The sequence below is a fragment of the Salarias fasciatus genome, chromosome 5, assembly GCF_902148845.1.
Source record: "Salarias fasciatus chromosome 5, fSalaFa1.1, whole genome shotgun sequence".
NCBI lineage: Eukaryota > Metazoa > Chordata > Actinopteri > Blenniiformes > Blenniidae > Salarias > Salarias fasciatus.
In genome coordinates this window covers 16,176,871-16,238,748 of record NC_043749.1, presented here as the reverse complement: position 1 = coordinate 16,238,748, position 61,878 = coordinate 16,176,871, and the positions used below count along the sequence as shown (strand labels likewise).

General features: G+C 41.5%; 2 protein-coding genes across 2 annotated transcripts; one reads left to right on the top strand and one right to left on the bottom strand.

Annotated features, from left to right (window-relative positions):
- The first annotated feature begins 3,198 nt into the window (after positions 1-3,198).
- Positions 3,199-6,065, top strand: LOC115388128 (leucine-rich repeat-containing protein 3-like). The gene is made up of 2 exons (XM_030091070.1): positions 3,199-3,309; positions 5,118-6,065. Exon 2 carries the CDS (start codon positions 5,179-5,181, stop codon positions 6,019-6,021), a length of 843 nt encoding a protein of 280 aa, XP_029946930.1. The 5' UTR covers positions 3,199-3,309; positions 5,118-5,178; the 3' UTR covers positions 6,022-6,065.
- A 4,458-nt stretch (positions 6,066-10,523) lies between these two features.
- Positions 10,524-60,225, bottom strand: col2a1b (collagen, type II, alpha 1b). The gene is made up of 54 exons (XM_030091068.1): positions 59,890-60,225; positions 56,267-56,476; positions 54,801-54,817; positions 54,163-54,195; positions 52,838-52,870; positions 52,274-52,327; positions 50,534-50,635; positions 49,841-49,918; positions 47,963-48,007; positions 46,251-46,304; positions 44,526-44,579; positions 43,507-43,560; positions 42,741-42,794; positions 42,587-42,640; positions 42,415-42,459; positions 42,256-42,309; positions 41,844-41,888; positions 41,595-41,648; positions 38,502-38,600; positions 38,364-38,408; positions 37,480-37,578; positions 37,319-37,372; positions 37,058-37,165; positions 36,863-36,916; positions 35,601-35,699; positions 33,510-33,563; positions 30,998-31,096; positions 30,433-30,486; positions 29,623-29,676; positions 29,155-29,208; positions 28,142-28,195; positions 27,398-27,442; positions 27,225-27,323; positions 24,872-24,979; positions 24,716-24,769; positions 24,460-24,513; positions 24,234-24,287; positions 24,057-24,110; positions 22,064-22,171; positions 21,900-21,953; positions 21,744-21,797; positions 20,489-20,650; positions 18,906-19,013; positions 16,313-16,420; positions 16,011-16,064; positions 15,700-15,807; positions 14,839-14,892; positions 14,608-14,715; positions 14,251-14,304; positions 14,015-14,122; positions 12,487-12,775; positions 12,102-12,289; positions 11,768-12,010; positions 10,524-11,292 (listed from the first exon to the last, which is right to left on the bottom strand). The coding sequence occupies exons 1-54, from the start codon at positions 59,978-59,980 to the stop codon at positions 11,146-11,148; spliced, it is 4,473 nt and encodes a 1,490-aa protein (XP_029946928.1). The 5' UTR covers positions 59,981-60,225; the 3' UTR covers positions 10,524-11,145.
- Positions 60,226-61,878: the final 1,653 nt, after the last annotated feature.

Here is a 61,878-nt window from a genome sequence, read left to right as displayed (position 1 = left end):
CGACATCAAAGCATCAATAATGAGGCCCGATTAATTCAGAGGAATTAAATTTCCCAACGCCACAAAGAGGTGCTCCTGTGGGGCAAGCCAGTGCTACGGCAAGGTCACCGGCACTGTGGCGAGTCGTACAGTCAATTTCCATGTAATGAAATCAGAGGATGTGTTTGGAATTTTCCCATTAATGCTGCAGGTTTTCTCTTTTCCCCCGCAGCTCTACCTGTTACTCCTCTTCTTATTGCTTCTCCATTAGACTGACCCGCTGCTCTCGCTACACATCATGTATCACTAAGATTTCATTACTGTGCATTTTATTTTTAACTGTCTCGATGTTATTTTGCATTTAAAAAAAAAATATTGTGGCTTGGTTCCCATATTGTTCCTCCTTTTTGTTGTGGTCCTCATTTATTTGCCTGCCTTCACTGGTGCAGACCGCTAAATCTTAAATGGCAAGATTTTTCCACCCATCTTCTCTTTCTCAGTGAAATTGCTTTTTCTGCTTTGGTTGGCTCCTGTTGCAGATGCAGGTTGGAGCAGTACGATGCTAGAAGAAGTTGTGGATTTCGCAGATGTAATACACGGCCATCACGGAGGAGCTCGCACCGGATCATCTAATCTATATTTAGTCTCAGGTTTCAGCTGCTGAGTTATTGTTTCCCTTTTAGCTGAGAGTGCGCTGGCTATTTTTAATAGGTTTGGAAAGACACTTTACCTCATGCTTTTTCTTTTCTACTCTTTTGGTGAAGTGCGTGTGCGCACACACACATCTACACCCAGTGTGCTATTACCCTCTGTATTCTGCTGGACTTGAGCCAGGGTCTCAATCCAATCTGTACACATTTGTGACGGCCTTTCACAGTCGCATGTCTCATGTCGCACTCTCTGCCAACTTTTGCTGTATTGTTTTTCGGAGCCGCCGCCGGTCTGACTAATAGCATCAGGGCCACAGCAGTGTAACTGAAGACACCGTGAAACATTAAAACCGAGAGGAGAAGAGAAGTGACTTGTAGCCTAATATGTATCGATTTGAGGTTGTTGTTTTTTTTTGCCACTGCTTTTACCCTCGATCATGACTAAGCCTGAATTTGTGCGACCAAGTGCACTTGCCTGATTGCGGTGCGCAGGAAAACTCACCGACTGTATTTTGAGAAGCTTTCAAAAGGCCCTATTGTGCATTTTTGTTTATGCTTGTTTATTTCCAGACACAAGCAGCCAGCACGGAGTCCTTTTCAGCCACCCAAGTTACCTACAAAGCAACATTCCCTACAATACTTTGTTTTGTCAGCAGAGATGATTTTCCATCTGCGTTGGGGTTTCTATCGACGCAGCAGCAACCCCAAACCTTTGTGCGAGTCCTCCATTGTAAGCATTTTTAGACGGCTCCAGCACCGGCAGGTCCCAGTTTGCCTCGCTGTGGAAAAATGGCTACCGAGCGCCTCAGCAGAACACCTGCCCCCAACCTGACCTGTTGTTAGTGGATTCAATCCCAAGGGAACGACAAGCTAGTTACAAGAAAATGCTTCACTGCCTTTTTATCTCTGTGTCTCCTGCACTGGCACAAATGGTTGCTATAGGACATGCATTCAGTGCTTTTTTTTTTATATGCCCTCTTTTGTGACACAAATAAAAGACAAAATCGTAACTCTTTATGTTTAGGAGCAAATTTTTGCTACTGGCAGTCAGATCTTTCCCACTGAGCACTTCTGTTTACAAGTGTGTGTTGGGTTCATTCAGTTTTCCCCTCAGAGGACCGCAGCCGAGCCAAACAGATGATGCTAAACTGCTTCGCTGCAGTCAGGTTTTCCAGTGGAGTTGACATTGTCAACGCTGTCGTCAGCATGCAGCTCATAGGCATAAACTCATGTTCAAAACAAAAGATAACATCTGCCCTATAGCTCTGCTTCTTTTTCTTATTTCACCCCTCACTTTAAGAAAATTGAAGCTCTCACCCGTCGTCGTCATCCTCACATATTGTATCTCGGAGAAGCAGACAGTATTTTTCCTCTCCGTCTTCATGTCCTTTCTCATTACACAGCTTTTTGTCACTTGTTTTTCTGAAGGAAAAAACGGCAGCAGCAGCAGCACTGGCTTGTCCACAGCACTGACTTCTCTTAAACATGGAGGCATCACCCGTCAAGGGCAGGCCAAGTCACAGAAAATGCAGGGAGGGGAAAAAAAAAAAAAAACACATTACACTTCGAGCATTATATTTTGAGAAGAGTGGAAATGTCATAGGTTTCAGTGAGCTGATGGGAACAGGGCAGGAGCAGAGAGGAGGCGCCATCATGCTGTCACAGCCTTCCTCTGCCCCCCCCCCCCCCCCCCTCTCTCGGAGGCTCTGCTGTAGGTACTCTTGGTGCTTATGCTTGGAAATCAAAGACGGGGTACGGCTCCAAGAGTAAAAACCCTCATGAATAACATTTTCCACAGCGCGCCGTTTTGTGCCACTCCTGTCATTCATATGGAAATGTGGGTCTCGGTGCGTCCTCTTGTACTGTCCACCCCGTCTGTGGCATGTGTGTGTAAATTCATGCATTTGTTTATATGCCTGTCCAAGTCAATTTCATCTCCCCGCTTGATACACGGTCCACTTTACGCTGTGACAAATGAAGTCTCTTCTTACCTGACCTCCAGGAGTGATTAGAGGAGGTGCATCTTACCTTTAACTTTGTTTTTTGTTTTTTTCCACAGCACTCTCATTTATCAAACTGCAAATGCATTTTTTTTTTGCCCAGACAGTGTGGCATGCATTGGATTTTCTTCTTAATGCACATCATATAATCTATGGGCTGTTTGTATTGTGTGTCTGGTCTCCTCTGTCTGAGCCTGCAAACACCTGCCTGCATGGGACTCAATCAGATTTTGCCGGGAGAGAGAATCTAATTACACCAACAGGTAATTAGGTTAATAGCTCGTGGTGGTAACCAGTCTCTTCTCAGAAACCCCGTGATTGATGCCATGTGAGGGCAAAAAGAAGTGATGATGGCACACCTCCCGTGTTTGCTTCAGAGAGGGAGAGAGAGAGAGAGGGAGGGAGAGATGGAGGAGGGAGGAGAGAGAGAGTTTGCCCCACATTCTCGCTGCTATAACTGCCCTCCGCCGGTGAGGCTCTCAGTGATGGAGCCGTCTGCAGGCGACAAACCGCGTCTGATCCTTCACTCATAGGTTCGTCTTTTTATTTTTCTTCCTCTATCCATCCTGTGGGAGTGGATCCTGTCCTCTGTGCTTTCAGGAAATTGCACATCGGAGTCTGAAAAGATCAATAAAGCTGCAAAACGGACCCAAACTTCACAGGAAACAACCGACTGACAGGTAAGTTATTGGACTAAATTGTGTGTTTAAGGTGTTTCCGGTCGCATCCTGTCTCGTTTTTCAGTTTGAATAAACTTTAAAGGTTGAATATGGGCGTTTTCACGGATTTTTTTTTTCTTGTGCGAAAGTTGCAAAATTAGGGTGATTTTTTTTTTTTCGCGCTTGCAGACAGAAAACAGCAGATGTCTACTAATCCCGTCTCCCACAGTTTTAATGTAATTTATTTCCTGAAATGAAATCATGCCGGAAATGTTTGGACCTCGATGCAGATGAATCTAATGGGGAAGAAAAGGCTTTGCACAGAGGATGGACTCAGCCAGACTGGGACTTTTTGCCCTTTTCAAAGAAAAAAAAAAGAAACATTTAGAAAAATCCTGAAAACACCAGCTGTAACCACAGTGACAGCTGGATTTGCTTTCTCTATTCCTGTCTTTAAGCCTTTCTCATTACCATACTCATTCATGCAGCTCATAATGATTTTGTTAATTGAGGATTTGCATGTATCTGCATTCAGTCCGCTGCATGGTTAGTGAGTGTTGAACTAAACCATCACTTCATTGTATAGAACACTCAGACAGATGTCACCGTCACCTTTAGGTAGCCTAATGTAGGACACTCCTATTTCTGGGGCTGAAGCATTAACTGTGTGCAGGAGAATTAAGACACACGATAGTTGTTATTGGATTATAAGAACAAGGAGAAAGCAGAAAGTGCTTGACATTTAGGAGGATAGTCCTTTAATCAAATTCACAGAGTGCTCTGCGATTCCTGTCCTGGAACAACACTGTCATCCAAACATGCTTGTCTCAGTGTAGAAAACCACCCAACAGGAGCCGCATAGGTTCAAATAAACAGCTGTAGATTGAGACGAATGAGACTCTGGCTCTAAAATGACTCAACATACACAATACATGCATTGAATTCTCTGGTGACTATGCTCAGAGACGCACAAACACACACACTGTCCATGCACATTTCTTTCTTTTTGTTTTTTTGGAAACTTTTCCAACTGAGCAGTTACCAACACCGAGCCTATGGCTGTTTTCTCCACATCTGTCACTTATTGACACTGTGATTCCCCGGCACGATTGATGTTCTTGCCGTTAATAGTGTAGCAGGCAGTGCTCAGACTATTGATCCCGCTTCCAACCTCCATCCCTACAATGCACAGCCACCCTCGATATATGATTAAGGGGCTGTGGCATCAGAGAAAATGGATAGAGGGATAAATGAGAGATGAACAAGTATTGATGAGTGTAATATGATGATTTTCTTCTGCTGCTGAATTCGGGTCCCAGGAAGGATGCGGCGGAAAGACACAGGGAGGAGTTCAGATAATCATGCCTAATGATTTATGTCCTTTTAATCCAGAAGCAAAGAGGGCTTTTCAACCTTATTAGATCATTTAAACTGTCGCTACTATCACTTCGATCATGATTCATGAAGTAATCACTGCAATAAAACACACTGATGCATCTTAAGCCCAATTTCCTTTCAAACTTACTAACAAACAGCAGCAGAGTGTCACCATTAGTCACTCTGCATGACATTTTTGAACAGATCCATTTAAAACAGCTGGATAAATGTGTGTTGCACTGGCTCTCCATACATAAATGCTTTGGTTGGTTACTAACTGTAGTTCATTTAATTGTGTTTTTTTTTTGTTTTGGTTTTTTTTTTTTTACTTCACATTCCCCTCCTATCATCTTCCATCATAATCTACAATGTGATTCATTGTATGGCACAGGGAGCCGTACGAAGACAGGGTCGTTTCTTGCTCACTGACCCCATTTCTCTCACCCTGTCAGATTGCGCTGGTGTGACGGTGTGATCTGGGCCTGGTGTGTGTCAGGGGGCTATGGTGAGGCGATGTGCACCGGCGGGCGTGAGGAGAGATGTACCAGCAGAGGAGGACGGCGGAGAGGTAAAGGACTGGATCTGTACGTGTCGCTCTTGTTCTCGGCCCTGTGGGCTCAGGTGTCCCCGCAGTGCCCGGACAGCTGCCACTGCGCGTGGGACACGGCCACCGTGCTGTGCTCGGACGCCGGCCTGCGGGAGATCCCGGAGGGCATCCCGCCGGAAACCGTGTCCCTCCACCTGGAGCGCAACTACATCCGGAGCATCCCAGAGAGTGCCTTCAGTGACCTGGTCCACCTGCGGGACTTGTACCTGTCGCACAATCGCATCGACTCGCTCGCCACGGGGGCACTGCGGCACCTGGGCCCCGAGCTGCGCCTGCTGGACCTCTCCCACAACCAGCTGAGGCAGGCCAGCCGGGAGGAGTTTGGCCCCACTCGTGCGAAAACGCGCCTGTACCACAACCCCTGGCACTGCGACTGCGCCCTGCAGGAGCTGATGGAGGCTCTGAACCTGGAGCCCGAGACCGTCAACGGGATTATCTGCGAGAGCTCGGTGCGAGGCGTCGGCGAGGGCAGCCGGTGGGAGGACCCCGGCTCGCTGGGCGAGCACGCCGGTCAGCCGCTGGTCAAACTGCTGGATTCTGGGGTGAACTTCTGCAGCCTGCAGAGGAAGACCACGGACATCGCCATGCTGGTGACCATGTTCGTGTGGTTCTTCATGGTCATCGTGTATGTGGTGTACTACGTGAGGCAGAACCAGGCCGAGGCCCGCAGGCATTTGGAGTACCTGAAGAGTTTACCCAGCCCACGCAAGACCCCCACTGAGACAGACACTCTCAGCACCGGTTTCTGAACATGGGCTCGGCTGCCATTCAGTGGACCAATCAAACGCCATTTTTATAGTGTGACTTTGAACTGCTGCACAGAGTTACTATAAAGCCAACGGTGCAAGCCAAGAAAGACATGAACCTAACAACGGTGTTTGATTACAATATTTCTTTATATTTGTTACTGAGCCCACTCTTATTTTCCTAATCTTTCTCTTCCTATCAATTTTTCTCAGTTTAATAAAAAAAAAGCTTTTATTTACTTGTCCTACCAACTGCACTGAGAAAAAGAGTGGAAACTTAAAGCAAAAGAACAGAAAATGAAGGAGAAACTTCGTACTTTGACCTTATAACCTTCTTTCTATTTTTGAAGTTGGTTTTCTTTCTTTTTTTTTTCCACTTTTTGCTTTGCCCTGCCTCATTCTGTGCTCTTTTATCTTTCATTAAGCTCTAATTAGGAGTATTTGACCAAATGACCCTTAATGAAGGCACTAATCAACTAGAGTGTGTTTATCGGGTCAAAGAGGAGAGTGTGCAAACTCTAATGTCTCCCTGCTTCTAATTGCTCTTCTCATTTGTGAGTGCGTGTCTTTGTGTGAATGTATTTTCAATTTGAATGCATCGATTTTGCATAGATGCTGCTCATGCCTTTCCCGATACATGATTGCCTAAAGCCAGTTGTGTCGGTCGGTGCCAGCGCAGCGCTGCCGAGTTAAATTTACTCTCAGGAAGCCATTAGGGCTGAAGGTTAACTATTTTGTCTCCAGGCTGCAGTGACGAGCCCTGAAAAATCTGAACACTTCAGTACATATGCAGCCCTCACTGATGATTACAGAAGATCTTCTGCCCAAATTAGAACGAGATCCGTCACAGTTAACCTGAGAGCAGCTGGAAGGAAATCTCTCCAGTCATCCGTATTCTGGGTTCTTTGTCTTCACACACCGGCTCTGATAAAACACGAAAGTATTGTTTGCAAAACATTTAATGTTTGTAATGTTGAAATTAAGGCCATTGTTGATGTGTTTAATGTTGGTGCCCGAAACCTCATGGGAGGCTGTTGTAATCACATTTACTGTGATCGGTGACGTGGAGCATTTTGTGAGGCAAGATTTGATCATGTGATTAAAAATTCAATCATTTTTTGATTGAAACTGTTTTATTCTAAAATGGAAATGAGGGATGTTTGTTTTGCTCCAGAGTAATCTTGTGAATTCATTATAGTGGTCTCAGCGAGGGGATGGACAATTATTAGATTAACAAAATATTTTTTCTTTTCAAATAATTTCATGTTGGCTTTCAGGTTATGATTTTTCCCTCACCTTTGTATAAGTGACTAATATCAGCAAATGTTCATTCAAATTAAGTTCACATTTCCCCCCTTATTTTTCTTGCAGGAATATGAGCAGCCTGTTAAAGTGGTTCAGAAGTACATTTATATAATATCAACGTTGACCGTCAAGTATACAAGTAAACCACTTATTTAACCACTAAATATGCCACTTATTCACATACCAGTGCATCTTCCCAAATGATTTCAATATCATTGAAAAGTTCATTGTTACTTTAATTATTTCTCCTTCCATAACATTTACATTTAAAAGTTCGTAACATTTTTTAAGAGTTTAGTTATGATGATCATAGCTTGTCAGTTAAAAAAAGGGAAAACATCTTCTCTGATAAGATATTTTCACATTTTAAGATATTTTGATTTCCATGACTTGAAGGCATTTCAGTTTATCTGTGTTAACCCTAGAAAATGAAACATATGTTTCACTGTTTAAATTAATTTTGAGGACACATTAATTTCTCATTGTATTGTAATTTTTTTTTTGTCAATGACTGTTCTCAACTGTGTGGAACTAGATTCTGCCTTTTTAGCTGGTCCTCAATCAAAAAGTGGGAAGATCTAGTTTCGGAGGGTGTTTTTGCTCTGATCTCCACATGTCTTGAGGGTGAAAAGCTTTTTGAAAATCTCTTTGACTTTACAGTTTACATTGATTTTGATCAAATATCTTACATGTTTCACTAGAGATCAACTTGGCCAAGTCCTCGACTTTTCATCATGTAGAAATGGTTATAACAAACATGTCTGCTAGAACATCAGCATGTTTGCATTAGGCACGTTTTGCTCAAAGCACCACTCGGCTGCATGTCTGCCTCTTGGTGCAGCAAACACAGCTTCATCTAACTCATGCATCTTTAATAAGTGATGAATCAAAGTGTACAAATGTCTAAGTGTTCATAATATATAAGGTAATACGACCACCCCACTCTTATGCAGGAGTCTGTTGGGTAAAACTCTGAGAGCAGAGGGAGATCCTATGAAGTTCAGCTTTCTGTGTAGTGTAACATGCTAAATGTGGCGTGGGTGCTTCGTGTGCAGAAGATGACTGTTGTTGTTCACATGCTGTGAGTTAGACCTAGAGTCAGATAAACTTTAAGTTGGATGATGTTGTTGTTCTGGTCCATGTGGAATCAGGTCTTGGTTGAAAATGATCATCTAAAAGGGGGTGGACACTTGAACTGTGATTGTCAGTGGGTAAAAACATGTGATGGTGTAACTTTAATGTTTCATTGATGTTAACTGAGTCATTCATCTGATGTTGATGTAACAGATTTCATTTTCCCAACACTGCATCTTTATTTTTCATGGGGAGACTGTTCTGTTAGTTTTCACTGTTTGAATACACTCTAGCTACAGTGTGAGCGTTTCATGATTAATGGTTTCAAAAGCAGGAATATATCCATCTTAGTATATTTTTCCTTTAAACAAGTGTGTTTAATTTAACTTCAGGTAAAATTTGTACTTAATTTCTCCAATTTATTTCTTTGGAACCCCCATGCCCAAAGGACTGAACAACAAGCAGCTCTGGAAGCATGCTTGTAATTTGACACCAGCCTCCCAGTCTGGAGTATGACTTATACATAGAGAGCTAATTAGGATAGAACTTACACTTTTATCTGATAAAAGTGACATTTAAAGTAAACAGACAAAATTGTAATATTGTATATGTGACAGTTGGATCCCCTTCAAGCCTTTTGGGGAATATCGAAGCTCTAACAACTCAAAACTCAACAAGCAATCACATCCTCCTGATGCAGTCGTTTCTTTTATTGGTGATGTATGTCTGTCCAAGCAATTTGTTTCTATTTCTTATTTGTTTCCCCAAAGTTACTCAAACATGGATCAAGTCAGTACATTAAATGTTGAACTCATCCCCCCCCAAAAAAAAAGATTTCAAGCAAAAGAAAACAAATGATGGCAGATGTATAAAGAGAGAAACTTTGCTTTACTTTTTGCATAGAAAAGCTTCTACATTTTATTGCTACTGTAGGTAGAAAAAGGCAGGGAAGAGTAATGGAAGCAACAGCAGTACAGGAGGATCAGTTTACAGAGTGAGCTGATCGTGGTCGGCGGCGTTTCTCATTTCTAATTTACCATGCAATGAAAGCAGAGGAAAATGATCAGAAAACTATTTTATACACATAGATACACGATACGAACTGGCGCCTTCTCCTTCAACATATTTGGAATCATAATTTTTCAGGGCGAGATCAAACTGGCCCCACATCCATCCACCCATCCATCTCTGCACTGCCTTTCCTTGAAATCTGAGCTCAACATAAAGAGGGAGCAGGACATACCGCCAAACATTTAGGTGTGACTTTTTTTTTTTAAATAATAAAGAAAAAACAATGCCCCAAGTGTGTCAATATGGGGGAGAACAAAAAAAAAAAAAGAATATAAATAAAAAGATTCTTCAGCCTGTTACTTGGTTTTTGTCTTTTATTTCCAATTTACATTAATTAAAACGTAACAAAAACAAGTCAGAATCATAATATAAGGATATTATTATTAATAATAACTCTATTATTAATAATAAGAAAATATACACAACCTCACACAAACGAGGCCTCTGCGCTGGCTGTGGGATCGGGGCGTTGAAATCAAACGCACCCTGAATATGTGTGTTTGTGTGAGGGCGCTCGCTGTGTGGAGGGGGTTGAAGCTGAGAAGGTCGGGGGTCCGCAGTGACGGCAAGTGGGGAAGGACTGAAGATTTTTCTAAAAATAGTTTTTGTAAACAAAGATTCAAAGGGGACAAGAGGATTTTTTTGGGTGAGGTAGCTTTAAAAAACCCGACACAAATTAAAAAACACAATTCAATTCAATTTGTTTTTAATGGTTGGGAAATTTATGGGACAGCTGGCCAAAGTAGGAGCATAAATCCCAGCGTGAAATGATCTTGGAGAAGCTGTATATATATATATATATATATATATATATATATATATATATATATATATATATATATACATATAGAGAAGTTACTGCATGTGAATATCAGGTTGTTTAAAAAAAAACAGTTTTACAACAATAGCACCATTGACTTTATTATAATACACAGTAATTTTCGATACACACTGTGGTGGTAGAAATAAGAACACCTGCACTTTATTCACAGAGAGATTTTTGGTTTCAAAGATATGTATTAGTTAGTGGACGAGTTACACGAGAGACGGGGTGGTTAAAAAGAAAAAAGGAGGAAGTAAGAGAAAAACTAGGTGAATAGCGTTTTTTTTTTTTTCCTCTCTCTCCTTTTATTAAATATGTTTAAGTGGGCTGTTTTACTTCTTAGCAACAGTCCTACCACACCTGGGACCCAAACCTAAACAATAAATAAATAACACCGACTCTTTGCTCTCTCTCTCTCTCTCTCTCTCGCTCCCTGGTGCGCTCCTGGGCTCTCCTCGTACTTCCTCCTTCTTGGTCCTGGATAAACGAGTAAGACTGCTGATCGCAAAGGATGATGGGAGGGAGATGTGGGGGAATGCAGTGTCCATAGTTTGGGTGGGGAGTGTGAGAAGGGTGTAGGGGGGAGGGGGTGGCAAGCTGACTGGAGGGCCTAGCTGGGTGAATCACAAATGACAGTTGCTGGTGCCATTCAGTGCAGATATCCTACGGAGTTCGACTTGGAAAAAAAGCACTTTTTACTTAGAAAAAAAAGTCCCATTAAAAAAAAAAAAAAAAAAAAGTGTCTTGATTTTTCTTTCTTTCTTTCTCCTCCGTGCTCCTCTTTCATTTACTTATTCATTTTTTTTTTCAAATTGCCACTTTGTTTCTTTCTCTCCTCTTCAGTCCCTCCTGCTTTACAAGAAGCAGACTGGCCCGACATCCACGCCAAACTCCTGATCTGCTCCGCCAATATCCATGGGGGCAATGTCCACGATGGGCAGGCGGGAGGTCTTCTGCGATCGGTACTCCATCACCGTCTTGCCCCAGTGTCCCGTGTGTTTCTGTGCGGAGAGAAAAAGAGCACACGGTTTGTGGAATGGCCTATAACTTCTCCAAAAAAAGGGGCACTCAATCAGATTAATTTGGTACGCGAACTCATGAGACTCCAGTATAAATACGCTCTAATCTTGGCCTGTCCTAGATGAAAGAAGAGCAATCCGGGTAAAACGCCTTGACGTGGCTTCAAATCTCAGCCGCACACTGAGAGGAGTCCACGGCTGACTCACAGTGTCAGAAAACATAGGAAACCGCACCGTGCAACTAGTGCGACGACCTCCAGCTTTCAGCAATCAGTAGAAAAGAAGTTTGAACCACAGGAGTGAAACTGTGGTGAAATTCAACAGGCTTCAGTAGCAACTTATAATACTGCTGACGCTGCAGGACTAAAATGAAAGGCTTCAGGTCCTATCATGAGTAGTCGTGTATCTCCCTCGCTGTGGGCTGACTCTATTCCTCGCCGTGCGCGCGCAGCCTTACCGTGCAGCCGTCTTCCATCACGCTGTAAGTGAAGCGGCTGTTGCCCTCGGCTCTGATCTCCACGTCGTTGGAGCCCTGCAGCAGCACGGCCTTCTTCAGGTTGCCCGTCGAGGCGTCCATGTAGGCCACGCTGTTCTTGCAGTGGTAGGTGAGGTTCTGGGACGCCTCGGTGGACAGGAGTCTCAGGAAGGTCATCTGGATGGCGGCGGTGTTGGGCGCCAGGCTGTCGTCACCGTAGCTGAACTGTATCAGAAGAAGAACGACAAAAGAAATAAAATGGTGACGTCCTCAAGTCTCTCTATTGTCTCAGAACGTCAGAGGACCGTTTACTTACGTGGAATCCTCCATTCATGGTTTCTCCGAACCAGATGTGCTTGCGGTCCTTGCTCTTGCTGGACCACCAGTTCTTGCGAGGGATGCCGGACGGTTTGGGCTGGACGCAGGACTCGCCGGTCTCCATGTTGCAGAAGACCTTGATGGCGTCGACTGTGCAGCCCTGATTGGGATCAATCCAGTACTCTCCTACGAACAGAGAGAAAGAAGAGGCGTATTGAGAGATTTCCCTCTTTCGCTTAATAATCGAGAGATGTTTGCAACATGCTTGTGTTTTCCTGAAATCCTAGCAGAGACACCACACAGTCTCTGACGACAGTTGCCGTCGCAGCTGCGTGATTTATCATTCCGCCCCAATTTGGCCAATTCCTGCAGGCGTCACTCACCGCTCTTCCAGTCGGGGTGGCACAGCTTCAGGTCCCTGCATGTGCGAGCGGGGTTCTTCTTGGATCCCTCCGGGCTGCGGATGTTCTCGATCTGGTTGTTGAGGGACTTGAGCGTGGCGTCCACCTCGGCGTCGTGCTGGCGGAGGTTTCCGGCGGCCTGGTCGGCCCTCATGTACCTGAGAGGATCGGGGGACTTCTCAGTCTGACCCAGACCGGCGAAGGCAGACATGTCGATGCCGGGGCCGGGGGGACCTGGGGGTCCGGGGGGTCCGGGGTTTCCGGGAGGACCCTGAAAGACGGTTCAGAAAGATGTTTTCTTATCGAAAAAGATTTCACACAACATTGTCATTAACATGTTGATTGAACTTCAGTTTTTCAAATGCAATTTCTGTGATGTTTTTAACTCTTTTTTTATTTTTTTAGCTTTTAGCATTTTTATAATGAAATTTAATGTAATTTTAATGACCCCTTAATGTTTTATTTTAATTTATTCAAAGCCGTCTGAATCGTCCTGTGTCTGAGTGGTCCTGCATTAAGAGGCGTCTCTCACATGAAGAGACATTAAGAGTAAATGCATTTAACTCTTTTTTGGGCGAAACATTGCCACATTGGGTAACTTCTTCCCTCACACTTCTCCCAAACAGACAACAGCAGGTAAACGATGATCACTGAATGTGTGATTCAACAGTTTGGTTGTATATGAGGAATGGTGCAGATTTGGGAAAGTTTTGACAAATTTCTAAATATCATGTCAACTTATGACCCTTCTGTTTAAGAATAATTCATACAAACACTGCTGCACCACATGCATGTTTTTCTGGAACTGTAAATTCTTAAATTAGCTGATTTAAGCCTCTTTTTTTTTTTTTTTTTACTGTATAATTGGTTTACTTTGAGAAATCTCAGAACTTTTAAAATGATTATTCTTCCATTCAACCAGATTTTTTTCCAATATAATATTTCCTAAAAGCATTTTTTTTAAAAGTCCTTTGACTGTTTAAGTTAAAGTGAACATCTTAACTGAAACAAAAATGTCAAATTCACACTGGTAGTGTACACATGACATTGTAACTCTGTTAATATGTTTTATTAGCATTTTTAAACCTGATATTTTAAAAAAAGTATTTTCCTGCTCATACGAGTTTTTCATCATGTTCTGTTGTTGATATTTATATCAGTAATTATAAAAGGAAACTTTCTGTGAATTCATGTGTTGAATGTAGGAATGAAATGAAGGAATGAGACGGCACAGGAGAGCATTCAGTGTTTCTCCAATTCAAACAAATATATTCATTTGATATCTAGGAACAGTAAAGCTGCGAGCTGATGCTTAAGACGCCATTTCTATTTTTCTCAGTCGGGCTTCGTCTCCTTCAAGGACTTTCAGGATGCGTCTCTTTTCAATCTGAGCCATGAGAATGTACAGTAATATGTATGCGAGGCTTTGCACACGATGTAGAGCAGCTTTATACATCTTGAGCGCATTTTCACATGAAGCTTATTTTATCAAGTTTTTCTTGGCACTCACAGAAGGACCGGTCTCTCCAGAGCGTCCTCGTGGTCCAGGCGGTCCGATGGGCCCCGGCAGACCGTTGGATCCGTCCTTTCCAGCAGGGCCAACAGGTCCAGGTGGTCCCTGCAGGCACACACACACACACACACACAGAGTTTCAGCTTCAAAGAAACGGCGTGGTGCATTTGAACTGAAAACCGTTTCCCGGTGGCGTCTTGAGGCCGGGCCCGGTCCGGCAGGTCGGCACTCACGCGCTGTCCGGCAGGTCCTGCAGGTCCAGTGGCTCCCTGGTCTCCAGCTTGACCCTGGAACAAACCAAACCCAGTCAACACTGACAGAATGATGATGAGGGAAAAGGTATTTTAAAGCACAGCAAGAATCAATTTAACACAATCATTTACAGAGATCTCAAATAATTTGTATTCAGCTGCAACTTCTGGACGTCTTTCCTCCGCCGCTGGGATTCAAACCGCCACACTTAAGGTGAAGACCAGTGCTTAAAGATTACCTGTACATCGTTCAGTGCTACTGTCGTAGATTAAAATGTGCTATTCAGACTCACAACCAGTGAAACATTCCGGATATATTCATGCGGTCTGAAGACTCACGGGCGGTCCGGGGAGACCCTGCAGACCGGTGAAGCCTCGGTGTCCCTTCTGTCCTCGCTCGCCCGCCTCTCCTGCCTCACCCTTGTCACCACGGGGTCCTTGTGGTCCCTGAAAACAGCGTTTGAGGGAAACGTGAATCAGTGTCCCAACAGCTAAAAACACAGTTGTGTTCAGGTTTGTGCGAGCAGCTCATCTGAAATCCAGCAGTGTGTGTTCATGATGGACACTCACAGGCATTCCTCTGGCTCCAGCAGGTCCTGGAGGTCCAGCAGGTCCCTGTGCACCCTGAAAACCGAGGACACGACGGCGATGACATGACATGACCAAAAAAATGCATGTAAATATGGTATTTTTTAAATTTTTTTTCAAAAAAAGATCCGCGTTGTGATTTCCTGTAATCAGACATGAGTCAGTCTGAGCGCCGCCTGAGGACCAACTTGTCCTTATTCCACCTTGAGATCTGAGCAGCAGTCTGCTTGCGAGAACACCAGCTTGCATCGCGGTGATTAATGCTACTTAAGACGAGAGGGCCACTTTCCATCAGTGTGACCTGACGGGTCAGAAATGTTTGGATTTGAATTGAAAGAGCAAAACAGTCAGCTGCTGTCACTGACAAACCAAAACACACAGAATGAATGTTCTATGATTTGAAAAGCAATTACAGAGTGAAGACTTGGTTTTTAGTAAGACACGGGTCAGTCAGGGATGCAGCACTTGAGACATCCTCCTCCGTACTTATGATCAGATAATAAGATAATTTTTCAACCAGCGGAAAAAAAAAAACGGAATTTCTATAAACTTCATGATGCCAAACAAGCTTGACTCTAACAGCAGGTTTTCTATAAACATCATATTATATTAACTCTGAGGTTATTCTCATGTTTTTTACTGACTTTTTGCTTCGTAAGGTTCATAATTGAGTCTTATCTTTTATGTATTTCCCATATAACCCAGTTCTAGCTTGAATATTATGCTACTGATATTTGTGAGACTGACTTTCACTCCACTGTGGATGTTTAAATGCACTTTATGAATAAAAGTGGCTTCACTTTATTGTTAAACTGATATGATTATCGCATCAACATTACTCACAGGCTCTCCTCTGTCTCCTTGCTTGCCGGTAGGACCAACAGGGCCGGACGCACCAGGAGCACCAGGAGCACCAGGGGCACCAGCCGGGCCGGTGTTACCGCGATCCCCCTGCAGGATGGAAGGTCAAAAGGTCAATACTGGAAAGATATACAGATAATATGAAGATAGGACAGAAGCTTATTCTATTTTTAATTCAACTGGAGCTGATTTTCTAAAAAATAATTCAGCATGTTGGGAAAAAAAAGGAACTGCTCCACAGAGCTGGTTCGATAATCCATATTTCGAGCGGCATTCGACGACACGTTTCTCACCTTGACTCCAGTCGCACCGTCTCTCCCAGGAGGTCCGTCGGATCCAGGGTTGCCCTGTCAGATGGCACCACAACATGACGTGTTAACAGCTTCCACCTCCGCCGAGCCAGATGTCCTCCTGAACACCGACCAGCTGTATAATCGATCCCCCGCCTCAGACCTAACATGTTAATGACTCGGTGCAAAACACAAAGCGGATCCTCCGCGTGTGTGACGTAAATGGCGGTGCATGTTATTAATGGAGCTGGCATGGCGGGGAAACTCTGCTCGGCGTAGCACATGTTGAAACCCAACACACTGACCTCTCTGCCAGGCTCTCCTGCGGGTCCCGTGAGTCCAGGTGGTCCTACAGGTCCGGGGGGTCCTCGGTCTCCGCTGCCTCCGGGACTCCCCTGCTTACCGGGCTCACCCTGAGAGGGAGGCAAGAGGCTCATTACCGGGGCGGAAGTCTGTGAGGATACAGCTGGTGGCAACACGCAGCCTTGTTTCTCTGATGTTTCTACTGCTGAGTGAACAACAAATTATCCTTTGGGATGAAAAAAAAAAAGACATCCTTGATCAGTGACCAGAAACACGGCTAATCCCGCGGTTCCCCGGCGAACGCCTCAGTGATCAGATGTGGACTCAAACATCTCTGTAAATGAGACGTTACAGGCTGGGTTTAACCGCAGCGTTTCAAAGAGAAATTCAACAAACGGCAAATCTGACGTTGTATGCTGTGTGTTCACGGGTTCGCAGATACAGAGAGGCGAAATATGAGCTGAGTTTAGACAATCACTTCAGCTGAAATAGCAACACAAAAAAGAGGAAAAGTGAAGCCCGCTCTGATCGAGCTATGCGGTGATACTGTTTTCTTTTTCGTTCTCAAAGGGCCTTTGTTGGCGATCCTTACCAAACAAAGCAACACAGCATTTCAAATAAACATGATGTATGTTTCTGGACTTCTGCCTTATGGTTGCCTCACAAGAGCTTGTTTACTTCGACATGACTCCATGGCTCAAATGGCACTATTTGAGATTTGAGATTGCCAGGCATTTAAATTCGAATAAATACAAAAAGGCAAACATGACACTTGTTCAACATGGTAAACACAAGAAAGGGAAGAAACAAAGAAAGCCTTAAGGTTGTGCTCCTGCTTGTGTGTGCGACACTTCAGAGCTTCAGGTCAACAGACTTGTCCTTTTATATCTCCTGACATGACGTCGTGGACGCCGCGTAGTCCTCCTCATTGCTCCTGACTTCCTCCTCTCCCAGCCTGCTGGCGGCTTGTTTTGACTGTTTAATAATCTGCAGGTCCAGTCTGTGTAAGAAGTTTTTGGCCAGATTTGGTTATGTCTGGTTATGTTGAGGTCGTTCCTGTCAAAAGTCTCTGGCTCTGTCTGCTGTGTGGACATTTTGTTTTTATCTGGACAATCAGAAAAAGTGAAAGTATTCACAGGTTTGAAATGTCAAAATAATATCCACAAATTCCACGGTTTATAGGTGAACACTGTTTTCAGGCTTTGATTCCATGTTTCTTGCAATCTTACCTACATTTTTATTATCTTTTCAGACGAACCGGAACAACCGGAAAGCTTGGAACATGCGTTTTCAACATTATTCCATTTTCGTAATGACTCTTGTTGCCCCTTAACTCTGCTGTCTTGCCCCTGCTGTCTCTCAAGCACATGAAGTCTAAGAGAATATCAGCAGAAATTAATCATCTATCCGTCTTTCATTCACTCAATCCAACCTTGAGAAAACTCATGCAGACACTAGAGGAAGCAAACTCCAGACAAAGAAAAGCTCTCAAACCGAGACTTAAACCTACAGCTAAACAACATTTTCAATATTCAGAGAAATACCTGTTTTTAGAAGGAAAATGACAGACACTGTATCTGCAGGTTGACTGTTTCTGTGTTCAAAAGATTCCTGGCTGAGTTTGGCTTTGCTGTTCATTTCCCAGCATCCCTCTTGTGTATTGATAAATATTTAATGGTGAGGACATGCCCACCGAGATGTTGTAAGTCGGGGACATGGCACATGTCACATATCAGATAGTGGGAGCTGGAACCAGGGGAGGCTCCTTGTCACATGTCACGCTGCACATCAGTGAGAGAAGCTCCTGCTCGCGCGGCATTTGATTCGTCTGTGATCCAATTAGGACACAGCTGAGCGACGGCAAGTCCTGGGATGCAGAACAGGTTCGCCACTTTCTCTTGTACCGAGTGGAAAACACTGAAAATTCTGCTCTTCAGGCAGAATCATGAATATTTATGGGGTAAACAGTTTCTTTTTGTTGTTGGAAAGCTAATAGACAGCCTCACCGGCAGCAGTGAAAGAGACACACCTCATGCTGAATAATAACACACAACTCATCTACGGCGGTTCTGCAATGAGAGAGATCGTTCAAAAAGCAATTAAGGAAATTATCTGCAGTGCATTTGGGAAATGCTTCTGGCTGCTGCAGACAACCGGTCTAACTATTGAATGGTGCCAGTTATGTTCTGATTTATTTTCTTCATTTATTTGATTCAAAGTGTATCAGAACAATTCAAAATGACACACCTCATGGAAAAAAAGCCCTGCATAATGTAATTTGGTGGCAGAACAGTATGATGTGTCTTTTCTTAATATTTAAGATTATAAGGTTGTATGATGATGATATATGTTATGTCTGTTGTTTGTTCCACTCGGGCAACATTTGGAGTTTAAAATGGACAAAAATGTCATGCAGCTCCGATGTGAGACAAACTATGTGTTTTCTGTTGAATGACAATTAATTCATATAAGACACAATCTGATATGATTATGTAATTTACCCCCAAAAAACAACAAAACAAACCAAAAAATAAATCGTTAAAATGAGAAAAAAAGAAAGATCTGGCTGTAAACAAATGAAAGATAAAAACTTACAGAAGGTCCAGGCAGGCCGGGGAAGCCTCTCTCACCACGCTGTCCGGGTAGACCGACGATACCGCGCTGACCAGCCAACCCTGCAGGACCTGATGGTCCGGGAGGACCCTGAGAGGAAAAACAAACGGCAGAAATACATTTAACATACAGAAAAAGTGGTATTATTTCTCTCTTATTGCAGGAAAAAACACTTTTTTTTAACCAGTCAACCATAAACCAATTAGATCTTAATGAGGTGAAACAGACATGTAAAGAGTAAAGTGTTGGGATGAGTTCAAACATAATGACGAAAGTTATTCACTAATTTACAGATTTATATGTTAATGCCGGTCATGAAGCATCACCCATCACCCGACCTGAACCTGAACCCTATGAAAAACTTAGACAACTGAGCAAATTTCCATGATTTTCATTTTAATAACTCTTAAAACTGCAGTATAATACTCTTTAAAACAAAAAATAACATTAATTTTCATGAATTCATATAAATACTATATAAACAGTTCAAAAATTTTACATTCCAGTACATGTAAAGCCTACTTATTGAACATGTGGCATTCATGTGGCTTCTTTATATTTTAAATCGAGAACTGATAAAGTGGCTTTTTCTCAGCCAGCGCTGTTAAATCTGCTGGTCTGTTGCTGCTGTGAGACTCTCAAAGAAACTGAAAAAGAGTCCTTTCAGTCATCAGTGTTGTTGACAAATGCTCAACACAATGCAATACAAAACAAATCAAGGAAGTGTTGCATTCGAGGAACGGCTTATTCCATCTCCTGTTCTCGGATATTGGTTTTTCGCCCGCGGTTTATGTCTTCTGTCGTTCGCTGCATCTGGGATCTTATTCCCACTCGGTAATTTCAGCATCGGTTTCTCCATCACGCTTGTGGTTTATTTCATCACCGCACATCACAGCCCGCTCTGCCACACACTCACGGCGAACGCCTGACTCTTAGCGACACCTGAGGCTCGACGCGCGGCGGGCGGGCGGGCGGGCTTTGATGCGGGGTTCAAGATTTCGTGTGTGTGATCTATAGGAACAACGGGTCCCGGCGGTGCGGCTGTCTCGGTGTCTGAGGAGGCCGTCATTCGTGGAGCCGCATATCATTGTCTTTATAGAGCCCACCGCATGTTTATAGTGTGTGTGTGTGTGTGTGTGTGTGTGTGTGTGTGTGTGTGTGTGTGTGTGTGTTTAGGCAAGGTAAAAGCTCGGGGCGCTGTCATCAGTCTGTCACAGCACCGTGCTGGGCCGTGCTGTCACGGTCTGCTATTACAGTGGGTGATGGACACTGACAGCTCTATGAATTAATGGACAGAGTGTGTCCCTCACTGATGAAATTGGCTCTTTTGAGCTGACAGGGCCGTGCAGAAGTCGACAGAAATGTAGAAAAAAGGCACATTTAATCATTTTCTTCTCTCCAGAGTGGCTTTCTCGAGCGGCCGGACACTGTTGCACGTGGGTGCTGGAGGATCTGGAGGGGCTTTTCGAGCAGTGCGAGGTCAAGGCGTCGCTGATTACGTAAAAAGCCGGCGTCTGGAGTGTCAGACGGAGGAGGAGGATGATTGAGGAATGGCAAAAACTCACAGGTGGACCATCCTCTCCGGCGTCTCCTTTCTCTCCGGAAGCTCCGGCGGGGCCTCGCAGTCCAGCGTCACCCTGTCTGCCCGGGGGTCCGCCATCTCCCCTCACACCCTTAGGTCCATCTTTACCGGGGGGGCCAGCAGGACCTGCAGGTCCGGGGTTACCCTGGGAAACGTGGAGACGACGACACGTCGGAGTTTATCACAAAGTGTGCAGAGGCTTCCTGACGCACAGAGAATTCTCAATATCATCACTGTGATAAACCTTCATATTTCTCCAAATAACTTGTGATTGAAGCCACCGTGTCCACCAGCAGTCTCACAGGATCCCGCTAATTTCTCACAATATGTTGCACTTCCTTCCTCAGGTCTGTCACAGTATTATAAATAAGCTCCTTCCTTCACAGACATGTTGTTTTGGAAGCATGAGGTGCTAAAGCCTCCAAGACTGCGAGCTTCACTGTTGCAAATTAAAAGTCAGGCGGCATTTAGAAACAGGGACACTTTAGTATCTGCTTGGCTGAACTCCATTCTTTTATATGAAAGAAAACTCTCTGATCCTCCTTTTTTTTTATCAGATTCAGAGTTTCACAAATCCATTTTGACCCTTTTATATGACTTTCTTTGATATATAAAACATTTCCGTACATTAAAAACATTATGAAACGCTTGTACTGTATGTGCTAGAAATAGAAATGAAATACGGTGTAAAGCACGGTACTGAGCAAAATCATCAAGCCTATCTTGTTCAATCAGACAAATTAATAAAGACTTGCATTATTTAAATGCATGCAATGTTCTGCTTAAACATGTATTTTCCTAGTTTATCTATTTTTTTCGAGCTAAAAGAGCAAACTGACAGGAAGGGAAATTGCTTTGCAAAGAGGGCAAAACACACCAGCATCAACTCATAACTCAATGTTTAATCAAGCATCATATGATTGTTATCAGAGGACTGTTAATTTAGGAGAAACAGGGAGAGATTCAGAAGTTTCAAGGCATGTTCACTTGCATGATAAAAGGTCAAAGGTATTTTCAGTGTAACCGATTCAACAGTCAGAAGTTATTCACCCATCTATCCAACTTTTTCACGGCTTTATCCACCCTGGGAGTCTCAGCTGACCATGAGTGAAAGCAGGATACACCCAGAACCGGCTGTCAAATTACCTGCACTATCTCATTCAATGTATTTCTGCTCTTGCATCAGCGTAGACTGTATTTTGAGGGTCTAGACGCTGGAGGACGTCATTAGGACTTACATTGGGACCGGGCGGTCCGACTCGGCCCGCAGCTCCAGGGAAACCGGTGGCACCCTAAAGGAGAAACAGCGGTGAGGGAAAACCACGCCTCATAACTGCAAATTGTGCTCAAGCAAAAATAAATGATATTTTCAAAGAAATGATAAAGTGACTTACAGAAGGTCCCTGTGCACCGCGAGCGCCTTTAGGCCCAGAAACTCCTGTAGGACCCTAAAACAGAAAACACTGCCTGTTACCCATGAGGCCTCATCCTTCTGCCTTTGCATTATAAGTTAAAAAGGAGTTGCTCGGTTGCAGACACTCTGTGCAGCAACACTCACTGCAGGTCCTGGGGCGCCGGATGGTCCCTGGGGTCCAGGAGCACCGGCGTCTCCCTTCTGTCCGGACTCTCCCTGCTCTCCCTTCGTACCGGGCTGACCGTCGGCTCCCTGTAGAGAGAAAGACAGAGAATGAGAATCAGTCAGTAAAGGTGTTCTTCTAAAAATGGAAGATGGTTGAGACTCTAATGCCAGAGCTGGTTTTGTTGGAGGGACATGCTGTCATTTCTATTAAAAAAAAAAAAAAAAAAGTTTATTTACTTGTTTGTTCTAATCAGCCAGTCTAAACTGCAGAGGTGGAAAGGATAATAAAAAATAGATTGATTGAAATTCAGCTGCTGTTACTAATTACAGACACTTTCTTAGGCTGTGCTCAATTACTACTAATGGTCTTATAATTGCATTAAAAAAAAACAACTAGTGCAAATTGCAGTGACTTGCTGCGGTGACTCTTCTGGAAGGGCTACAGAATGTCAATATAGAAATTATTCAAACAAACAAATTACCAAAAAAACTAGAGAATTAGTGACTTTTTCATCATTGAACACTTCATTGCATCTGCAATAGCAAACACTCAAAAAAAAAAGTTTTCAGGACATGTCAAACCTTATTTTGCTGGTTGATGGGGTCATTTGCCGTTATGAACCATTATGAATGTAACTCTTGATGTAAGAGGAGAAAGTAAAGATATTTCTGTTTAAATGTACGGAGTGAAAGTGAAAACCCCCTCAGACAAACCGATCCTCAAATAAATACACCTAAAATATCTACTCACATAAAGTAATGAACTACAGACATTTGCTCCTTGCCACCGCTCTCACTGTGTAATCGTCACGTCTTTCAACAGCAGATGGAGTTACACCGTCTGATGTCAAAGGAACACATTCGCCAACAACACTTTTTATTTTTTTCACACTCAATCCCAGTTTGGGATCAGGGAGGCTTTAACGCCCCGCTCCGTGAAGCGTCTGCTTCTGCGTGGGGACAATTTGTTTTGTTCGTCTCTGAGCTGTGATCCAAAAATGATTTGGACACCTTGTTGTGTTATTCACCCTGACACAAATTCAATAATTAATCACAGCGCTACCCAACCAAGATAAATTGTGTTGTTACAAATATATCAATGAAAGGAAAGGAAGGGCTGTGTTTATTAAAAAGACTATTTGTTTGTGATGTGTGCCTGAAATCTGTGGGACAAACTGAATTAATGCGTGATTGAAAACATTATGACAATGTGAAAAATAATCTTTTTTTTTCAGAATACACTGACGCAGAGTCTATTATTGATCCGAAAATGACCACGTATTGAGGCATTATCTTTTTATTTAAATGTAGAGAAAAAGGCACAGTTTGACGTAAAATTCCTTTACCTATTTTCATGTAGATGCATCTTTTATTTTTGGATCTGCTTTCCTCTTTTTTAAATAATCACAGTTCCTCCCCTGTAAAATGGTTTTGGGAAATGATTTTTCTCCTAGGAATTCGAGCTTCACTTTGCAGAATGATTCCAGAGTTTGACAGTCACATCAATCAGCTCACGTTTCTCCTAACCCCAGCTGCAGCGAGGGTTTATGACAACTAAAGTTTAAGTCTTCAAAACTTTTAATTTCATGTGTGTAACACTGCAATTTCCCACTTGTGGGATTAATATTAAAAGTTTATCTTATCTTTTTTTTGCCTTATCTCACTTCATCCTATCATAATGCTACCAGCCAACAAAAGCAGCCACCAATTCTTTATAATTATTTAAAAACAGAAATTATTCTCGATTTTTTGAAGTCTCTGATAAATGCAGTAGTTTGAATGCAGCAAATATATAAGAAGTCTGTAACTTTGGAATTTAAATGAGTAGCATCAGATTGAAATGAGTTTCCTTCATGGTTCTTCTGATTTCGTGTAACGTTGGGGTAAGATGTGCTTTCATGTCAGCATAAACACTTTTTTTTTTTTAACACTGGCACGTGCACAGCCTGCATGCAGGGTGTTTTTCACTTACAGGAGGTCCAGCAAAACCAGCGGGTCCAGGAGGTCCAGTCTCTCCCCTGTCGCCCTGGAACATGAAGGAACAGCAACAAAAGCTTCAACACAACACAAACTTTTTCCATCTTTCAAACTGTTTGTTTGCAAAAAAAACAAAGAAAACTGTTTCTTTTCTTCACAAAGCTCAACTTACGGGAGCACCGCGGGTACCAGGAGCTCCAGAGGGGCCAGCAGGACCAGATTCACCCTACAAGGAAACACAAGAGCAGCGTTGAGCCGCCAGCAGCCGCTTTAGATTCACATTTACTGGACTTCATAGTCAAAATGGAAATTCTCAGTGTAAAGAAAATGACGAATCAAAATAAAGGTTAATGTGAAAATGTTGCCAGGAGGTGATCTCTGTTCAAACCGTGACTCACCTTCTCACCGTTGGGACCACCAGGGCCCGGAGGACCGATGGGACCCGTGAGGCCCTGAGACAGAAAACATGAGATTCAGCGTTTTGGAGTGGAAGAGAATCGCTTTGGTCTCAAGCTGTGAGGATGTTAACTTGGTTGAGAAAGAAAAAACTGAACAGATAAACTCCAGAAGGTTCAAACCCGTAACCCTGTCACTGTGACGTGACAGAACTAACCACTGCACAGCTGTGATGCTGTTTTATCAACAGTCACTCACTCTAGCACCGTCTTTTCCAGGAGCACCTTCAGGTCCCTTCTCTCCAAGGTCACCCTAAGAAGACAAAAAAAAACCAAAACGAAACAAAATTATGTAACCAGGAAAAAAACATAAAAGTTACTTTATTTTTATCATATTACAGCTCTGGCGACTCACTCTGTCTCCTTTGGGTCCAGGAATGCCAGCAGCTCCTCGCTCTCCGGGCATACCCTGCAGACCAGGGGGTCCCTGAGCTCCGCCGGTCCCAGCAGGTCCGATCGCTCCCTGTCAGGTCAGAACAACAGAGCAGGATGAGCGCCACGGCGAGACGGGACACAGACACCAACAGCTTACTGCTCTGTGCAGCACATTTCACCTGCAACAGATTTGTGGAATTTGTTATTTCTTTGCACTTCTTTAGATGTCAAAAGGAAACTCGAACAAAAGCAATCCACATCTACTGCTGTCATTCCGCCTGACGTTGGGTCTTTTTTTTTTTCCTTTGTGTATTTCTATCTTAGTTTTATATTCTTCTATATATCACTAATCCTAAAACACATTCTGATATTCCCATATTGTAAAAGTCCGTTCATTTTGCTTGGATGTTTTATATTATTATTTTACTACAATGAGAACAGACTCTTACTGTGAATGTGACCAAATTCTTTTCATTTGAGAAATCAGATTGTCCCATTTACAAGAACTGTGAATAAAATGATAAGAATTATTTAACTACACCAAGAAAATCACCCAGTACAATTAGTAGATCCAATTCATGTCCAGTGACGCTGTCTGTTTGTGACGCATGATCCCACATTTAGTTTCAATAAAAAGAAAAAAATTTGTGGAGCAACTGATCAGGAAGAAATTAAAGCATTTTTACGAGCAGCTTTTCTTCTGTATTGACCACATAATGTGCTTTGCCGCCTCCGTTTTTCTTGAAACACTGTGTGAGATGCACAGGAAGCAATCTGATCTAACATTTCTATGAATTCTGACTGGATCATAAACAGCTCCGACTGTTATTTCAGTCACACAAAGAGAATGTAATCAGATGAAAGTGCAAACAGGATGTGCTTTCTACAAGATCAGCTTTAAATCTGAGTTTTCATGTCCAGTAACTGCTGTCTGAACAAGTTCAGTTGAAGGTTATCAAAAAGATTAACAGGATCATACTGAACCTTTTGCCATTTTTTTGCCTGTTTGAATTTAGAAATGACGAAAAAAAAAATAACTTTTAAACAACAAAAACATCTTAAAATGTGTGAGTTTTGCTGTCTTTATTTTTATTTATTATTTATTTTTGACTGGATCTATTTCTGTTTCTAAATTAAAGGAGGAAAAAAAAGTTTGAAATTCTAAATACTGTAAGAAGCAAATATAGACTGATATTTTTCTTTTTTTAACAGCCTTGGACATGCAGACAGACTCCGCTGCTCATCTGTGGAAGTTACGTTTTAAAGCACACGTCATTTTCGCTCTGAATACTCTGAAACTACATTCTAAGATAAGAGGAGCGGATGAACAGTTTGTTACTTGCAAGAAATGATTCTACATCTTCTCCAGAAACCTGCTTCACCATCTATAATCTGTCAGACTGGACGTCCTCCTCCTCCTCCTCCTCCTCCTCCACCACAGCAGTCCTGTCAGCTCTATAATCCTCAGCTTTTCTATCCACTCCCGTCTGACCTTAAGGGAGGAAAACCTATGAACTGGGATTAAAATCTGACCAGATAACAAACCAAAAGTGAGAATTGGAGCTGCTCTGAGCCCCTTTTTCTTCAGTTGTGCCAAATGACGGCGACAGTTGGAAATTGTCGGGTGAGAATGTGGCTTAACAAAAATAGACCGAGCGCCTACTTGTATGAATGTGAAAAATTAATAACTTCTCTCTCCAAGAGTTTATGAACTTCTTAAAAATAGAATTTGAATGCAGATTGGTAACAAGGAGCAGCACTATTTCTACAAACTGCTTCAGTTCATGCATCAGTTATCAGTTTTCATATGTTTGGCATTGTGACCTGAGATTCTCCAGATATCAAAATATTTTACAAAAGAAGGAAAAGGAAAATCTGCTGCACTTTCTGGGTCGTCTATGATTTCTTAATATTTTTTCACTGTTATTAGTTTAAAACCTGCTGCCTTAAATCAATGAAGCGCCTGATAACTAATTTATTTTTCTAAAATAGCAGTAAAAAAAACCGATGAAAGATGCTACTTCAGACAGAAGACGTCACACAAGCTTGCATCTACTAAATAAACGGCTCAAGCGGGGAGTTTCCACGCCCAATTAACATTTCTGCTGTAAAACACAGAATGTGCACCGCTGCACTCACAGGCAGGCAGCTCAGGTCATTATTACTCAATCGTATGCAGGGACTGCTGTGTTCCTTCGGCTGCATGCGATGACAATATTAGAAATCTGGCACAAGCACCAAAGGAACGTCTATGGGAGCGCTGCAGCTGCACCTCCGGGAGCAACATTTAATAGTGTGAAATTCTGTTTTTTTCTCCGGGTCACCGGACTCACCTTGGGTCCGTCAGTTCCAGGAGTTCCCGGCAGACCTCTCGGTCCCTGCAGACCCTGAGGACCGGCGGCTCCTCTCTCTCCGGGGAAACCTCGCTCGCCCTGAGCGGTGACACAGAGACAATCAGCGTCTGACGATAAGGAGCGACGGAGTTCAATTCCGACTGTGAACTTACTCTAGGTCCAGTGGCACCGGCAGCGCCAGCCTCTCCTGGGACGCCCTGGAATTACAAGAAGTAAAATGTGGGAACAGACACAGAAAAGCAAGATAATTAACGGTAAAAATTATGGGATAATTTAATTCCAGTCTAGTCTGACTAAGGTCATTATATTACCAGTGTTTCATTTAGTTTAAAATTAGTAGTGCGGTTTTTCCTGCATAAAAATAAACAGCAACACTTAGATTACAAAAAAGTACTTTTAAAAGCCTAGATTTCCTCAGGGCTTAATGTTCAGTTAGGACAAAAAAGGAAACAAGACAAACAGAGATAATGTCAGGGTGGTGAATGAAGTGCAGTAGGGCTGTATCTAATTTTCTTTCTATCAAGTAATCTGAAAATTGTTTCTTCAAATGTCATTATGTAATGAAAAATATCAAATAACTTTGTCTGAGACATATCGAAGGCCCAGCATCAAATATATTAATTTCTTTCAAGACTGACGGAGTCAGTAATTTTTGAAAGAACTCAAAGCAAATGAACCATTATGAAAATATCTGGTTATTCATATTCTGTTGATGAACTATTTGATAACAACAACTAATCACTGAAGCTTTAAATTGGCTTCAACCTCTTTACTGGACTCTGCAAGGCAATTTAGATAATGACATTCTTCATATTCACAGACATTTCTTTTTCCAGCTTTTGATTGATTGTGTTCTGTGACCTTATGTGCGACATATCATTGGAAGGTGCGCCAACCTGGTCTCCGGGCTTGCCTCCTTCACCTGGGGGGCCAGGAGGTCCAGGCAGACCCTGTTAGAAAGGAGAGAAGAAAAAATAAAACAATTAGCAACCTCAATTATTGAGGGCAGAGAGATGGAAGCTGAATAATTCAAGTTGTACCTAAAACATGAATCTTTGGTATAAAAGACTTGCCTGTTTGGCTGCTGGCAATAATAACACATTATAGTTAATGTCCTTCTAACATATCTTGCATGCACTTAAATGTATGTTTGTCCAATAAAATACATCCATGAGGCATTGTGGCAGCACATGCAGCTGAGTTTATGGAGCTGATAAGATAAATTAATTGCAGAACACATTCAGCCCTTCCATGACCAGACAGACTGAATTCAAAAGGGATTTTATGGCTGTATAATTGTCAAAAGATGCACAATAGGTGAGACCTTCTTCCCTTCTTGCATTTTCATTTCTCTGCTTTCTGGTAGTTTTTGAAACGACGGAGGTTTGGTCATGAGGAGCAAGCGCGCCTGATACTGTCAGCAGTGACAGGACAGGAGCAGAAAGTCTATCATATAAACAGAAATATATAAGACACATCCTCTCAGCTTCAAAATTGATTGATATCAGGGAATTTGGACTCGATCGGTCTCAACTTCCATGCAATTGTTGCTGCTTTTTGCGCGGTATAAATTATTCTTTATTATGTAATTAATAACTTGTATTGTATGTACATTTTCATTTATTTGTTTTTTTTTTAACAGTGCATCATTTTGAGACACATCTTTATTTTTCCACCTGTGGCCTCATAAAGAAATGTGCAATCTGATTCAATCTAATATTGCCAGATTTCCTCCAGATTTCTACAGTAGTCACCTGTGTCACCAAGGAAACACAACCGATAAACTGAGATTGAAGCAACACTTTCTGCTCTTTCAGAGAAAGAGTAGTGACATGATGGAAAATCAAGAAAAAGTTCCATTCAGGCTTCGGAGGTCAGCCGAGGTAAAAGTTTGATCAGATAGATTTACCTGGAAGCCTGAGGGGCCCGGCTGTCCTTGCTCTCCTCTTTCTCCAGCAGGACCCTAAACAGTGAAAACACAGATCTATTTGATAAAAAAACAAAATAAAATTCTCATCTCGTGGTCATGATGTGGAAAAACAGAGTTAGCTGATGTTCTTGTCTCTATTGCCGACGAACTGATTTAAATTTGAGGAATTCTCACACTCTGACACCCAAACATTGCAGAAGCAAAACACACTGAAATAAAACCTTCAAAACAAGCTGAGAGCTCATGAGTCAATGTTGCCATCTTATAATGTCCAGACATTGTGCTAAGAGTCCCCCCCCCCCAACCCCCCAAACAGAGCAATCGCAGAGACAGTCTGGGAAATGGAGATACCGAAGGATGGTTCTAAGTGCAGACTTAGAAAAGAGGATGATAATATCAGTGTTGAAGCTATATAAAGTGGGATAGCAGGTAGATAGAGATACTTACTGCAGGGCCTGGGGGTCCAGCTGCGCCAGTTTCTCCATCTTTACCAGGCAGACCCTGAGGGGAGGAGAGAGCAGAGTGACGGAGGGGGGGAGGGGGGGATCGATAGATATCAGCTAAGCCACAGGTGATGCTATTAACTATGCAGACATCTGAGAGATCCTAAACATGCTCCTGCTGTGAAAGCAGATCCAAACACAAAACGCAAAGAACCTTTAAAGTTATTCTGATAAGCATCATGAAATTTGCCTCATTGTTTAGTTTATCTCGTTTCTAAATGGTTCTCATTCCAAAACAGACTGTAGCAACAAATAATGTAATAATGGCCTATAATCTAATAATTTAGCTTCAAATGTAATATGTAAGTCGATAAGCAATAACATTCTGCCAAAAATGTAATAAGATATTAAATCAAAAGATAAAAAAGCAAAAATGTCACAGTGCAATAAGCGCAGACAAAATGGTAATAATCTATCAAGCTTTGCTGATTTTGTGCGTTATGGTTGTAAGAAATCGTTTTCTGTGTTATTACATTCATGGCTTTATTAAATTTGAAATAGTCAATATTCTGACATAGCTAGCAGTTATTACATTACTTGTTGCTATGCAGACATTTATATTATTATAAATCTTCATGCACATTAAATGCATTTAAATGAATATGTACACTTGAGTCAGAGTGTTAGAAATAGCAAACAGTCAAGAGATGAGTTTTAAAACATAAAAAAAAAAAGAAGAAAAAACCTATAGTGTATTGGTACAGAGTTTTATGTGGTTGCTGGAGGATATTTCAAGCACAAACAGTAGACTCACTCTTAGACCCGGAGCTCCAAGCAGTCCTTTCTCACCAGACTTTCCAGGTTCGCCCTAAAAAAAAACAACAGGAGGAAAATGCAGCACTCAGACAAGACGTCACTGCTGATCTGGTTGGTGCTGCACCTATTTTGAGAGGACACAGAGTCCATGTGCAGATCAAATGGGATAAAATTACACCGCTGGATGTTGCTAAAAAAGCAGTACAGTGCATTTTCCATTCAGGAGGGGTTTACTTCTTGCCTGGACAAATAAAAATATCAGGAGAATATCAGAAATGTCATAATATGTTGAACAGTAGGATATTTTTGTGATATGGAGGATATATTTAATGTTCCAAGCCGCTCACATTCCTGCAGAGGTGGCAGAAATATTTAGGTCTAAAAGTTTAGTTTAAAATAAAGTTCAGTTTCAACTCCTTTGCTTCAACAGAAGCATAGGTTCTGAAATGTAGTCAAGTACAAGTAAAAAGCAGTGAGAATTTATATCAATACAGATTGTCTTTTATAAGGTGTGAATGCATATGTGCCTGCCACCTCTGCTTTCCTGAAGTATGTGTACTTACAGTTGCTCCTTTGGGTCCAGGGAATCCCATAACGCCAGGCTGTCCGCGGGCGCCCTGCGGTCCGGGGGGTCCGGGGCGACCATCCTCACCAGCAGCTCCCTGTTATGGCAAAGTCAAAGGAGAGGAAGACAGTGCTATACGTTATGAGGCCACATTACTGTATATAGTCCAGAAATACGTTCAAGACTGACATGTTGAAACTGTTGGAGTTCCTTCATATTAGACATTTTGGACTCTGGACATTTCTTGCTGGCTGCAGTGGATTTTTTTGCTGGGTTGGATACATTGTTGTTGGCATTTTTTCAGGATTGGTTTCAAACTCCCCACTGCAAACATCATCAGTAAATTGTTCCAATATTTGTGATGACACAGGCTAAGCCTGTCATAGACGCTGGCGGTCTGTTCTTTTCCTTTAATAGCGCTGTTTTCGTTTGCTGTTTGTGTTGTAGATCGCTGTGTCTGCTTGGTTACTGCATTAACGACAGGCCACACATGTTGCTTGTGCACGTGTTAGTTGTCCTGTCTGGGTCGATCATGTGTGAATTGATTATGCAGGAAATTAAGACTGCATGGCATCCATCATCGCTGAATGTCATTGACCTTCTATCCTTCGTTTCCCACCCCGTTGGTTTAGTCTGTTTTACTTTGACACCTTTATCTGTTCCAGGTTTGAGCAAATTATTGGTAAAGTCCATGTCGCTGACCATGGTGCTGAAATAGTCAATCATCAGCTGTGGTGCTGGATTATCAGCAGGTCGCTGTTTAATGATAAATCCAAGGCGCTGTCCATGGTGCTGAAATAGTGCAAATTGCACAAATAATCTTGTTTTGCCCTTCTGTCTCTGTTTCCCATTACTAACGCAACTAATTGATCAACTGTATCATTAAATACTGTCACTGCAGTGTCTAATGATGGATTTACTTGGTTTTACATAATATGTGGCCGCTCACAAAGCAAATTCAGTTTCTTTGTTGATCTATGATTTCATTTCATATTTTGATAGTTTAGAGTGTGAGAGTTTCTTTTAAATTTTAAACTAAAGCTGTTCATTCAGCCGCTTTTCAGCAGTGGACAAATACAGATCAGATCCGTAGTATGAATTGTTAATAAGTGAAAACGCCAATAGGCTAAAAGGGACCACTACAAGTCCCTGCCCCCTCTGCAATGTGGCACTGGCTCCGCGCCTGGTTACAAACTTAAGATATACAACTGATTCTGCATAGTTGTTTTTTGAACTTGCTTCTTAACAAACAGTAAATAAATAAATCACAGCAGGGAAGGGAGGGAAGCCAGGACAAACTGTCTTTTCAGCTCAAATAATCCCTCAGTCATGATCTGTCCATGTGTCAGATCTCAGTCAGAGGGTCCAAATCCGAGGCAGCTGCTTAATCTGTCAGCAAGCATTCTTCCTTTTTTTTTTCTCAGCACGGCTGTTAGTCAATACAAATTACACACAATAGTCTATTTTGTTTTATTAATTTTTTCATTTTGGCTTCCATGTTGGCACACCAGGATCAGTCTGCGGCTCCTGTGTGGGGAAATGTTTTCCAAACCCAGTGAACAAACCTAATCTACAGTGCAATTTTACAGACAGCAGTGAAGACCACTGTAACAGATCAGCTGAATTAACACACACACACAGCACTATTTTATTTATTACCTATTTAATAATGTGCTTGTTATATTTCAATTATGCATTTATCTGGACATGTACCTGTATATTTAGACCTTTATATGCATTCCTGAGAATATTTTCTAATTCAGTACAGCTTTACTTGACTCGCTTGATTTATTGGTTGGTTGACTGTATGGATGACTGTAGACTGTAATTGTAAATGCGGTCATGTATATCTGTTTAATTTCATTGTATTATCCAGTTGGAAGTTTATGCGGGTCACATTAAGCCAGCATTTATAAAGTGTTGGCTCGACTTTCCAACATACATTTGCATATATTCCTGTAATAACAAAAAGCATTGCCCTCTACATACAGAGCCAAATGGATTTTATTAAAGAAATAAACTCAAGATAGTTTATAGATCAACTGAGAGTCAATACAAATTGACAATTCTATATCTTAATTGCAATTACACGCTTTGTTATGGTGTGACGAGTGTAAATCCACATGCTGCATTACAATAAACTGGACAGTTTGACTGTAATCTTGAAAACCAGGTGGCTTTCTATAAAACGTCCCCCTTGTGAGGCTGACAGAGTCTCTGCTCTCTGAACCCGATGTGACTGTTAAAACAAGCGGCCACGTGAAGCTGCCGGATAATGGCTGGATAAATCTCCCACAATTCAATTTGATGAAGCCACTTATGAGTCATTATGTGATGAGAGCCCATTTGATAAAATTACAAGTCTCTCCCTGTGTTGCACCAGATGTGATATTAAAAAAAAAACAAAAAACAAAAACCAACAAACGGAGGATACAGGTTCATGCTGAGTGGTTATTTCTGTTGATTTTCAGGCACAAAATAACATCAGAGAGAAAAAAAAAAGCACTTACAGAGGGTCCAACTTTGCCTTGAGGACCAGCATCACCAGGGCGTCCAGTCAGACCCTGTCAGAGAAGATGAGAAACAAAACCAGATGAATCATCGGACACCTTTTTCGAAGACATGTGCTAATGAAAGGTGGGAACATTGAGGATATGGCGCTGTGGGAAACTGGATTTACACTTGTTATCGGCCCTGCATGCAGGAAGCTGCGGCACCTGCTGATGGAGGATGACTAAGAACCGAAACATGAATGAGGGAACATTGAAGGCTACCGGCGTTAATGAGCTCCATTTACTTCACATTCATATTGCCTCTGGAGCGACTACAGTCAAACCATGACAACCGCTCATGCCACAAATCACTAATTAAATTACTCTGGGCGAAACAATAAATACTGTCTATTTAAAATTGGAGCCTAAGAATAAACTCAAATAAATAAATGAAGGCATTGAACATATGAAGGAAAAGAAACAACAGAAATTCACTCAGAAAACAGAAAATGTATGCATACATGTATCTAAAGAGCTGTGGCTCTCAGAGCTTTAACTCTTCTTTGGCCAAGCAAGTACATTTGGTGGTTCTCTCATTTTCATATTTCTTCCAAACTAACAGTTGTACTTTAATCTCAACTGTAGAAAAAATGCTTGTGCTGTACGCTGAAAAAGGTTATGACTGGGTAAGGTTTTCAGAATTTAAGAAAAATATGATGATTAGTGGTAACTCCACTTTAAACCTCTGATAATCACGCAACTATTGTGGCGATTTCCCCCTTTTTCTTTGACTAATTACCTCTTGCATGCTTTAAACAGGGTGAAATCACACCTCAATTAATCAGCCTGGAGAAATGTCTTTATCGAATTAACCCATCAGTGATTTGATAACATTTAATTACGTTAAAAAAAAAAAAAAAATCTGACTTTGAACACACAAAAGCATCAACAAAAGGCTTAAAAACCAAACAGGGACTGAAATTTTAATTCTCAAAGGTCTTTTCAGGGTTCACACTTTAACTCACTCTTCTTAACACACCTTGGTTAACTACTACAGTATTTCCATTTATCAAAATAGATCTAGAAATCAAAACATTTAAATCCACGCTTCAAATACTGAATTTGTCATTAAATCTACAGTAATTGTTGCAGTGGTGTTGCAGGTGAACTGCGATTTAATGATATTATAGTTTGCGCTCCTCACTGCAGTGACTGCACTGAAGCTGAAACTCAACTTTGGAAAATCATTCCTTAATATATCCTGAAAATCAGACAGTTCATTTACTTCCGGAATTATGTATGGCTGATAACTTGAAACGACATCTCTAAAAACGCAGCAGTAGTATTTTAAAGACGCAGTGCACTACGATTAAATAAAGACAAGGCTACACCGGATCGGATGGAGGGGATGAAAAACTGGCACATTCGGATGATTTTAGCAGTGATGGTGTCCTTAACCTCCAGGCTAGAGATTAAGATAGAGTAGCTTTTGAAGCTGTTCTGGTTAATTCAGGTGGTGAAATCAGACCAGGAGGAAAACATTACGGAGCGTAATTACTGTCGTTGGCTGCACAGAAACAATATCAACCCTTTTTCTAATTTTCTTCTCGAGTTCACTCAATCTGATTCATGTAATAATGCTATTAGCTGCACAGAGAGAGGTTCAAAGTTTAGTGTTTCAGTGGGCTGACAGTGATTAAAATGCAGAACATTGTTTTCTCTGCTGATTGAGGGCAAACTGTTTAGTTTTAAGTCTTTTTCTCTCGTTTTAAAAGGATGAAAATTCTCATGGAGCCAAATTAAAAATAGTCCTCAAGGTGAAAAGACAGATGTTTTTTTTATTAAAGCTAGCTAAATGTTTAATGTCTAAAGCAATGTGATTTTTACAAGCAGTGCAAACAGTATTGGGATTTGCATATTTATAGCTAAATCAGTATTATACGTTAAACACACTGTCTTCAGTCTCAGACATCACTGTTTGTTCTGTTTAGACATATTTCCTCTTTATTTTCTTTATTAAATTCTAAAGAAAAGTGTTGAAAGACCCAGAGAGGACACTACAGCACCTATATGTCTCAAACATAACTTTGTCCTTCAGATAATACTCACTCTGGCACCGGGCAGACCGGGCTCTCCGGGACGTCCAGGGTCACCGTTGGCTCCCTTGGGACCGCTGGCCCCAGAGGGTCCTCGCTCACCTGGGGCTCCCTGGAGAAGAAAGCAGGAATCGGTCGGGTCAATTACTACTGAGACGGAGATGACACAATTCAGAAACTCCACAGGAAATGAGTTCAGCCTTTTAATAGAGCCCAAACGTTCCACTGACCTGCTGGAGATGAGAAGATTAAATCCTGACAGACTCATTTTGCTATAAATGAAAGTGTCTGTGGTAAGATAATGTTAAATGAGATATTTTGCTGGGGTGATACAGGGCATGTGGGTCAGTGACGTGATGGTAAATGAGCCATGCTGCCACCTTGTGGCTATAAGATAGAGTTACACATAACACCCCTGACAATCCTAAACAATCACTACTAATAATATTAAGAATAATATTAATAATAATAATCCTTAATGAAAGGTGACAGTTACAGCTAAAAGTGAGCTTGAAAACATGGTAAACTTATCACACGCATAAGGAACCTCATCATTTCAAAATATCTGTTGGCCACTTTGTGTGATTTAACTTTATGTGAGTATCATTACGAGTTAATGAGGCCAGATATGATCATTTCCGAGGTATTAGCAGGATGAGCCGGGTCCATAAAATACTGAGAGAAATTACCGAAATGATCTTAATCTCTCAATTCCTTTTATTTCATGGCTGCCTTCATCACGGCGCAATTGCATTAAATTCAACTTGGCTTCGTGCTTTCAAATTTGCTCAACATCGATTCACACAGACGGGCTGAAGTTAGAGCGGCGGCAATTTCTCGTCACATATTTGAGAGAAAAATCAATTAAACTGAGGGAAAATGCGCAATATAAATAATAAAGGTTTTCATTTATGAAAATAAAAAGGCACAATTAGAGAAACGTAATATGTGGATCCTGTTGGTTTAAGAAACAGTTTTTTATTACATAAGCCAACATAATAACAACTGCTCACAAGGACGGTAAAGTTTCTGTTAGGCAGTTCAATACAGAGGTGTGATTTTTCTGTCTAGAATGAAATCAAATCAAGCTTAATGGTAATGATATCAAATGGCAGTTTTAATAATTGATCTGAAATAGAGCGAACATTTTATTGATACTTTTAAGGCGTTAGCTGCAATCTCCTCCCTTTTTTTCTTGACCAGATCTGCCTAATTTTAAAGATACTGCAGCTCATCTCTTTCAGACCCAAAACATAAAAACTGGAAACCACTCACCTTGGGACCCGCCAGACCATCCTGACCGGGGAAACCACGGTTACCGGGGGCTCCCTGGACAGAAAACACAAAATCAGAGTTATGTGTGCATTTAAAACAATATTTAAGGCTGAATGTCATTTTGGTCCTCCGTCAGATTCTCAGATGGTGACAATAGATGCATTTCAAGTTTTAGAATTGAATGGTGGTACTTACTCTCTCTCCTGGAGGTCCGAGTGGTCCAGCAGCGCCAGGCTCACCCCTGGGTCCTCTCTTGCCTTCCTCTCCCTGTGGGCCGTTTGGTCCCTGAAGACCAGCTGGTCCCTGGAAAACATAGAAAGCTGATGTGAGTCCAAAACAAGGACATTATGTTGTTTTTATACTTAAAAATTCATGTAAGTGACACATTTTCTTTTAAAAATTCTGTATTATTTTAAAAAACAAAAAACTGTGAACAAAAAGCAATAAAACACTTACGATTTCTCCTTTGGGTCCAGCCTCTCCCTTGAATCCTGGAATACCTGGATCTCCCTAAACAGTCACGGATATTCAGTCAGACAGATGTGCTTTAAGATGAAGATGAAGAACAGTGAATGCTGAATAGACAAAATATTTTTTTCTTTGTTTTATGAACGTACAGATGTTCCTTTAGGTCCGAGTGGTCCGGTGGCCCCCTGAGGCCCAGGAGGTCCTCGAGGTCCGGGGAAACCAGGAGCACCGGCGATACCAGGAGCACCCTGCAGCCAGAGGAGGAGAGACGTCAGTGACCGCCCATCAAATCAGGAACCGAGAACCATCCAGTAGAACCAGCCAATGGCAGGGCCGCTTGCTGGAGCTTGAGTTTCTGCACTTATTTCCTATTCTAAGTTACTTCAGTATTTATTGGATTGGTCTTGTTCTGTTGCCTGTTGAGGTCCATGTTAAAACTGAGACAATGCAGTCTAGTGTAAGGTTCAGCTGTGGGCCACAGTTTAGGATTTGCTGTAGATCAAGAAATAGAATTTAAAATGAAAAGTGAAAAATAGACTTCAGTTGGCCCGGGGCTGGGTTTCAGAGGCCTCTTGGAAAAAGAGCTACCAGCTGTCTAATTCCGACTAAGTTCATTTCTGCAACTCAAAAACATGAAAAAGATGAAAAAAGTACTGAGTAAAAGTACAGAAGCTTATGTTGAAAAGAAGCTGGTGGAAGTGAAAGCACTGATCTAACTTTAATGAAAACAAAAGTTAAAAAGTATATTTTCTGATACACAATGCTTTTGAAGGAATCTTGAAGCTGTTTTTGGATGGGGGGGGTTACATAAATTTAATGTCTGAATTCCATTTATACAGTTTATCTGTTCTGCTACTGCCTGCTGCTGGGACTGTTTCACCTTGACTCTGAATCATCAAAAAGAAAGAATAGATAATTATCTTGAAATGCAAAGTCGTCAATAATATTATCAGGAAAGTAGCTCCATAAGTACATCACAGTACCTGAGATGCTGTAATAATTTACTTCAGGTTCACAGGTCTGAAACACTTACAGCTGATCCTTTAGCTCCAGGGATGCCGTCGGTTCCAGGATTACCCTGAATAAGAAAAAACACAGGAGACGATCAGCTGTGGCCTGGATTCCGTCATGGCTTCTCTTATTTTTAATGCACGTGTTGAACGTCTCTTACAGAAGCTCCAGAAGGTCCAGATGATCCAGGAGTACCTGACTCTCCTCGGGGTCCCTGAGCACCCTCCGGTCCACGAGCGCCAGTCGGTCCAGCTTCTCCCTGATCACCAACACACACGGAACAGCCAGCCAATCAGAATGGGAATACAGCATGAATACTATGAGGATATCTACCGTGTTTTCTCTATTGTAATTGTATTTTTGATAAGGTGGGCTCAAATTAACTCCAAGTTAAATAAAACACAATTTCTACTACTACTGGTTCACTTTAGGAAGTCAAAACGTGCAAAAATACTTGTTATAATGATTCAACCGGTTTCTAGCACTTGCTCAGTAACTTCCTCAGATCGTATTAATATTTTGCACCTTAAAACGATTATTTAATATGATAAATATTTTCCTGGTTTTAAAACCTGCACTATAATTTGAAAGTGATTACTTTTCCTGTCTGTTTGTTCATATATCCCAGATTAAAAGAAAAGATAAATAGAGTTTAATGTGTAAGCTAACGTCTTTATGCTGTACAGAAGTGGAATGCATCAACTGAAACAGCCTAAAGTTAATCATTTTAACTTGAGCTTCACTAAATAAGTGCTGTGCCAGAGTTAGCTCTGAGGGGAAACCTTAAGGTGGAAAAAGGTGGAAAAAATAGTTTATTCAGAAAAATTACAATAATTTGCACAACATAAAATAAATAACAATTTTGAGCATCTGTTAATTTTGCATCAGCAGCTTAAAAAGGTGAAATAAAACTTCACCTGACAGATTCACATCACAGAGCTCAGTATGTCCTTTATGTCTTTAAATGCATGTTTATAACCATGTGTTCAGACACCTTCTGTTCCTGGTTATAATTACACTGCAACACAAAATGCTATGTGTGTATTTTGTTTCCATTTATTACATCGTGGAGTTTTTTGGGTGGTATTTTGTTGGGTTGTTTGCATATAAACTGTGATGATGATGGTTTGTTACAGTGAACATTAAGACTTAAAAATCTGCTGTTGATTTGAGGGAAGCTGTAATGTTTCAACAAAAATCCTCTGAAAAATAATAACAGGACATTTCCTCAATTATTTTATGGGGAGAGATTGTTGTCTTTGTCTCACAAAAAGACGGAAAGTCATTGCATTAAACTAGTAAATAGTGCTGAGAGGAAAACGGTGACCTGCACGAGAGCTGCTTCATATTCTTCATCCGTAACTCTAACTCATGAGTCTATACTTCAAACTTCACTCACTGATATGTTTTAATCTCTCCTGCTGATAATTAAATTAATATTAATTGAAATATCCTCTAAGTTTTTTTTTTTTTATATTCACCTGATGTGTATCACACTCGACCTAAATATTTTACTGGAGAAAATAAAAATGAAATAAAAGAAAGGAAATAATAGAACAGAACAATAGAGCATAAAAGAAGATATTGTATATGAAAAATGCTGATCTTTTTCTTCATCTTTCCAATTCTCCTTTCAGGTGTAACCACAGCAGACCATCTGCCTCCATCTCACCCTCTCCTGCCTCCTTCACTGTAACCTCAATCAGCTCTTCCTCCTTCAAAACATCCACGGTTCTTCTCTGAGGTTTTCTCCTCCTATCAGGCAGTTCCATCTCCAACATCCTCGAGATAATATAAACACTATCTCTCCGCTGCACATATAAAGCCATCTCAGTGTGGCTGAGCTAAGAGTGTCTATTCAGCTGCTCCTTCTTCACCGGGGTCACCACCAAACGTGAACGTTTTCATTACTCTGATTTTCAAGGCAGCCAGTTTAAAGGCCTCCGTCCTCTGTGGAGATGAACTGAGGTCAAATTTCTCCTCCTTCTTCTGTGGACACAAGCCAGAGATTTTACCACACTCCTGGTATGCAGCCTCACGCTGCTGAATGGAATTCCTCGGCTGCAGCTGCAGCATTGTGGTCTTTATGTGACATAATAAATATTTGTGGAAAAATATTAATGCAGTATTTATTTAGGGAAGTTTGATGACAACAAACTGCTCTGAAATGAGGTGAAAACTGGACAGAGAGTGAAATTTCTGCCAGGATTTTTTTAAGTTAGGGAAAAATTCTCAGCATTTTTGAGAGGATAGTTGAATTGTTATGAATAATACAAGCCAGAAACCGTTCAGACACTGAGGAAAATGTCCCAGCTAGTTCAGTTCAGGAGCATTGTTTATTCAGCTACGCTTCAGCTCGCTGTGTTGTTTCTCTTTTTAGTGCGCTGGTCTGGGGTCCTTTTAACTGCGCAAAGCTGTGCTCTTAAGACTTAAACCCCAAGAAGAAAGGAACAGAACAAAAGCAGTCTGTGTGACATGAACGCTCTGGGGTTTAACAAGCAGGCCGAATCTAAACAGAGTGAAGACGCTCGTTTTACCTTCTCTCGCCATGAGGCGTTCACTGGTAACACTCACACCGAGGCGCTCAGACTCTCCTGCCGACAAGCTTTTACCCACACCACGCATTTTTTTGATAAGATACATAAACACAGCCTTTTTTTTTTTTTTTTGGTCTCTTCACTACACCATGGGAAACTCCAGGATTTAGTAAAGAGAAACTCCATTTGTAATTCCCTGGAGACTTCCCAACCTATCAAAGAGCTCCAAGAAAAAAAGCAAACCTGGAGCACAGGAGCCTGAAGCACAAAGCTGCGCCTGTCTGCCATGCAGCAGGAATAAATCAGATGCAAAGCAGAGAGGGAGAGGGAGCGAGAGACGGAGAATAACATTTTTAAACCCCCTCTTCCCCAATTTTCCACACAGATGGAATCTTAAAGCACTCCTCAACGCGGCACAGCTTTCTCCAATTTCACTAAAGCATTTCATCTTGTCCCTTCGAAATCCTCACTGAGCTGAATGCAGCCGTTTGCTCACAAATTAATGTTTTGTTTCTATTTGATTCAAAACGTTTTGGTAAACCTACAAGCAATTTTTGGGGGGAATATTATGGAATATTTCAGCATAACTGAAATTCGTTTATGCTGAATTGATGTCTGAGAGGCAGAAAAAGCCAAACAGAAAGCCAAAATAAGCCAAGGTAAAGGATGAAGACAAAGACAAATTCAAGGACTATTTGGATGAATTTGTGATTTACCTTTGCACCAGGAGAGCCAGGGAAACCCGGAGCTCCAGCAGGACCAACGGGACCCTGCAGAGACGAAAACACAGAGTGTCATTTCAGATATTCAGCAATGACACATCCAGGTGTGGAGGCTCTCTCACTGCTGTTCTGCTAAAAGCTCTGAGCGTGGAGCAGCATGTGTTCGAGTAAACCAGGGTTTAACACGTCGATGCAATCGACAGAACCGAGAGCGAGTTCAACGGCAGTGAAAGGGACACTTACGGGAGGACCGGCAGGACCGGACAAGCCATCATTTCCACGAGCTCCCTGGAGGGAGAGAGCGATGCGTTATGAGCGCACAGCAGAAGAAAACAGACGTGCTGTTATGAAATCGATCTCAGAATTTTTACAAGCAGTCAACTGGCACTGATGTAAACTCAAGGAAACTCAACAATTTCCCAGTAATGACTACGAGTGAGGATGCTGGCCCGACTCGGTCTTGAATTACGTGTTTACTTTGTGTCTCTGTTGCCTCATTTCGACTTTACTGAGACATGTCATGAAGAGAATCGTCTCTCCTACGTCCAAAGCGCCGACCAGAATACCCTGCTGATGTTCACTGGTGGATGTAGTTTATTATACGGAGTGATTACAATAACATTTTGTGACAAGTTGAGAGGTTAATGAGACGTACAGCAGCTCCGCTGGGTCCGGGGCGTCCTCTCTCACCAGGCAAACCGCGAGGTCCCTACACGAGGAAAACACAGCAGGAGATGTCCTTAACATGAAACACAGCAAACGGCTGCTTGGTGCACGTGTTGTTGTTGTTGTTTAGTTGTGCAGGAGTACGCACCATGGGTCCAGGAGCACCGTTCTCTCCAGGAGCGCCAGCCTCACCCTAAAGGGAAAGATTCATCCGTTAGTAGCAACGTAAAGAGATTATTCCTGACGTATCTACTGAGTGTCACCACTGATATGTCAAAGAAGGAAAATTATTCATTGTTATATCAATTTTTGCATCCTACCTTTGCACCAACGGCTCCGGTTTCTCCCTTTGCACCATCAAGACCGGGGTAACCCTAGATCAAAGAGTAAGCAGAGAGCCCACCGTCAGGAATCCCAGTGTTTAAGGCCCCTCCTGGTTCATCTGTAAATGTTTCAGACAGGAGACAAACTCACTCTGTGTCCTTTGATGCCCGGCAGACCAGGGGTTCCTGGGAATCCACGAGCTCCCTGTGGTGCAGGAGGAGAAGAGATGGAGGAGATCAGTGGACAGGGACAGAGATTAAACATCCTACTCTTTCGCCCAACTAAAGGCTTTCCAATAAGCCTGTTGTCTAACATAGCATCCTGGTTCAAATTTAGATCATTTTAAGATGCTGCTAACTAAGAAAAGCAGCAGGTGAGAGCACATCAAACCCATCTTTATGTCCCTTGATTTTGAAGTTTTATTGTTTGTTTTGAACATTCTTCATAAACTCTGTGCATATGACCAGCCTGACCTCCCCTGCAGGTCTTTTTAAGCCTTTAGCCACTTGGATGATCCAGTTTTTGCAGTTTTAGCTCCAAAACTTCAGAGTGGACTGCCTCTACATGTCAGGAAGGCTTCTAAATCACATTTTACCACTCAGTTCTTGCATTTGAACACAGTGTGAAAGTTGTTTTCTATATTTCTTTATGTTTTTATTCGATTGTTATGTTATCCATCCAACCACCTTCTATATCACCACTTTATATAATCCAGTTCAGGTTCTTCGGTAAAAACACAGAGACACCCATACTTGAATTGCATACTGTGAGAGAGGCAGTTGCAGTGAATGTAACATTTAGTTTTAAATTTCAGAGAGATAGATAGATAGATAGATAGATAGATAGATAGATAGATCCTGTGTTTACCTCAGTTGACAAACTAACAGACAGAATGAACTCAGAGCAGATAACTCACCTGAGGTCCAGTCGGTCCACGCTCACCTCCTTTACCAGGTTTGCCAGCTTCACCCTGAAACACCACAGAGAAGCAGAGATGCACAGAGAAATCGATTCATTGTTTTACTCTTTTTGTACCTGTGGTCCTAATAAAAAATGTCCATTTGATGGTGTGAAGGAGCTCTCCAAGTGGATACAATCTGCTATATAATTTCTGGCGCCACCGTGTGGTGTGAAGCTGGTATTACATATTGTAGAATTTGAGCAATCAAAATTTGTCAGTAAATATGATTTTTTTTTTCAATTTTCACAATTTAATTACTTTTAAAATACTTGTGTAATGATAAAAAAGCATTATTCAGAATAAAAAAGAAAATAATACTAGCGCAAATACAAGAAGTTTCACCCGCTTTTCCTTCCTGAGCACATTTATCATGATCGCAGGAAAGAAAAGACACTTTGTGGCTTGATGACGGAACACAATGTGAAAATGAATTTTGGTTTGAAAGTGAACCATTATATATAGATATTTGGGAGAGAAAAAAGTTTTTCCAAGCACTTCATCAATTGCAATTACAGAACTCGATATGACTGTTCAAATGTAACAACAGTAATGTGCGACCTGAGTATTCAAAGCAGATCCATCTGTGTAAACCTCAGATTTATCAGTTTATGACTGCATACCTGTGAGGGTATCATATCAGTGAGCATTAATTGAGTTCTCTCATTTTACCTAAAATAAATCAACCATATTTACATATAGATTTAATAAAAACAACCCAGTAAGGAAAGATAACATGAAGACAAAAGTAGGAAAACATGTGATAGTTTGTAACTGATGATGATAACAGCAACAGGATTCCTGAAGCAGTTTTTGTTCATTTTTACATGAATTTTAGGCTATAAGATGCTACTAGTGTTCAAATCGCAACACTCTGTAAGAAGACACAAACCCAACACACTGCATCAGCCTCATGAGAGTTTCTACTTGTAAAATAAATATTCACACTAATTTGAAGGTACGGCTGTTACACTTACATCATCTCCAGGTTTTCCAGGGGGTCCAGGAGGTCCACGGGGACCCATGGGGCCCTGCAACAGAGATCACAAGCAAAGGTAAGACACAGTTGCTGCTCACAGCCAACAGGGGGCGACATCAGACAGTTCAAGCTTCAGACGGTAACTCATGGAGAGGGCTGAACTCAATCAGTGCAGAAATAAAACAAAGAGGAGCTAAATGAGACACAGGCTCACTGGAACACATGATTCCAGTTACTCACACAGACACAAGCTGCTAATAATGTTTACATGCATTTAGAATTGATCACAGGAATCACTGTGGGCGACAGAGACTCCTCCACGTCTGCCCGACACTCTGGAGCTCCCATCACAACACATCCGGGATCACACCGAGCTGACCACTTTCAGATCATTAACACCGATCTGATCAGAACAGCTTCACAGTAATTATTATTATGATGTGTTTTACAACTTGTTCTATGAAGCTTATGCTTTAATGTTTGCTGATTTTTTACTGTAACTTTGTCAACAGGTCTTATTTTAAAAAGCACTATGCAATTAAAATGTATTGGTACTATTTTTAGAAATTGTTTATTAAAAATCCTGAAGGCTGATCTGACATGCAAAGAACACGCGACACACTGAAAGTCATTTTCAGAGAGGAACTGTCAAATACTATGCTTATTAAAGGCTTATTTACACATCCAATTTTACACAGAACAGGAAGGAAGATCATTCCTATTCCCACAGTTTAATTTTTGTAGTTTCTTCACTAGATATAGGTTGAGACATTTTCTTGCCTCAGTTCAACTTTTCAGTCTAAGTGACTTACTAATTTACGCTCACAACGCAAAATAACAGTTTGAGCATTTCTGACTCAGCGTGATCTCAGAAGCTTAAATGATCTCAAGGTTACAAGCTTGAGCAGCACTGTGACCCCTCCACAAGTGTCAGCTTCATTTGTGTGAGGAAGCTTGATTCTAATCGCACATAATGATGTGCTGGCACATTTTTAAAGCAGAGGGCATCTCAGAGACGTTCGGTCTGCTTGTTTGAACTCCACATGGGCAGATTAACGGAGCAGCAGGGAGGCTTTTTATTGTCTCCCAGCTGAGAGCAGAGGGAAGGGAGGACTGGGCAGGATGAAGGTTTCGGTAGCAGAGAGCGTAAGAACAGAATATAAAAACCGACGGGAAGGGACGACAACCCTCTCACTGAGAACCCTCTCAGTGAGGGTCAGCAGATTTCTGAGGACTGTCTTTAAAGGTCAAGAGACACTCCATAAACACAGGAAGATGTGAGTTAGGCAATGAGTGAAACTCTTGCAAAATCAGTAATGGACTTTTCAGAAACTGCAGCAGAGGGTAGCAAGACAGAAAACAGCAGGTTATGGGTATTAACTTTGCAGCTACAGATGTCAAGATGTCAGATATAAAATTTTGAGCTTGAGACATTAAAAGAAACATATAGAAAATAGAGGGTGGCAATGAACAGGGAGGTGTCAGAGTCTGCATGTTTTGAGATTGAACAATATCAGTTATTTTTCTGATTCAGAAGTGTGTTAATGATTTTTTTTTTTTGACTATTGAAGCAATTTCACATAAAAAAAAACAACTTTAATGCCACTTTGAGTTTAAAAAAAATTCCAAAAGGTACAAGAAGTGAAGAAAGAAAAAGAAAGAGTGCACATAGTGAAATCAAAGCATGCGGTGTTGTATTTATTGCACACTATGGGATACTTACAGATTGTCCGGGCTCTCCAGCCTCTCCTGGGTTGCCTTGGAAACCTTGTGGGCCCTAAAGTGAGGAAAGAAATAAGAAATAATCTGATGAGACAATCGTTTAGAAAATAGCAACATTATGTCAAATCTAAAAAGAAAAGACCAAAATCTATTCCTAACATCAGAGAGTGTATTTTAGTTACATCTCTAAACAATTTCTGGCTTCTGTTTCTTAAATGTATTTATATTTTTGTTTACATTTCTTCAGAGTTAACTGAATATAGGAAACATACTAGTTTACTGCAGCCTGTGAAATCTTTACTTCTACCTTTTGTTTTTGATCTGTTTACAATTTAATAGCGTATTTTTGCAACTATTTAGCTTTTTAATCATATGAATTTTAGTGTTCCTTCATTTTTAATGCATGTTTAAATTCTTGAAATGTACTTTGAATTGTTTGTGTCTAAACTGTGCAACAAAATAAATGAGCCTTGTCTGGTTGACTGGAGAAAAGCTGACATTTACATTTTGGAGATCAATTTTGTGATATTTTACAGGCCAAATGTGTTAGCAGAATGGTAAAACAATAATAGGATTGTTGTGATCACATCATGTCTGTTTTCTAAACTATCTTTTAATGTGAACATATCTCCAAAATATCTCCAGTCCAGTCAGAATTTGTATCCTGCAACTGAATGCTATCAAAAAGCAGTTTAAAGACAAAAACATCTCTTTATATGTGTACTCAGTGTGAATTAAGCATCTAGTTCAACATTACAACTCAGTAATTTTACTCTGAGCAGGTGTCAAATAAGATGACCTTTCAAAAACTGCAGCAACTTTTCAAAGTAACAGCCATAACAGCAAAATACAAGAGCTTGACAGCTGACTGCAGTAAGATGCTGCTGTTCCTGTTTGCTTGTCAAATGTCAAATAACACAAGGGTGAAATGGTGAAAGCATGAACGCTGAAAGCTACAGAAACTGTGGGGCCTGCGAGCGACAGGCTTGTGAAAACATCTGCCGAGTCTGACATGAACAGTTGCAAAAAAGCGGAAATCGAGTTGCACTTTTTTAAAAACAAACCACAGGTTCTTCATAAAAGGTTCTGTAAATAAGAACATTAAGTGTGCAAGTCCTTCCTTGTGCTAAACAAATACAAAAGATTAACAGCTGTTGTTATGTATAGGATAAAGGATGTGTGCAATAATGGTATGATTTAGTTAAGCCCAGCTGAGATCGAACAGCTGGATGTGTCCAGAACTGAAAAGAAGCTTGTAGAAGAAGATGAAGACCGGTGGAGCGTATTTGCATGTGGGAGGAGGAAACAAACGGTTGCCTCTGTTTGGGGCAGTCAGGCCAAATAGTGATTGTGAAGGGTAAAATGACAGGTGCTGTGCAGCATGTCTGGGTTGTGGCAGAGGAAAAAGCCCTGCAGCCAGCAGCTCTTCCTTCTGTGCGTAACCTTCCTTTGGAAAACAGCTCAGACTTATAAGAGGGCCGATATCTAACAGCCGCTGGTATTCACCTCCAGACTCTGAAAAGTCTGCTGTCATTTTAAGGTCAGTATTGTCATTAAATGCACTGGAGGAAGTTGAAATGGTGGCTTAAGTACACAGCCGACAGCACATTGCAATTAAGAGATTTAACCCAGGCATCCTGTCTGTGGCCGAACACAGGATTTCGCCTGCAGGTGCTCCTCGATGGTTGTTTTGGGAGGGCAGGAGGTACTTACAGGTGATCCGGAGGGGCCAGGCGGTCCTCTTGGTCCCATAGGGCCCTGAGAGGAGAGGTGGAAAAAAAAAAAATGGACAAACATTAAAATGACAGGTTGTTATGTCCTTCTCCAACATGCACTGTTTAAATCACACAAACACGTAAATCACAAAGAGTATATTTTAAAATGTTCAGTTCTGTATTCTTTGGTCTGAAACTTTTGCTTCCACCTCATTTCAGTCAGAAGCAAAATGAAAAACTATCACCTGCATTGCCCCAGAGCGATTCAACACTCAGCAGCTTCGCTTGTCAAAATCATAAATCTTGAAAAAAATTCTTGAGTGGCATTCAGAGCTTCTCTTTCCACCTCTTCACTTCAGCCTCGTCTTCTTCCCTCAGCTACGTCTCCCTCCCGCTGTATGCCGCTCTGGTTCAAAGGTCATCAGCTGTAGTGTTGTACTCTTGAAAGAAGAGTTTAAACTCTACGTGACTTCCTAGCGCAGCAACACCGCGGTGACGTGTTTGCTCAGAGAGGAATTCTTCATCCCAGGTTTTGGACGTCTCCTCTTCACTAAACTCTGTATGACTCAGCCTTGATCGGCTGTGCGGGAGCTTCTGGCTGAAGTTGGGAGTTAAAGTCATTTCTACTCAAACTTCACGCATCGGCGCTCCACGAGAGAAAATCACCTTGTGTGGAAGCGACAAGCCAAATCAGTTTTCTCTCCTCATCAAAACACACAAAATGCAGACATATCATGAATACCAAAAAGTGCAGACAGCTGGTTTCAATGATATTTTTAAAAAAGTTCACATTTTCTTGCAGAAAGTGTCATCTTGATTTATATTAACTAGCGACAGCTGTTCTCCTGGATGAAAAATGTATTCCTTTCAGATGTCTCCTTTTCGCAGACCCTCCTTCCAAACTCAGGGATCACGTCCAAGGAAAACGTCACAGTGCAGCACAGTGGTCCTCAGAAACGAACACAAGTCAGCTTTCAGCGGGTGTGGGAAGCCTTTACCACGGCGAGGGAAGGAGCGTATCAATGGGGCTCTATACCCTAAACAGTGTGTGTTTATTGGACGTGCATGTATGTATGTATGTAGACGCATATTTCAGTCAGGCTGTTGTTAATGTTTGGTATAGAGGTGGTAAATATATGCGGGGGTACTGATGAAATGTGGCAGGAGTTACATGCTTGACTTGTGATTTAACATTAGTCCACTTTGCTCATTCATGAAGTGGGAAAGATGCCAAATTAAAAGCGGACTGACCCGGTATTGAGCCATGCGCTCAGAGAGACATGCGGCAGGACCGTCAGTGGGAGTGAAGCCACCCAGACGGAATCTGACTGCGGGGATCTGATCGACTTCGGCCGCCCTCCCGCCTCACCGCGACCCTCTCCTTCCTGGCGTCTAAAGCGCTCTGCTCCGCTGAGGCACTGCCAAGCCGTGGCTCTCTGAACTAAAATAGCTCCCAGTGTGCTCCTCACTCCATCGTACGGCGGCCGTGCCAGCTAACCAGTGGCTGCTGCGGTTTTTCACAACTTCCAAATATAATGATGATCAATGGCTGTTTCCTGGGTTTATAAAATCACCCCTCTGTGCTCCATGAGAGGCGTTTAATTTCCATCAGGACAGAATTTTGGAGAGTTTCTCTTCTCCACCACCAAGAAAAGCTCAGTTTTATCCCAAAACCATAACAAAACACTGCAAATCATTACAATCTATTTGCTTTGCTGGCCTTCAGTGTTTCTTTAAGTCCTGGATGGGATAAAATCCACGTCTCAATGCGGTCTTCATGGCGTTTCCAAAACGGCATCCTCTCTGCAGATTCAAACTGATCCATCTGTAATAGAGCACTCTGGAGTGGCATCAGGTCTTGTCATCTCCTGCTCACCATTGGTCCTTGCATCACGCCCATCTGTGCGCCGCCAGCCTTCTCATCGAAACCTCCGGCCATCTGAGCAGCAAAGTTCTGCAAAATGCAAAAGACAGCGCGTCTTCATCGACATCAACAAGTACATCTGTGAGAGGAATCAAGAGGTTAACCTGACAAAAAAGTAAATGAAGACATGCCTCAAATTCCAGCACATTTCAAACAGTCGGTGGTTAAAACTTTACAAGTTATCTGAAAGCTGAATGTGTTTATATTATATTGGAGTTTGGAAGATGCTGTGACATTTAGATGATTTTCTGCATTTAGGAGATTTGTATGAGCCGAGCAGATTATGCGAATCCTGATGCAAACAGAGGGCATGTGAACACTTTCCACAAAGACTCCTTCCTGCCCACCCCCCTCAAAAAGCTCCTTCTCTCTCCCTCGCTCCTTTTCTCCTACAAAGAATGAGTGGCATTCGATCTATTCTTTCTGTCTGCATCCACCCACTGTTGTCTGTCTGCCTCCTCCCATGGCTGGCAGTTTCCCACCTCCTTTGTGCTCCGGGAGCCTTTCTTGGCTGCGTTTTATCCCTCGCTCTGCTTATTCCAGCCAGTGAACCCATTTTTGGCCTTGTATCAGTGTTCAATCAGTCAGCTCTGACGCCTGCAGTGAATGCAACCCCGCCGCCGCTGCTCGTCGGGGAATACTTACCCCACCGAGGCCAGGGGGGCCATTAGGTCCTGGAGGTCCAGGGGGGCCGGGGTTTCCGGGGGTGCCGGGCTCACCATCTCTGCCACGGGGACCAGGGCTTCCCTGAAATAGATGAATAAAGTTTAAATGATCTATGAAACAGACAATAATACATAGCGAGTGCTTCTAATTTGAAAAAGCTTGCATGTAAAAGTTTGATTAGTTATTGCTAATCACATTACAATAGCCGAAATTATTCTTAATATTAATTCAGAAATTAGCATTTAATTGAATAACTGAGTAAATCATATATACTTTTATCCAGAATTGTCTTTTTTTTTGGCAGAATGAATGATTTGTGACAGATAAGGAAAACTATCAGCTCCTGTTCAAACTCTCTGCAGCAGACTAGGCGATTTCCCCCAAAAAACATGTTCTTGAATTCATAGGTTATCAATGAAGAAACAACACTTTAATCAATAACTGCAAAAATTATACTAACAGTTAAAAATTTAACTTTGAAATTTGTAGTCATTTTCCCGTATCTATTATTGTTGGAGAAGTTCAGTTCAGTCTTGTCCATCAGTTCACTAAAACACAGATTAAATTATTTCAGAAGCTCAGATCAGATCACTTGGCAGATGGGCTGATGAATCAATTAAGAGCTGCTTCTGCTTTACTCAAATACACACAGTTTGTTTTCTGTCAGTTTTGTCTGTGAACCCAAGTCACACATTCTGTGCTTGTTGTTGTAATTTTATTAGTGGCTCAATTTAAAATCTAATGTAAAAAATATTGTCTGTATTCTCAGCATAAGCTAAGACAAAATAGAGTTTATTCATTTCAGGCCTGCGTGCCAACATTTGTTTGGATAAATCATTACACAGATGAGAGGTAGCGATACTCCACAGCATCAGTCGGATCGTGTTGACAGAAGCCTAAAGCTGAATTGAACTGGCTCCTCAGTCTGCATGAGACGACTCGACCGGCCAACACCTGTCGGCAACAAAGACCCGTCCAACACCACAGAAATATATATCTCCGTCTAATTGCAAATAACAACTGATGTGTAAATAAAAATATATTTTTTAAATAAAACTTTTCTCAATATAATCCTTCTTATCCCCACTGTAAGCTGCAGTGCATGCTGATGATTTATCAGACTGTCTGACATACCTCCGTGCATGTAGTGACAAATTACCCTGCAAGGAATCCCGAACAAAAAAAAATGTGCCAAACGACACCTAAAAATACTGTTTAGCCTCTGCTGGCAAACGCTCAATGCACCTTGCACCTAAATCTGCATAAACCATATGAGTACATGATGTAGACTCCTTGCCTGCAGTCACTATCACATTAAAGTGTTGTTGCATTAATGAGATGATCAAAGTTGCCAAAAACAGTGGTGAATTCCCACAACTGGTTGACTGAGAGGCCTGTGAGAGAAGCAGAGGATCGCACTACAAGTCTCCCACAGCCTCACATCTGTTAAACAACCCAGACCACACACCCTAATGGAAACGACACATGACTAGTTAGACTGAGCTCCTCAGTGAAAGGCGACCATTCTGTAAACCTGCGAGCTATGACAGACCCCCCCACCCACCCGCCCCCCCCTCGCCCACCCTCTGGTAAGCAGTAGCACTCAATAGGACATACTGTACCTCTGACTGCTCCACTTTCTTCATGCTCAGTGTGAGAAAAATCACAAAAAGTGGATTTATTTTTTTCTCGTCTTATTTTAACTTGGGTTAAACTGACCTTCTCTCCTTTCTCTCCTCTCGCTCCGCGGGGTCCTTGCTCTCCTGGAGGGCCCTGGGTGAACGGGAGACAGTGAGGTAGTCAGTAACTTCAGGTGTTATCTCCTTACAGGAACAGCTGCAGCGTTTGAACTCTGCTGCTGTCGTGTCACTTTCCATTTCCTGTCTCAGAAAGTGGCAATTAAATGTAATACCTATACGGTTAGTCTGAACGCATTCTTTGTTTTTTTTTTCACTTTAAAAAACATAAAAACCAGACATCATGCAGTCTGAATGTACAGCAGGATTTCTCAGAAGTGTAGGAGGACCCCCATGCCAGCCCACCAACTCTCATGCTGGCAGGCTGAACTCACATCCAACAGTAATTTATCATTAAAAGTCAAATTTCAGAACTCTATTTCATATCACAAGATAGAATTGTCAATGAGCTTCATTTAAAAGTGGTGGGTCTCCATATAGAATCTGCAAATGTTGTTGCACTTATGGTTTTGCAGATTTCTATCAACAATTTGTTGTTCTGTGTAGTGTGTTCATTCTTGTTAAATTTATAAAATGAAGTGCATACCATGGGGCCAGCTGGTCCTCTTGGTCCTACAACCTGCACAAGAAAAAGAAAAGAAAGACAAGAGTTCACTTCTCATGTATTTAACGTTATCTTCAATGTGTAGGTAGGCCTCTGAGGCTGACATGCAGCAGATGTGTTTACACTCGAGAGGTTTTGGGAGGCATTATCTTCCTCCCATAACAGCAGACTTGTTCATTACTAATCTCTTCGGGCAAAACATTATAAAGAAACATACAATAAACAATGCCTTCCTATTTCCTGCCCTGAAACCATATTCGCTCTGAGGGGCAAAACAGTTCCAGGTGTGGCGCTGCAGCAGCAGCAGATGGGGTCGGTCGGTCTCTCTCTCTCTCTCTCTCTCTCTCTCTCTCTCTCTCTCTCTCTCTCTCTCTCTCTCTCTCTCTCTCTCTCTCTCTCTCTCTCTCTCTCTCTCTCTCTCTCTCTCTCTCTCTCTCTCTCTCTCTCTCTCTCTCTCTCTCTCTGAGGATCTTTATGGAGGACTATATGGAGCCCTTATTGTACTTGGCTGTCTTTCTGACGAGAGGGTTAACAGGCCTTCCTCTTCCTCCTCCTCCTCCTCTTTCTCAATCTGTCTTCCTTTTGTAAATGGGGGCTACTGAAGCTTTACATCCTTAATCTATTTTCTAGCACTGAGTTAGAAACACTAACGCTGCTTTCACACGTGTTCAGATCTAAGAATAATATGCTACTGTAGCAACAGTCCTGGGCAATATCCATGAGTACATTTACTCAAGTCATTTACTCTTACATAACTTGGAAGTACTCATACTTTAATTCAACTTTCCCATTTAGTTTCACTGCTCCTCTCAGAAGTGACATACTTTTTCCCTTATCATCCAACCACTTTGGATTGTTTATTTTTATACAAGTAAGAAAGAAAGATACAAAATACAGACAAAAGTAAATACATGAGGTGTCTGTAAAATCCACGAAACACTGGAAAAATTAATCCTAAACATTAAAATAAAAGTGAAAAAATGTAAACTAAAGAGCTGATGGCACATGATTCATACTAATTACTAACTAACTTACTGTAAAATAGCAATCACAAAACACTCAAAAAAGACATTTTCAGGAGCACGGATTGTATTGATGTGACGGATGTCTAATTGTTTTATATCATGGCAGATTTGCATCAATAACTAACCCTGAAGCCTGAACCTGCACCTGCTACCAATAACAACTTATAGTTTACACCATTTCAAATGTGTGTGAGATTTGAAATTGGTGACAAAGTTAACAAAAAAGCCTCTGTTAAGAAAAAAAAAAATGAGGTGTGTCTCTCACTGTTGATGTCTACTTACATCAGTAATGTCTCCGGGTTCACCTTTCTGACCCTGAAAAATGAAAGATCAAACACAAAGACAGCACATTAGACTCCATATACAAACAGATTATCAATCGTTTTCGTATTCTGGGGTTTGGTCTAAGGCAAGCTTGTGAAATGAGACCATGTTTAAGAGCACTTAATGTGGAAAACTTCAGGTTTTATCAGAAAATTGTTCACAGGAAGGAGCTGAAAGTATATATTCCTTCAAGCATCGCTATACATATAATGTAATGAATTGGCAACACTTTTGGACATCCAGTATAATCTCAATCCATGGCATAATGATAATAATCACCTTTAGCAATATAGCACTTCTCATGTAGATAGTGCAGCTTAAAGTGCTTCACATGTCATAATAAAAGTAGTAAGAGTGACTGACACCTTAAAAACAGACATAAATGATAAACTAAGATGTTTAAAAGTTACATTAAATGACAAATGATGAAAATGGGGGGAATCAAACCCAGGAAAGGACGACAATGAAACCAGCGTGCAGATTAAACACATTCAGAAGAAAACACATCTTAAGCTAAAAACTCTCTGCTGGTTGGGTTCCTCTCTCTCTCTTACTCAAAACACAAAAAAGTTTTTAAATGTCCTGCGGTTTCTCACCTTTGCTCCGGGTGCTCCTGTTGTGTGATTGAGGGGTTTTGTGAAGGGAAAACACATCACAGTTAATGAATGAATACATCACACAAGAAAATACATCCAGGTGGGTTGCACAATATTTCCCAGAAACCCAGACAGTCAGTTTGTTGTCTTCCTTTAAAAGACCACCACCAACTCATAGCTTTGGTAATGTGAAGAGCCCATTGTGTTGGCCGACACTCCATCTTAAAGTAAGGAAGCAAAAAGCAAAGCAGCTGCAGCTACAAGCAGAGAAACTAGACTAGAGTCGTCTGCAGAAAGTATCATAAGTATTACATTTCCTTCTACTGTGATAAAATTAAAGACCCCACACATGAACTGCTACTTGTTTACAGGCCTCTTAAGTAATGGTGAATATGAAGTGTCAAACTTACAGCAAGATGCTGGTGTCATTAAAAATATACTGGAAAGTGAATATGATGTGAAAATCTTAACTTTATAATGTTTTTTAAATACATTTTTCTCAGTTATAATGCAACAAAAGCAGCGTTTTGATTTTAAAATACATATGACTGCTTCTGCTTATAAAATATGCACAATTAGATTTGAATTAGAAATTACACACCATTAGAAAATGATCATTTAGAATAGGTGTGCAACATCACTTTGGTTCAGTTCTGGCAACAAAAACAGCTTGAATTCGACTACCAGCCTCTTTTTATGTGTTCAGTGACTTAGATTGTTCATGTGTTTCCCATATTTCCTACTAAGCACTGCATCATGCCCCAGAGTGGAAAGTAAGTACATTATAAAGCAGTTTAAATAGAGTGTACAAGCATGCATTGCAAACAGTGACACTTCTGATTTCACCCATGCTCCTCAGCTGGTTGTTTATTTTTTTTTCCAGGGCTGCACCAACGCTGTTTGGATTTCGGAGTTTGTGTTAATCAGGAAGTAATGGAACTTTAAAATGTGGCGAATGGCTCCTTCGAAAAGAGTCTGAGCTCTCAGCAGCAGAGTGTCACACTCTTTCCCTGCCATCAGATCTGCAGAAATCCACAGAGAGGATATAGAGTAGAAATGTGAAGCCGCGTCTGCTTCGCTGAGGTATTTCCTTAATGACTCCCATATGTTTTCATGATTCTCAGGGAAGGGGAGAGTATTCAAACAAGATGGGGCCAAGGTGAGCCGGCGATGGAAAAACTATGGCGAGGTAGCATTTCGATGAAATCTTCACAGATGTGCCACTGTTATGGTTATTTCTCATCATCTGTTTAGTTTGGGGATAGAAAACTGTATTGAAATCAAAGGTTGGCACAGAATAAAAAAGCCTGTTGATTATATTAAAGTGACAGAGGTTAAACAGCACCTGGGCAACCTTTGATTCAGACCAAATGGCCTGTGTGCTGCTTTCTTTTCTCCCCAAAGTAAACTGTATGATCACGTACAGTAATTTATTTATGAGAAGTGTGATATAAATAAATTACAACCAATGGGTGGCGACTGGTCAGCAGCGCAGATGGGGCAGCACTCTCCAAATGGGATTTCAGGTTTGGGGCAGTCTTTTAGCTCCTCGCAGACAATCTCATCACACAGGACGGTTCCAGTGTCACACACACAGATGCGACAAGGCTCTGGTTTCCATACGTCCTTATCACTATACCGCTGTCCATCCTGTACACAGCTAAAAGCATCCTCCTCTGTGTGTGAGGACACAGCAAGTGGCACACAGAAGTCCAGACAGGTAGAAAGGAAAAAAGGAAATTATACATCAGATATGAACGTCCGTCATTGACACGAAAAACATCCAAACAACAAGTATTGAACACAAGTCAATTCATGTCTTTGTGAAATGAGACAAATCAGTAATAAAACATGCTATCAGAGTATATCCAGGTAATTTAAAGTGCAAAAACTAAGTGAACCCAAAGAAAACAGTTTTCTTGTACAAAGCAGACTGAATTTATTAAATAATCGGTTTGATTTGCTTCACTTCAATAACTAGTAGATACTCTAAAGTAGAAAATCTGGTGAACTCTCTTTAAAGGCGATAACATAAGTATGTGTAACTTACTTCATTTACTCTTTCTTACTTATAAATACAGTTTTCACATGCCAAAAAAAGCTTTTCATGGATTGCGGTGGTTTATAAGGTTAATCTGTTTCTAAGATGGCAGTAATAACAACGATTTTATTAATTAAAATGGAACTCAAGTTTTCAATTAATTTGTTTTAGAGCTGAATGTCTGGTTCCATAAAAGCCAATTTCGAGGCCCCAAACCATCACATATTGAGTTATTTCTCTAAAATATAAATCTTTAAGTTCTCACATTTTAAAGGCTTTACCACATCAACTTGGGCGACTTTTCTTAATTCCCTCTACCTAACATACAGAATAATGGGTGATTCTTTAATTGGTTGAGTAATGATTGGTAACACATTTGCAAATTTAAAAATATTGAATAATTAATTCACAAGCACATATTAGGCCTGATAATTCAAGATTAAATGCAACTCCAGATTTTGCCACATGGTGGCAGGCTAACCTCACAGAATTACAGTTCAAGCTGAGAAAAAAACCTGCAGGAAACCTCCAATAACTTCACAGGACCTGGAGACCCTCGGCCTGAATTCCTCCACAAGACAAATATGGGGCCAGTTTACATTGCGGGAGACACCCTAATGCAGCGCTAAAGAAGACAGATGGTGCATTCAGTGAATAAAAATGTTTAGATTTCCCATTCAACGAACCACAGTCCAAGCCAAGAGTGTGAAGTGTGAGGGAGGCTGAGCGAGTGTGAATATGGCTACTGTACTTGTTCTGAATTACACCACTCAGGACATCAAACACGAGGATATATGGTATTTACAATGATTTGGTTCATTTTCAGTCTGACAGCTAACTCGACTGTCAGCATAAGACCAAACATGTTCTGAAAGAAAGGCTGTGATTGGAGCCGCTGAACGTGCGCAGAGGGGTTTTTGATGTGCAGACAGAAAGGCCTCAGGGTCCCGGCTGCTGAAAGGGTGAGAGCACAGGGAGCAAGTACAGTAGCTATATTTACCTTTGAGTGCTGCTTAAGTCGAGGTAACCTAACGGACCTCAGCAGCAATGAATGCAGCCTTTCTAGAAAGGGACAGAGTGGCCAATTCACAAACTATTGCCTTGTATAAACATGGGGCACATTTTAAACCCCCATCTGGAAGCCATACTCCCGTCAGATGCCAGTTCAAACACGTCTGAGAAAAGAAAATGGCCAGTTTTCATTCACATGCCTGGCGGTTTTGACATTTCATTTTACAGGCCTCAGTGCACTATCAAAGACCTGCACCTGTCCTTTCACTGGCTCAAATATGAACGATCCTTCTGATATTGGATACTGGGGACAAGGGCTCCTCTATACGCTGGAGAAGTGATAGAAAGGTTTTTTTTGTTTTTGTTTTGGTCTGTGAAGATAATTTGGAAGCCTTCTCTACTGTGTGCTGGCAGCCATACTGTTTTCCAGTGGAGGAAAATGAACAATGAAAATTGTAAAGTGAATCCAGGTGTACTCTGAGACACTTAAGTCGATTTTATTTTCAGTTTGGGAGCCGAATAACTGCACTGGTGTGTGATAAGCTTTCTGGCCTCTTGGCTCTCATGAACCTTCAGTCAGTGTCCTCAGGAATTGACAGACCTGACCCATTTTTCCCAGTGAATGACTCCAAGCCCACCAATCCAGGTGTACTCAGGTCACAGGCAGACCTCTTTACCATTTTACCATCTCCTCCACAAAAATTCAGCCTCCAGTTAGAAAAGAAGGGCTTGCTTTATATCCACAGACCTACGTCTCTGAAAAGGTAACCCGAGACTTGCAATAGCTTTGGCATGAGTATTCCCCAATTTCTTCTTTCTTATTCTGGAAAAACACACCTTTTCTTTGCTTTGAAATCTTGCTATGCTTGACTCATTGCACAGTGAGAAACTGTGGCTCTAAAGGCCACAATAATGAAGCCTCTGTCTCATAATTTTCCGATCACCTCTCTCTGGCACCCTGGCTCTGTCTTTTTTCTGGGCTGGACTGTCACAGCTTATGGGTAATCTTTTAAGCAGACGGAAACCCTGAAATCATATGGAACATTATTTCTGGCCCCAAATGTGCTGGCACACCTTCTTTCTCAAATGTCTCCTGTGAATACTAAAATCAATAATAATGATGAATTTTTCTCGCTACAGTTTTGAACTCTTTTCATTTTCAGTGATGAAAGATTACATAAGAAGGGTTTGATCCTCAATGCAGTCCACATCAAAATAGAAACTATAAAAGTCTTTTTTTTAATGGAAATTCAAGTTATTAGTCCACCTTTCCGCATCAACAGGCTGGGATTCGCCTGGATGCCCTCTGACAGCAAAGGAATGTTAACACTTTTCACCAAAGGCCCTTGAGCCTGACCACCTTTCACTTTTTGCACATCCCTTTCCCCCCTCCCCCTCATATTAAGTGAATCTGCAGTTAAAACGGGAGTCTGTCAAGTCCCCTAAAGCACCCACAGGTGTCTGCCAGTTCACTTTCAAGAGAGAAGGGGGAGGTGGTGAAGCACTGAACTCACTTTCCTGCTGGGACAAATTCCTCCTTTTCATTTTTTTTTTTTTATTTTTTATAATATTCCAACTATACCCACGAGTCTGAACTGAATTATAGTAAAAATAAAATATTAGTCTCGAAAAAACCAGAAGCAAAGAAATGAACCGCTCCTGCTTGGAGCGCATTATGTTGCGTAAAAGTCGCGCACCTCTCCATCTATTTCTCTCGCGCTCCACAATTATGAAATGCACCACAACTCACTGAAACCAAAAGACTGGCATTTAGTCCAGGCTGAATATCGACCTCTACCACCACCCGCGACACTTATTTATGCAACAAAGCATCCAAAATATCGCGGATTTTCTGTGCGTAAAAGTTGTATGGGGTAACCAAATCCCTCCAGCCACCAAGTGGAGCTCAAAACTAGTGGGATGTGAGTTAATGTGAATGAAAAGTAAAACAAAATAAACAATGCATCATAAAATGTTGGTGTCTGTATTCAGACAAAGTTAGACTTTCTTCAAGAGAGAAATGAAACTGTCACTTACGCTCGTCCTCCTGACATCTCACCACGGCTAATAGACACGCTTGGGTCGCTACAAGTAGCAGTACAGTCCTGGAATCCAATAAACTCAACATGTCTAAATATTAGACATGCAGGGGGGCCTTTAGGCAGAAATAAAGGTGCGAAGGGAGCGGAGGCTTCTCTCAGTATTTAGTGTTTGTATCCCCAGTTACAAAAGAAGGATCATTCGACATTCACCCTTCCCAAAAAAAAAAAAAAAAAAAAAAAAAGAAAAAAAAAAAGAAAAAAAAAAAGCCCGATGGGGGAATCCAGCGCCAGGACCCGGACCTGCAGCAGACACTCAGCACCGACCGCTCCAGGCCAGACGCTGCAGTTTTATGTCCCCGCAGCCTTCAATGAATCTTCGTATATTCCCAAATATCAGGCCGGCCCCCTTTAGCCCCCTGTCAGGCTGAAATCTGAGCCCCGTTTCCCTCCCTTTCTGTCTCCCAGGTTTCATTATTGCAGTCCCAGACCACTCCTTTCCCCACGTGCTGAACTCAACCCAAAAGAGCCTGAAACTTTTTTTTTCCTCTCGAGTCCTGGTGCCCTCCCCTCCCCTCCCCCGCAGCGTTCATAGAAAGCATAGAGATGTCAGAATCACTTCGTTCCGCCAAATGAAAGCGCCTCGTCTTTATTTTATTATGCAGCACCACAACGTGACAGCAAGAGCGCTCAAGGCGGAGGAAATCAATTACAAACGCTCAGGTCACAATAATTAAGTTGCATATTTTGGTTCTTGTACTTTTAGGTATTTTGAAACATCTTTTTACCTGAGTATGATCTAATTGTAGATCTTTTATTTGGCATTAATTGAAAAAAAATGGGAAAAAGTCACAGACAGTGAACTTATTAGACTTATTAACTTATAGACAGCAATTTGAGGGAGTTCAATTGTCCCACCATAAAATATGATATTGTTCACTCATCATTTTTTGCTTCTTTAATCAGGAGGTGTGTTTTCTCTGAACATCACAGTCACTGGATTGGAAGAAACATATAGACATGCATAAGTACTACTTGGTAAAGGGTTCAACACAGCTGTGGAGTGCTGTCCCTCAGAATGAGGGTGAAATCACATAGCAAAGACAAATAATACTGTATATTTAAAAAAAAAACATGACAGTTTGTTTTCTAACAAATGCAGAAGCTTGTTGACAATATAAAGTCATTATGTGAAAGTGCAAAAAGGTTTGAGTGTCAACTCAAATTAAAGAAGGACATAGTAACAACTAACAATTTTAATAGTATTAAAAAGTCTTCTGTCCTCACCCTTGGTGTCTTTAGGGTGTATCCTGCACTCAACCATTTGACTCTCAGTTGGATAAAATCTTCTAAAAGATGTCCGGATCCATCCAGTAGGTTAATCAGTCATGAAGATAACTATTGGCTGTTGGAGGTTATATGGACCAAATGTTTCCTATATGGTTCCTTTAACCTGTTAAACCCTAGGGTTTTTGGTGGCAAGGTTCGCCTAAAAATGCCTATCCATTTTAAATCAACAATATCTCCACCATTATTTGGACAATATGCATAATCTTGGTCTCAATTGATAGCTAAGACCTTAGAGAATATAGTTCCAGTGTCAGAAACACTGTGAATTTTAACATGCCTGAGAAAATTTTGATAAAGTAGAGGAAAAAAATGAAATTTTTACCTTCACCGAATTTTTTTTCAGATTCCACATTGAAAAACTCCATGATGACAATGAAGACAGCTATAATGATGCCACTGGCTGTATTCAGTAGCTCCTTGACTACAACTGTACCAAGTTTCATGAGAATAGCACAAAGCACATAGATTTTATAGGGTTCAGTTTGGATAGTACCAGGCGAACCCTCCATTTGGCCACTTGGAGACCACCCTGTGCCAAACTACACTAAGTGTTTTTTTTCTTTCTTTGAAAGGAATCTGACTTTAACATACCTTTAATTTCCACTACAAGGGTCTGTATATATACAAAGGACCCTTT

Coding starts and splice junctions, on each gene's coding strand:
- LOC115388128 (XM_030091070.1), top strand. CDS start 5,179: ATGTGCACCGGCGGGCGTGAGGAGAGATGTACCAGCAGAGGAGGACGG.
- col2a1b (XM_030091068.1), bottom strand. CDS start 59,980: ATGTTGAGTTTATTGGATTCCAGGACTGTACTGCTACTTGTAGCGACC. Junction 33,564..35,600: donor CCGGTCTGCCCGGTGCCAGA/GTGAGTATTATC, acceptor CTTCTCTGACAG/GGTCTGACTGGACGCCCTGG. Junction 14,123..14,250: donor CAGGACCTGCCGGACAGCGC/GTGAGTGCCGAC, acceptor GTGTGCCTGCAG/GGACCACCTGGACCTGTTGG.